Source organism: Molothrus ater, chromosome 26, assembly GCF_012460135.2.
Source record: "Molothrus ater isolate BHLD 08-10-18 breed brown headed cowbird chromosome 26, BPBGC_Mater_1.1, whole genome shotgun sequence".
In the NCBI taxonomy this organism is placed as follows: Eukaryota; Metazoa; Chordata; class Aves; order Passeriformes; family Icteridae; genus Molothrus; species Molothrus ater.
Genome location: NC_050503.2, coordinates 4,229,389 through 4,297,401, shown reverse-complemented (window position 1 = coordinate 4,297,401; position 68,013 = coordinate 4,229,389). Strand labels below are relative to the sequence as shown.

General features: G+C 46.8%; 6 protein-coding genes and 1 long non-coding RNA gene across 12 annotated transcripts; 4 read left to right on the top strand and 3 right to left on the bottom strand.

Moving 5' to 3' along the window:
- Positions 1-10,053: 10,053 nt before the first annotated feature.
- On the bottom strand, positions 10,054-14,831 carry LOC118697040 (uncharacterized). Its single transcript, XR_008508849.1, has 3 exons — positions 14,713-14,831; positions 12,781-12,911; positions 10,054-11,726 (listed from the first exon to the last, which is right to left on the bottom strand). It is a non-coding gene; the product is annotated as an uncharacterized LOC118697040 (long non-coding RNA).
- Positions 14,832-21,995: 7,164 nt separating this feature from the next.
- On the bottom strand, positions 21,996-22,259 carry TINCR (TINCR ubiquitin domain containing). The gene has a single exon (XM_054517376.1). The coding sequence runs from the start codon at positions 22,257-22,259 to the stop codon at positions 21,996-21,998; it is 264 nt and encodes an 87-aa protein (XP_054373351.1).
- Positions 22,260-32,572: 10,313 nt separating this feature from the next.
- On the top strand, positions 32,573-42,040 carry TPM4 (tropomyosin 4). 4 transcript variants are annotated; one of them, XM_036399466.1, is made up of 9 exons: positions 32,573-32,900; positions 34,831-34,956; positions 38,689-38,822; positions 39,075-39,192; positions 39,610-39,680; positions 39,904-39,979; positions 40,265-40,327; positions 40,413-40,482; positions 41,663-42,040. In XM_036399466.1, the coding sequence occupies exons 1-9, from the start codon at positions 32,787-32,789 to the stop codon at positions 41,743-41,745; spliced, it is 855 nt and encodes a 284-aa protein (XP_036255359.1). In that variant the 5' UTR covers positions 32,573-32,786; the 3' UTR covers positions 41,746-42,040. The 4 variants fall into 4 exon arrangements, with proteins under 4 accessions (XP_036255359.1, XP_036255358.1, XP_036255361.1 ...); XM_036399465.2 differs by lacking the exon at positions 41,663-42,040 and adding an exon at positions 40,989-41,205 and having other exon boundaries at positions 32,574-32,900; XM_036399468.1 differs by lacking the exons at positions 32,573-32,900; positions 34,831-34,956 and adding an exon at positions 36,537-36,726.
- A 229-nt stretch (positions 42,041-42,269) lies between these two features.
- RAB8A (RAB8A, member RAS oncogene family) lies at positions 42,270-50,420 on the top strand. Of its 2 annotated transcripts, none has more exons than XM_036399473.2 (8): positions 42,270-42,429; positions 42,909-42,969; positions 43,159-43,219; positions 44,016-44,093; positions 44,518-44,607; positions 45,204-45,269; positions 45,622-45,672; positions 46,590-50,420. In XM_036399473.2, the coding sequence occupies exons 1-8, from the start codon at positions 42,270-42,272 to the stop codon at positions 46,680-46,682; spliced, it is 660 nt and encodes a 219-aa protein (XP_036255366.2). In that variant the 3' UTR covers positions 46,683-50,420. The 2 variants fall into 2 exon arrangements, with proteins under 2 accessions (XP_036255366.2, XP_036255367.1); XM_036399474.2 differs by having other exon boundaries at positions 42,306-42,429; positions 49,649-50,420.
- A 206-nt stretch (positions 50,421-50,626) lies between these two features.
- CIB3 (calcium and integrin binding family member 3) lies at positions 50,627-54,186 on the bottom strand. 2 transcript variants are annotated; one of them, XM_036399479.2, is made up of 6 exons: positions 54,136-54,186; positions 53,795-53,829; positions 52,939-53,050; positions 52,447-52,594; positions 51,516-51,711; positions 50,627-51,009 (listed from the first exon to the last, which is right to left on the bottom strand). In XM_036399479.2, the coding sequence occupies exons 1-6, from the start codon at positions 54,184-54,186 to the stop codon at positions 50,988-50,990; spliced, it is 564 nt and encodes a 187-aa protein (XP_036255372.1). In that variant the 3' UTR covers positions 50,627-50,987. The 2 variants fall into 2 exon arrangements, with proteins under 2 accessions (XP_036255372.1, XP_036255373.1); XM_036399480.2 differs by lacking the exons at positions 52,939-53,050; positions 53,795-53,829.
- Positions 54,187-55,346: 1,160 nt separating this feature from the next.
- On the top strand, positions 55,347-56,918 carry FAM32A (family with sequence similarity 32 member A). Its single transcript, XM_036399482.2, has 4 exons — positions 55,347-55,474; positions 55,596-55,734; positions 55,819-55,872; positions 56,028-56,918. The coding sequence occupies exons 1-4, from the start codon at positions 55,398-55,400 to the stop codon at positions 56,094-56,096; spliced, it is 339 nt and encodes a 112-aa protein (XP_036255375.1). The 5' UTR covers positions 55,347-55,397; the 3' UTR covers positions 56,097-56,918.
- Positions 56,919-57,207: 289 nt separating this feature from the next.
- Positions 57,208-65,720, top strand: AP1M1 (adaptor related protein complex 1 subunit mu 1). Its single transcript, XM_036399441.1, has 12 exons — positions 57,208-57,307; positions 57,771-57,927; positions 58,304-58,371; positions 58,879-59,009; positions 59,142-59,289; positions 59,671-59,797; positions 60,483-60,625; positions 61,327-61,398; positions 61,665-61,823; positions 62,451-62,576; positions 62,774-62,849; positions 63,628-65,720. Exons 1-12 carry the CDS (start codon positions 57,266-57,268, stop codon positions 63,648-63,650), a joined length of 1,272 nt encoding a protein of 423 aa, XP_036255334.1. The 5' UTR covers positions 57,208-57,265; the 3' UTR covers positions 63,651-65,720.
- Positions 65,721-68,013: the final 2,293 nt, after the last annotated feature.

Here is a 68,013-nt window from a genome sequence, read left to right as displayed (position 1 = left end):
CCCCTTAAATACCTTTTCCTTGCATCAGCCTGTTGCATATTCATAGACCCTCATGCATATTCATAAACTAGCTTACATTTCCCAGGAACTATTTTGCATGGCCCCTCCTCGGATCACCTTTTCAGAGCATTTGTGTTTCTTGGCTGTGGTTTTGGCTCCTTCTTTTTATCACCTCCAGTTTTTGGGCCTTGGTCACCTCTGCCTTCAGTCAGTGAGTGGTGATGGTTGGCAGATCTGTACAGGCGTCCTCATCCTGTGTTCATGGGTGTTATCCCATCCAAGCAGGCATTTTAGATCAGTTTATTCTGGAATTAGGATTCTAATTCAGGAATTAGATTTATTCTGGAATTAGGATTCTAATTCAGGAATTAGATTCTGTTTACACTTACATCAGTTATTTCACTACTATGTGTAAGCTTAATTAACAACAGGAATACAAACTATATCTTTATAGCAAAGTTACTTTAACATCACACATATAAAATCCATTTTAATATTAGTGAGAAGCCAATATTATATATTATATATTATACATTATATATTATATAATATATATTATATATTATATATTATATATTATATATTATATATTATATATTATATATTATATATTATATATTATATATTATATATTTATTATATATTGTATATTATATGTTATATGTTATGTTATATATCATACAATATCATATATTATAGTATGTTATGTTGTATTATATTATGTTACATATTATATTATATTATGTTGTATATTATATTATATTTAACACAGGCATTGTGTTAAATATAATATAATATATTATATTTAATATATTATATTTATATCTATTTATATAATATATATAATATAAATATATTTATATTATATTTATATATATTTTTATATCTTTATATAAAAATATATATATATTTTATATATATTTATTATATATATATTTATATATTTTTTTTATATCTTTATATATCTTCTCACGCCTAGAGGCACCAGAGAGAATCCTGCTTCCTTCCCCCAGCCCCTCCATTTCAGTGCTGCCACTTGGCTCAGATCATTCACTTTTAATAGTCTGCTTACAAATGAGATTGTGAAGGAAGCACGTGGCTGAGAGCAGGGATTTCTGAGTCACATTCTCATTTCCCCCTCATGCCTCCTAGGCCTTTAATAAACTACAAAGAGACATTAAGAAAACACTAAGAACTCTTTATCTGCTGAGATTTGGGAACTGGTGCAGCAAGCAGGCAATAATGGATTCCATGTATCTGCAACGCACCCCGGAGGCAGTGGCTGAACAGGGGGGACAGGAAGCTCAGCAGCTCAGATATGAGGAGCTGCAGGGGGATAAAGGCAGCGCTGGGCTGGCCGAGCGTGGTTTCCCAGTCCCTCAGGAAGCTTTCAGCTCCTCATCCCCTGGGAAAGCCAAGGGGAATTGAGGAGCTGTGGTTGGTGCTTTGGGCCATCCTCCACATCACCCCCAAGATGTACCTGGGCCACATCTTGGGCCAGGTGAAATCACAGCAGGAAAAAGGGAAGAGAAAAGGGGCCACATCCAACCTCTGCCTGTAACAGTTCAGCAGACAACTGAAAATCAGAGGGAAGGAGCAGGTAAATGTCCCCCCAAGGCAAAGAAATCAATGCCAAAATCAAGTTGGAGTTAAGAACACGCACACACAGAACTAATTACAGAAAGAAAGCTGAGCTGGAGTGGATGAAAGCCCTCGCTGAAGGAAACGGCTCAACCAGGTAAATGGAGCAGTTGGCCTCAATGGCTTGGGTTATTTATTTTATTTTTTCTCTTTCTCCATGTAGGTCAGATGTCTTCCTGAGGGGGTTTCTCTTAACCTCCCTCTTAGGATCTCAATTACACACTCAACACAGATTAACAACAACAGCAGATAATAGAACAGTTAGAGAAAAGAACCTCAGAGGAAAACATAGTGCACTTAGACCAGAACAAATAGGAAGGGTTCAGGAGAAGGAAAATCAATGTGGCTGATATTTATTACACTCTTTATGGAGGGAGATGGGACTCAACCAGAGCCCATTTAGAGTTCTGTTCCACTTGGATTTTGCCATAAACAGAAGTAATGAGTCCAGCTCTTCATTACACTTGTTTTTTTTGCCCAGCACATTTTAATTAGGGTTAAGAAAATACACAGGGAGGAGGAAAATAAGACAAGTAAAAGTAAGAACAAACTAAAAAAGTGATAAAAATCTCCAGCTAATTCATAATTTACTATCAGTTCTGCTCAGGCTTCAGCTGGATGTTCCAAGAGCAACATTCCCTTTCACTTGGATTGGGTAGTTTCTCTTCAAACAGCCTTTTTATGCCACACATGAAGAGAAAACAAACAACCACGAGCAGGGAGGAGAAAGGGAAATAAAGAAGGCAAACAATGCAATATGTATGGGATCTAATACAACACGGAATCCCACACTGGGTCTGCAGTCACCCACAAAATGTGTTCTCCCTGCTTGAGCCATCCAGTTCCATGACTGACTTTGCCTGGACTCAGTGGGGATTGAAGGTGTTGGGATCAGACTGCAGTCAAAGGAATTGGAAATCTCATTTGAGGTGAGTCCTGCTTCAAGTACAGCTCAAATTCAAATTATTTCAGTTGTGACAGAGAGGGGGAAGAGAAAGAGAGGAGGTGAAATAATAGCTCGTGCTAGCTAAGATAAGCCAGGCAAGACAAAATATTCATTCTGATTCTGTTAGCACACCAAACAGAGAAAGATGTAATTCCATCCACCTGTCCACACCAGAGAACATTACTGTCAGCCATGGTGCATAATCCAGGGGTGATAAATCATTAACACCAGGCAGAAATGGTAACACTGTGCTGTTAGATGCCATTGATAGCAAGGCTGTCTGAGAAAGGGGGATCCCCAGAGTGAGTGGCTCCCGTTCCTGTGCAGCTGGAGCTGTGGGCTGGCTCTGGGGCTCTCCAGGTTCACGAGCCTCACTGAGAGTGGGGAACATTTCCAGCCCCCTGCAAAGCCCAGCACCAGGCTGAATATTCCCCATTCCTTGAGCTCGCCCTGCCCCATGTCCATCCCTGCTGGGAAGGATGAAAGTTTGACAAGGAAGTCTCACAGATGCTTAGCGGAAAGGTTTTTAAATGTGGATTATGATGAAGGAATAGAGATGGAAGCAAGTTTTGATGTAGAAGAAAAGAATTGCTGAGCCAGTCTCACTGGCTAACCAAGGATGCAAAGGCTGTATTAGTTAGAGGGGATTTTATGGCTTAGAACAAAGGATAAACCCACCTGAAACAAGAAGATGTTTTTACCAAGCAGAAAGAGAGCACAGGCAAACAAGGCAGCAAAGCTGCAAGTAGAAAAAAGGCCTCAGAATTTTCCACTGCAAGGAAACTGAAAAACAACTTCTAGCTTAAACTGTAATGCACTGACTTTAAATGATTGGAGAACAGTAACATGAATATGGTAATTACAGGAGTTATGATGGGCTATAGATAAAAGTTAAGGTAGGATTGGTTCTACTGTATTGAGATGCTCAGCAAAGAAAAGTATCTAATGTATTGTAACCAAAAGAAAAGTATAGAATGCATTTTAACCAAAAGAAAAATCTATAATGCACTGTAACCTAAACCAAGGGTCTCCAGGCCTGCCTGCAGCTGGAGCTGACAGCTGTGGGCACAGCTCTGTCACCCACCACCCTGAACTGCTGTAACCCCTTGGATGGAATAAACTGCATTTTGGATGCAATAAACTGCATTTTGTATACAATAAACTGCATTTTGGAGAGCCCCTGGAGTCCCATATCCCTCGTTTCGGCTCTTACACATCCCCTTGCTCCAGAGATGGTTCAGAGCTGGAGCTCTGCCCTGCTGGGCTCTGCCAGGACCTGGCTGTGTCATCCTGAGCAATCACCAGGGCCAGACACAGCCCCTGCCTGTCAGATGGCTCATACAGGTGTTCTCATTAACCTCATTAGCTAATGAGCCAAAGCCACCACACCAGGCTGCAGATGAGACTCCCTCGGAGTCCTGGAACACAAGGATTGCTCCACCAGCCCTCAGTGCTCCGTCCAACACCAGCAAAAGTCTCTTCCTAAGGCTTGCCAGCACAGCAGGGGTGAAAGGAAATTGAGCTGGGCTCACTGCTTGGAAAACAGAGGCTTTGCAGGTGAAACACGAGGAGTTCAAATCAGGATCGAGATGAAACTGTTCCCTACTCTGTGAAATGAGTGCATTTTGGAAAAAGGGCACAGCCAGTTTATGGAGCATCCTCAGCTTGTCATTTTCCCCTGCTGCTCCAATCACTTTGGGCTACCCTGAAGAAGTGTAATCACCACCAGACACAAAAGAAAGCCAGGGGAAAAAAACTCTCCTGGTTTAGGGAAGTAGGGAAACCTGGGACTCAAGCTGTGTCTTTGCAGGAGCTGGAGAAAGCTGCAGCTTTCCACAGCCACCTGGAGCTTAATTGCCACTTAAAGGAATTATCTTCTGCCTTTATCCCTCAGAAAAAAACCAATTATTTGTAGGGAGCAGACAGACAGGGAAGCACACTGGAAATTGCTTTGTAGACCAGCTTCCTCTCCTTTCCCCTCGCTCAAAGCGACAGAAAATAGAAACAATAATTCAGTCACCAGGAAGAAGGAGGGCTGGGAAGAGCATGAGCTTCCAGAGGATGCAATAGGAAAGGCCACTTGCATCTCCTGATCTTGTGTTCCTTCCTCAAGCACCTGCAGCTGTTCCATGGCCTGGCCCTGCACCTCACCGAGGGCACCCTCCTGTGTCCTTTCCCAGTGGCATTATCACAATCAATCACAATCAATCACAATCAATCACAATCAATCACAATTAATGTGTGACCGTGTTCACAGGGGTTGTTGGATGAGGGAAGAGACGAGGATCTGACTCCATGTTTCAGAAGGCTTGATTGATTATTTTATGATATGTATTACATTAAAACTATACTAAAAGAATAGAAGAAAGGGTTATATATTACATTAAACCTATACTAAAAAATAGAAGAAAAGGTTCTCATCAGAAGGCTGGTTAAGAATAGAAAGGAATGATAACAAAAGCTTGTGTTTGGGACAGAGAGTCCGAGCCAGCTGGGCTGTGATTGGCCATTAATTAGAAACAACCACATGAGACCAATCCCAGATGCACCTGTTGCATTCCACAGCAGCAGATAACCATTGGTTGCATTTTGTTCCTGAGGCCTCTCAGCTTCTCAGGAAGGAAAAAATCCTAAGGAAAGGATTTTCCATAAAAGATGTCTGTGACATTCATGCTTTTGGGAAATTCTCCCAGCATTTGTTAGCCCAGCACCTTCACTGGGACTCTGTCAGGAGCAGTATTTCTTCTCTCCTTTTAGGAGAAAAAGCAGCTCTGTCCTCTTCCATCCACCCAAAATGAGCTCCTGGCCGTGGCAGGAAGGCCTGAAGAGGGGCAGCCCAGTGTGGAACCACGCCAGAGTCCCCTCCCCAGTGATGGGGGTGCTGGGCAGCAGCAGGAGACTCCTCTCTCCCAGCATCTTTCAGTGCACTGAAAGCTCCAGAGGAAGCTGAAGCAGCCAGCACTGAGCAGATCCAGCCAAAGCTCTCCGGAGTTTAGGCCCTGATTTAAACCTGAATTGGGTTTTTTTGAGCTCTTCTTTGTCATGCAGCCCTGCCTCATGATTTTATGGCCAGAGCCCTCCTGAACACCTCTCTGAGCCCTTGCTAATGAGCTCAGGGCTAGACCAAGGCTTCAGTTAACGCATTTTTCCCATTTTTCTCATTTTATTCCCCATGTTAGTGTGTCATCAGTCTATGGGTTGCTCTCCTTACTCCCACATCTGCCTTGTGTCCCTGTCTCTTCTCGCTCTGAGCACATCTGTACACATCAATCCTAAAACATCATCTCAGCATTTGGCATTTGCTTTTAGAAGCACTAAAATAATTTAAAATAATCCAGACTCTTCCATAGCACCACATTCCCCAATCTGCTATCAGCAAAGACTTTCTATTTAAATTTTTTTTTAACTTTTTCCACAGTGGAACATTTTAATTCAAACCACCCAGCATTTCCTGCACACGCCCTGGGAGGCAGAGCAGGAAATCAGTGGGAGAAGCCTCAAATTAACAGCATTAAAAGGGATTGATAGAAGAACAGCCCTGGGTCAGGAAGACTTGTTCTAGGCATTCATATCCCAAAGAATAAGCTTGTCATTTTAGAAAAATCAATTTTTAAAATTTTTGGGGTTTTTTTTTTAGGAAATAATATCTTTTCTGCACTAACTACTCCCCTGGTCAAAAAGCTTCATTCCTAGCAGTTTTTTTCTTTCATTTTCTTGCCCCTGATCCTCAGCTCAGGTATATCAGACAATAGAGATGCATCTGCTTATGTGAGCTAAAGATCTGGCCCAAACCTGAGTCTACATTACAAATAACGTTCAAAGAAATTCTTGGCAAACGAAGAAGGGAAAATAAAAGTCTTTTTGTACTGTGAAATTTCCCAGGAATAAAACAAAAGCACAGTCAAAACTATTCAAATGGCATTTCAGGAGATCAGTCACAGAATCCATTAATGCATTTCTTTTTAACAAATGGAGCTTGCAAATTTGCTCTGGGTTTACAGGCTAACCTGTTCTATTGCCATCATGGGCAAACCTGATTCCTGCTGTAAGACCCAGCTCAGTGCTCAGAGTCTCTGTGAGGAAATGGACAGAATTCTTCCCTACATAATAGCGTTTAATTAGGATAATGACTCAAATAAGAACCTTATCAAGGTTGTATCAGCTCTTGAAGGCACGTTACATGCATATGCAAGTAAGTCAGGCATATACCCAGCGAAAATCACTCTATTTTTCAGAACATAAGATCAGGATCAAGTGTAGGGTCTCACAACCCTACTGGAATAAAACAGCGCCATTCCCTGGGGAAAGCAGTTCTGAAATCAATGTGACTCAGGAAATCTCTGTACAGCACAGTCAGTCCACAGCGTTTACAGCTAAATCTTGTAGCTACAAGCTTGGGCCTGATTCCCCACTGCACGGCATGAGCAGTAAATTATAATTATTCCCACTTTTAAGGTCCTTGCCCAAAGAGTTTTACTCCTATAAACACAGAAAACTGCCCCCCATCTCCTTGTATTGCTGGAGCAGAAAATGTCTCTGCAGTTGTGATTCTCCCTTGACTCTGCTTGGTGGCCCCATTACATCCACCTCAATATCAGCTCCATTCTCATATGCACTTGGATCATTTGCAGGCAGTGAGTAAAGGGCAGCCATGCAGCTGAGACTCTCCAAGGAGGCTGGAAAATTGACTTTAGCTGGTTCCCCAGCATGATGGACATTTGCAGAGCAGTGCAAGCCCTCTGGAGCAGGGACAGAGGGGAGGCACAGGGCCAGGGGCTGAGCTCTGGGACAGGGACAGGAGTCCCAGCCCTTTGAATTTGCCCTTGGGATTTCCCTCCTTTGGGGAAATCAAAATGGTTTTGTCAGGATCCCTGACCCCCTGAGCTCAATCCTGCCGCTCTAAAATGTGAACGCAGAGGAGCAGGAGCAAGTTTAAGCGACTCTAAACCCAAGCTCGGTACTTCATATTCATCATTTAGATTCTGCAAATGCTAGTGAGAGCAAGGCTTATTTGTTGATGCCTGTTTGCAGGGGTTTATTTGCTTGAAAAGGCTAATCAGCCAACTGCTTAAATATAAAGGAAAAGGGAGAAAATATTCAAAGCTATTCAGATGAGGTGCCATGGTTTGAGTTCTGATGTCAGTGTGCAGCCAACTGACAAATGCTGAGCCACAGTCTGGTGTAAATCCAGATGAATTCCACTAGAATCAACAGACTTCCTTCCAATTTATTCTGATGTAACAGAGACCATGATATTTCCATTCAGATTTACATTAGATTTGTTTCCTGTTTTCCATAATTCAGTCAGTTTCCATTGTGTACAAAAGCAGCCTGGGCCAGATCTTGATTTTATTTGCATCAGATGAAAACAGTTGTTTCAAATGGAGCTACACTGAATTTATAATTGCATAAATAAGAGCAGAATCTGATCTATTCCAAGAGAGAATTTCCCAGGGCGTTGCTGTGTGAGAGCACTCCTGCTGTGGTGATCAGGTGCTTTGCCATTGATTTCAATGGAGAAATTCCATCTAAATCCTGCACTGAAGCCCCGAGCTTGAGCTGCTTTGCACACCCAAGGCCTAGAAGTCCCTCTTTCCTCCAGAAGATCAGCCAATAAGCCAACACCTCCATCAGCTCATGGCCTGACACACAAACACCATGGACGGCCTGAGCAAAGCGTCAGGATGGGAAGGGCTCAGCCTTGCCTGGCAGAAATCCTCCTCCAAAGATGGATTTCATTGTCCACTCACATCATTTATAACCCAAGTGCTCCGTGTTGACTTTTTGCTCCCTACTGAGTTTCCTCCCTTGAGGCCCTTCTGAGTCCCCTTGTTCCACTGTAATTGGAATTTTAGGAGCAGCGCAGTTGTTCCCTGGCAGATCAGGCTGCCCGCGCCAGCAGCCACACCACCAGTAACAAATTGGGTTATTAGCAATAACCAATAAGATTGCTATTCCCAGCAACATGTGTAATCAAGTGGATTTACTCCTCCCCATCGAAGCTGCTTATTCCACTGCTAGCAGGAAAAATAAGGCCATTTAAAGTCGTTTGTGGTGGTTGCAAAGGCTTTTCTGAGCAGATACACAAGTTGTGTTGCCATAGCTGCCGGGAGGACTTTGAACCCAGCTCATCCATCTGCCTCCACCACGCCTCACGCTCGTTCCTGGCTGTCCCCTGGAAGGCAGAGTTTCCATGAGCCATGGGCAGGCACTGCTCTCACTCTGGGTCTCACAGGTGGGGCACAAAGTCAGGTAACCCTCACAACACCGACCTCCAGCTCCAACGACACAGATATTCCACCTCGGCTCTCAAGGGGGAGAAAAGGTTCAGCTTCATTCTCTGTTACCCACGGCCTGGGGAAATGCAAGGCAGATCTGCAGTAAAAGCAGCTGTATCAACAAAATATCACTTTACATGGCTATGACTTGCCATCTGACATGAAAACACACCTCTTCCATTTGGCTTTTCAGGCTCCTGTGTGTTTAATTCCACAGTAAATTTAGATTCCATTACAAATCTAAATATTTCTCTTCGTTTACAATATTCAGCACCAAACATGGGAAAAGCAGAGACAAGAACAACTGCAATGACACCAATGACAGCATCACAATCACAAGGCCATCAGGATTAGGAGCACATTTTTGTGGCAGATTGAAATTTCAGCATCTCTGTGCTTCTCCCCCGTCGCATCATCCCAGCCCCTGTGCAGAGACTGGCAATTACCCCGTGGGTTTGGCCTGAGGTGCATGAAACAGAGCCTTGAAAAAACAAAAAAAATAAAACAAAACAAGGCAATCATGGAATTTCCAGAGTGGGTGGAATCTGTCTGTTAGGTTTGCACACACACACACACACACACACACACACACACACACAATCAGGGCTGCCAGTGCCTAAAGGCAGCTTTACATGGAGTTTGTGCCCATAAAACACAACAGACTCTCTCCTCCTGATCCCTCAGAGAGCAGGAGCAGAGTTGAGGCCATCACACCATAGCAAAGGCTGACATAACTGTTGATGGGGGGTGCTGTTCCCCACAGCTTTTATTCCACGGTGTGATTTGCATTACAACTGGATCCTCATTGTCCATTCCAGCAGGCAAAGAGCAATCTGGTACAGATTACAGCAGCGAGGCAAAGCAGTGGTGTCACAAAATGGGTACCACCAGCAAAGGCAGCCTTTGGCAGGGCTGATTGAACAGAGTGGCACTGCCTGGAATCAACAGGAGCCCCCAGAAAAACCCCAGCACTGAAGAATTCTGCTTAAACAAAGCAAAAGTGCCAGAAACCCTCTCATGGTGCTCCCTGAAGGTCTTAGCACGGAGCTGAGCTGGTGCCACTGTCCTGGGAGAAGGGACATGGAAGTTAGCACAGAACACAGCCCTGGCCAGGTAATCATTGGTATAGACTTTATGTATGACAGGAAGTTTATTAATATATTTTTATTAAGAAACTTATTGCTCTTTTATAGACTAGTTCACCACAGGTTGACTTAATTGTTTTTTTTTACTTAAAACACTATTACTGTTGGTTAATGACGAAACGAGATTTTGGTAAACAAATCTTTATGACACATTTTACATGTTTTACAATACTAGGTGCAGCAAGTTAAGCTAAGGATTGTTTCTCATTCTTTTCTCTGATCTTCTGACAGACTTTTCCCAGGACTTTTCCCTGGGAAAGTTGTGTTTGTGTCTGTGGCCACAAGGGAAGGGACGCACTCAGGGACTGTGGGGGACATGGGGGGACACAGGAGCCCCTGCCAGGCTCTGCTGGTCCCACTGGCAGGTGACAAGGCCCAAATGGCCCCAGCAGTGCCTGACACAGCCCCAGCAGGAAGAGTGCGGCTCTGAAAAGCAAAGCTTGGGGCTGGAACCTTTGAAGGAGAACTGTCACAGGCACATTTTATGAAAAATCCTTTCCTTGGGAGTTTTTGTCCTCCTGAGAAGCTGAGAGGCCTCAGGAACAAAATGCAAACCATGGTTATCTGCTGCTGTGGAATGCAACAGGTGGGTCTGGGATTGGTCTCATGTGGTTGTTTCTAATTAATGGCCAATCACAGCCCAGCTGGCTCGGACTCTCTGTCTTGGACTTTGTAAGCTTTGATGAGCTTTTGTTATCATTCCTTCTTTTTCTATTCTTAGCCAGCTTTCTGATGAAATCCTTTCTTCTATTTTTTACTATAGTTTTAATGTAATATATATAATAAAATAATAAATCAAGCCTTCTGAAACATGGAGTCAGATCCTCGTCTCCTCCCTCACCCTCAGGCCCCTGTGGACACGGTCACAGAGAACACTTCCAGGGCTGTATTGCACTCACATTCCAGGGAAAAATGCCACACAGGCTGGGGGGGACAATGGCACAGAGCTGCCCCTGGGCCCTGCAAGGAAATGAGGAGCAGCTGCCCTGGGCTGGAGAGGGTCTGCAAGGCTTCTGGGGGGGGGGGAAATCCAAAATGAAGGGGGCTCAGAGGACAGTGACAGCCCTGCCTGAGACCCTGGGAGTTCAGCCCCTGTGCTGGATTCTCCTGGATGTGGAAAGACCTGTGGTGCTCCCAGAGCTGCTAGTGCAGACTCATTGATTAGTAGGCAGGGCAGGAAATTCAACGAGGTGGGTGAATTAAAGCCAGACTTCACAAGCTGCATCTGTTCCTCCATTCCCTCTGGATACAACACTGATGGCACTTTAAAGAGTAAATTTAGCGAGGAAAACTTGCCAGGCTGATGGCCCTGTAACCTGAACCGTTCGATGCATGCCTGTCTCAGGGGCAGGAGGAGCACACAGGAGCCACTGGGACGTGCCCCAGCCTGAGCTGCCTGCCTGGAGCACAGCTGCTGCTGGAGATGACCTGCCTGGGCTTGTCTTCTGCTCAGGACGCTCATCCTGGGAAGGCCTGGCTGCAGCTCCGAGGAGGAGGAGGAGGAGGAGGAGGAGGAGGAGGAGGAGGTGGACAGCAGTGCTTTGGGTACTCCAGTGTCTGTGATGCTCCATCAGCAGCAGGATCCCAGAGTGAAACAGTCCCCACAGGCAGCAGTCCCAGGCACAGGGCAGCCCTGTGAGGGTGCAAACTTCTCCATCTTGCAGCACGCCCAGGACCTAACACACCTCCAGTGCTGCTCCTTGGGCTCGTCCACACCTGTGTTCACAGACAAGGGAAGCAGCCATTTCACAGCAGTTCTTACTGCCAGCAGCTTTTCTGGTATCCAGGCAGCTCCCCACACCAGCACAGTTAATTTAGTCATTACAGATATCCCCCTGAGCTGCAGAAAGCCTTCCAGAGCTGACCAGAGCTGCCAGCTACGGGCAGGAGGTGTTAGAGTAGGTCCTGGACCTAATCCAGCTCAGGTCAGTTTGCCTTTTGCAGAAAGGCAAAACTCCAAAGAGCCTGGCTGGTTTGGAAGGACCTAGGAAATCAAGGGGAGACAGGACATCTCAAATAAAAGACTTATTTTTCATCTAGGTGTGTCCAGAAGAGGATTGAAGCATCCCTCTGCCCATTTGGTGATCCAGCCTTCTTGGCCAGACTCAGGTAAACCCCCAGTGTCTAAATCCCACTATAAAAAGTGGTTTCTACCTATTCTGACAGCAGCTGAGAGGTGTGACCCCACCACTCAGCAAGCACTAAGGATACCTGCAGCCTGGAGTAAGAGGCAGCATGGGGAGCACAGGCAGAAGAGGCAGTGTAGAAGCACTGAGTAAAAGAGAGAATCCCTCTGTCTTGCCAGCACGGGACTGGAAACGTGAGGGAACAGCTGGAGCTGTGCCAGGGGGGTTTAGATTGGGTTTTGGGGAGAGTTCTTCCCCCCAAGGCTGCTGGGCACTGCCCAGGCTCCCCAGGGAATGGTGCCAAGGCTGCCAGATCTCCAGGAGCCCTCAGGGGTGCCCAGGGTGGGGTTGTTGGGGGTCTGGGCAGGGGCAGGGGCTGCTCTGGATGATCCTGAGGGTCCCTCTCAGCTCAGGGTATTCCATGATTCACCACTGAAGTTGCACAGCTCTATCAGCAAAGCATTCAACAAAACTCTTGCAGTGAAAAGCAACACAATAAACAGGAAAACAAAGGGGAAAAAAAAAACCAAAACCAGTCAGTTCTTGTTCCTCAGAGCACAGCCCCTGTTCCCAAGTGTCTTGCACTGGATTGTGGCATAGAGGAAAAAAGCAGAAATACTTCAAATAGATCCAGTTGGTTTTACCTCTTTTTATGCTGGTCCTGTGGCTCTTTCTAGGTGGTTTTTTCCTACTCTTCCCCATGTGATGAGATGCATCATTTGAAGGGCAGCAACCAAACCAGCTCTTCCTGCTCTGAAGAAAGGCAGCAACTGCACTTAGAATAAAAGATTGTCAGGCAGATTTGAGGTGTCAGTCAAAGCCTATCTCTGAAAAAAACATTAGTCCAGGCAGCTCCCCACACCAGCACAGTTAATTTAGTCTTTCCAGATATCCCCCTGAGCTGCAGAAAGGCTCCAGAGCTGACCAGAGCTGCCAGCTACGGGCAGGAGGTGTTCGAGTAGATATTGGACCTAATTCAGCTCAGGTCAGTTTGCCTTTTGCAGAGTAAAAGACTGTGATTATCAAGCCCAGGGAAGCAAATCCTGGCTTTGTGAAGCAAGCTGTACCTTTTACTGGATGAGGGGCATAGATTTAGAACTCTGTTGTTCAGTGTGTCCCATCTCCAGTGGCACAGGTCCACTTTAATATTATTATTCTAATTTTAATTATTATTTGTGGCTACAGCCAGGGCTGTATGAGGCACTTCCCAAGCACTCAGGAAAGCACTGGCTCTGCTCCAAGAAATTCATTATTTCAGGATGGACAGACATGCAGAGGCACTGCATGGTCAAGTGGCAGAACTGCTGACCCAACAGTCAGTACCTGCCTTGCTGGTTGACCTTGGAAAACTCACATTCCTCCTTCCCACACTTAGTCCCATCCCACCCTTTGTCCACCCCATTTGCTTAAAAAATGTTCAAGCTGTGACTGTGTTCATGTTTTTGTCTCAGAATCTTTTTCTGTGCAAGTTCTTGGGGGAAATGTTTTTGTTGGGAAAAAAAAAAAAAAAAAAAAAAAGAAAATTAAAGATTCTGTTTTCCATAGCATTTTTTCTCAAAAGCTTGTGTTGGAAGAAAAAGCATCAAATGTTTTCTCATGGCCAAAAAAAACCCAGAAAATTCAGACTGGGCATGTTTGCTAAGAGTTGCCAGTCACTGGAATTTTCTGGGGAAAGTACTATAGAGATTAGCAAAACACCCATTTTGTTTTCCTGAAAATAAATTTGAACCTAAAAATCAACTTGTTCTGTGAGTAAGAAACTGGTGAAACCCGTTCTTCCTCTGATTTGTATTACAGCTGCTTTTTATTTCTCCCTTCCTTGGTGCTCCCAGCTTACTGCAATATCCTCAGGGCCCCTGATGCCCTCCAGACCTTCCCAGAAAAATCCTTGGCAGCTCCAGCAGCTTTTTGCTTCGCAGGGAAGGGGGTGGCAAGTGCAGGGGGGCTGGTTTGAAGCTGGGCAGGAACTGATTGACCAGTCATATCTAAATGCCAGCTGGTCACCTGGCTGCTGCATCCCGAAACAGGCAGGGAGCCAGAGGTGTAATTACCTCCCCTTCAATAGAATATTAACTTAAATGTCTCTCTTCTATCCAACCGCTGTTGGCTCATGAAAATTGCAGGAATCCTGGGTCTGTGAGACCTCTCTTTTTCCATCAGGTTGGGTTGAATCAGGTCAGCTGGTTCAGAAGTTACTGGAGCAGGGGAAAGGGGGGGACCAGCTGCAGATAGAGGAACACAAGGGGAGGCTCATTGCTGTATAAACCCTGGCTCCAAAATGCAGCAGTTTTGGTGCACCTGTGGGTCCCTGAGATCAGGTGAGTGGGGGCTGTGCCAGAAATCAACCTGTTCCTGTCCTCTGGGGAGGCTGCCAGGCTCCAGGACTGTCCCTAGTGCACTCACCACTTTCTGCTGTACAAAACCTGGAAATGGGGCTCCACTGTACAGAAAGTGTTCTGGAGCCCAGACAGTCCACAACCTGAGTTATTTACACCTGGATTCACAGGCTGAAAGGGAAAAATCATTATCTCTACATTATATATGTAAGAAAACAAAAGCCAAGGCCAGCAACTTACTGCAGGATCCTGAGAAGGAGTCAGGAGGAGGCTCGGATGTCCCATGTCCCATCTGGGGCCCTAAGCAAAGCCCACCTCAGCTCCTTGCTGCTCCACGTCCCAGGCAGAAATTCCCTTTTCCTGGGCATTTCTCACTGATTCATTGCTCTCAGGAGCTGAGTCAGGCTCACCACACTCCTCCTCCATTGGCAGCTGGGTCCACATGGCATGCTGATGAGGAAACACTGTTTGTTGCTTTGTTTGGGTTAATTATTCATGGGCACCATGCTGGAAACACTTGGAGCTGCTTCCTGAACAGTCCTTGAGCTGGCGTGCAGGAGGGACTTACCAGCACTGGTGGCCAGGCTGCCTTTCCATGGGCCAGCTCTCTGCCATCTGCTTCCTTCAGCCCTTGTCACACTCCCCATCCCTCACGGCTTGGGCTGTGCTCTTTGGCATTATCTGAGTGAGAAAGAGGCAAATACTTGGAGCACTACAGAAACGCAATCAAAAATGGCATTTCACCAAGCAGGCACTGACCCTGACATGGGGAGAATGTAAAGCTCATCCTCTGGCTGGTTTTGTTCTTCAACCACACCAAACAACTCAGAATAAGCCACTTGCAGGGTTTCAAACCTGTTTATCCTTCCACAGAAGATGCCTTCACCCTCCTTCAGATAATCCACAACTCTCTGGAAACCTTTTTCTCATCGGCAAGGCTCTTCCTCTTTAGTGCCTGCTCCTGGAAATCCATTTTTCATCTTAGGACAAGGGTGGTCTGCAGCTTTAGGAGCACTTTGAGAATGTTTGCAGCAAGACAGAGCTCGAGCTGCCTCAACACGTTCACCCTCAGGCATTAGCACCAAAGGCAGCTTTCAGGGGTTGTGGGTCTATCAACATCTTCTGACAGGGGCCCAGACCCTCCAGAGAAGGCCTAAACTTAGCAAAGCAGAATTATTTTCTAAGTTACTCTTCTGAAAACCCTTAGAAATCACCCAGTGCTATCCCCTGGGGTCTCCAGAACAGAACCTGAAGCTCTTCCAGGTTTGTTGGGGTACCTCTTCGGGGCTGGGATTTGCTTGGAGAGCTCATTTTCCCACCTTGGACTGCAACTAAGAGCAGGGCTGAGTCGTTTGACTCCTGTGAATTGCTGTTTGCAATTATGTTTTCATTTTATGACAAGGAACTGAGCCTGTGCTGCAAATATTTCACCAGATCTTAGAGAATTTCAAAGTCTGTGGGGTGGGAGTTTTTTGCTGTGTTCTAGCAAAGGATCAGTCTAGTGAGGCTGATATCAGCCTCTGGTTGGGTTTTCTGTAAAACCCAGAGCAGGATTCATATTTCAGCACTTTCTTCTTCACTTGAAATTCCAGGGGATTTTGACAGCCAAGGGTTTGCTGTGAGCCCACCCTGTAGCCCACACCTGTCCCATGAAACACCGTGACACAGGAGGGGGGATTTACCCCAACTGGGCAAAACCCTCACCTGATATAAATCAGCACAACCACAGGGCAGCCCAGTGAGCTGGGCCATACCACACCAGAAAGAAACCCACGTTAGGATGTGCTTCCCGTTCATTAATTCTTTGCCTAGAACCAAGACACACCCCTGGGGATGTATTAGCTCAGTTTCATCTGCTGCAATCCCAGGCAACGGCGCAGGGAGGAATTCAAACCCTGTGCACCACGTTCTCTACCACTGCAACCCTGTGCTTTTGTCAAATGAGCTTCTTGGGCTGAGCAATAAGTAAAGGAGCTAAATACAGGTGTGACTGTCTGACCTATGTGCTGTGAGGTGCCAGCAGAGGTAACTGCACTAATGCTTTCAGAACTTAAAAATCACTTAACTGAGGACACCAGAAGAGAGCTTGGCCCGTGAATAATACACATAAATACTAGAGATGCAGTCAGCCCCCCACCTGGCTGTTGCCTCAGTAACACATCTCTGGGAGGATATTTTTAAGCCAGTATTATTTATCTGGTAGGTGGAAGCAGACCTGTTAAGGCCATACCAGGTCAGCATATGTCTAAGCATGTACTGAAGAACTTAATTAGTTCTCCCTGAGTAGAGAGACTCCCAGTGCTATTTAGAGGATCGTTATCCCACTGTGAGGGGCCTCAGAGCCTGCTGCTAGGCCTCAGCTTAACAGGGCAAGGCTGGAAGAGTTGGATGGGGGTGAAAAGTCTCCCTTTCATGCTGAGGAGTAATTGCTGAGCAACCGCAGGAGCGGGAGGGTCAGTGCAAAGAGCAGGCATCACAAAACCACTCTGAAACTCAGAGTAAAAAACTTACTGCAGGGTCAAATTGTGTAGATCCCATGACTTTTTTTTGTTTGTTTGTTTGTTTCTAGAGGTCCAACATCACCTGCTGTGCTTGGTGAGTGTGTCCCAGGTAATTCCAGTGACAGTGAGCAGGGCTGACAGGACAGTGATGCGGGTGTGGAGTGAGCCACTGCTGAGGGCCTGTCATGATGTCCTTATGTCACCACAGAGTCAAACATAGGCAGGAGTTCAGCAGCAGCTAAGCTGGACCCTGTGCAAGTGGCTCAGTCATAGTTTGCATTTACAGTTCCAAAAAATCAGAGACTCTAAACTGAGTGCCAAGAAGGGAATGCAATGGGCTCCCCAAGGATGGATGGGTTTGTTATTCTGGCAGGAGGTAAAATATCCATCCTGGAGTGGATGGGCCTTTGGAAAACCAGACTGAGCAGCCTCTGAAGAATAAAACAGCTTCCCAAGCATGTCAAAGCTTCTGTAAGGACTGGCACTCACAGAGGACACTGAGGCTGGAGAGGGAGGAACCTGGACATGCTTATTTTGACTTAAGAGTGGCTCCAATACACAACGTGGGACCTTGGTGTGCTCTTGGAGCTGTCAGGAGTTTTTCCTGGATGAGTTGTTATGGTAACTGAGCTAATGCCCTGAGATAGATGCTTTCAGGTGGCTCCAGGCCAGAAAATCAACACCAATAGATTCCAGATAATAGACTTCAGCTGAACTCAGTGCTGGCGAATACTTTATTTAACCTATTCACCAATGACTTCCTGAACCCCATTCTCCAGGCAAGCCATGTATGATGAGAAAAGCTGCCTGGCCTCAATGAACCCCAGCTTCCAAAAGGCTGAGGGACCCCATGTCCTGCGTGGCTGAGTCTGTGCCAGTAAATCAAACGTGCCTGGGACATTCTCCTGCATTCAGAGGACAGCTGGCACAGAATTACCAAGGTTTTCCTGTTAAATTCTCACTCTCCAAATCTGTGTGGACAAATCCAGGCATCCCATAAGGAGCAGTCCCTGGCCCATGCTGGCTACTGAAACGCACCTGGACTGAGCCAAAGATTGCAGTGGAATACTCCATCATTGTGAGAGAGAGAAGTCCAGGCAGTGCTTAATTTATCAGCACAGACCTTGCCTGGGTGACTGCAGGAGAGGAGCCTGGAACCAAGAGCAAAGGCTCTGTCCATGCGCTTGTGCTTACACCACACACAGATCCAGCTGGAACATCCCCAGGAACAGGCAGTGACAGGCACAGTGGGCATGTCTAGGGATTGCTCTGGATCAGCCACTGACATCCTCTGCTTGAAACAGCTCCTGGGTTAAGCGGAGGATTCACCAGTTCAAGGCAATATTCCTCCGCCTCCCACTGAACATCCAAACACAGCCAATAAATGATCAGCAAGGAGCAGCTGATTCCATGTGCCCACCAGCCAGCCCAGGTCAGACTGTGTCACTAATCACACACTCTGGGCCAGAAGGCTGAGAGGCCAAAAGCCCCAACTTTACTGAAACTGCTTCTTTTATTCCCTGGTCCCATACAGGTGGACCTGACTGGTCATTTAACATCCAGCACATTTCACATGACTGGCTAATTAACGAGACACCATTTGTAAACAGCCTTATGGGCAAAACAGCTTATTACAAAACACCAGATTGTCTAGAATTCTTTCTCTCCATCTCCCTAAGGTCTCCCAGGTTGATTCATGGGAAAACTTATCTGGCTTTCTCTCTCTCTGACCAGACCACTGCATCCACCTCCTGTTCGGTGGTGCTCCAACACAGCCAGCAAGGAGCTCCAAGGAGACAAAACCCAGGAAGAGTCATGCCAGCTTCAGAGCTCCCACGTCACCACCAGACCAGCTGAGCAGCTCCCTGGCCCTGCCTCCAGAGCCAGCCAGACGGGTTCTGCCGTGGTGTGGCCCACAGTGCCAGCACTGAGCATGCCTTGGGCGTTTGGGACAGCCCACTGCGTGCCCGTGGATGCTTCTGCAGCCACGCTGGGTGGTTCTGCTCATGCCAAGACCCACTGCTGGTCTCCTGTTAGGCACTGATGGCTTCAACACCACATGCTGGCCCGTGGCCACTGAGCTGGGGCATTTCTCTGCTTGTTCATTCCCATTTCAACTGTTGCTTTGCTTGTTTTACCCACTGGCAAACCATGTTACTGTAATATGTCACTCTGTAGGGCAGGAACTGTTTTTGAGCGAGTTCTTTTCTCAGCCTCTACTGCAACTGGATTGCAATTTCAGTCAGCACAGCAGTAATGTGATTAACAGGCTCTGCACAAAGGGGAATTGCATCCTAGGTGGATGTGATATTTGCAGTTCTGGCCAGCCCATGTGTTTTCCCAGGGCGAGAGGTCATGTTGACTGATCTCCAGAACGGCTTGCTCGAACTTTTAAACATTCAGGTCTAAATAAATTTTCAGCATTAGCTGGTATGCTGATCCCTTTCCTGCCAAGCTGCCGCCTTAAGTGAATTTTTATGACTAAGTTACAAACCCCAGAAAGTACGAGCAAGAAGTGGAATTGCTGACTTGGCCTTCGCTAAATGCCAATTATCTACAAAGGCATTAGGCGGGGAGGGGAGGATGAAAAACAGGGTCATTTTCATGTTTTCTCAGGTTCAAAGCAAACTGTCCCGTGAGCCCATTGCAGGAACACACAGCATGCAGAGTGACCATTAATATTTATAGGCACGACACTGAGCTGCAGACCTTGGCAATCACAGCAACTCCACTTTTGGAATTAATAGTGCTCTGTTTGGCTGGTACCTCGGTACACAAAAGTAAGGAGGAGACATCAAGATTTTCAGGGAGAACTGAAGAAGTAGCTGGGCAGGGATCCATACTTCACTGAGCTGCTGAAACACTAAAACCAACTCTTAAATCCTCAGGACTGCTGGCTAAATGCAGCACCATGTTTTCACTCTCCTCTCTGCTCCTGTGGCTCCTAGACAGTCCCAGCAGTACAGGGCTACTCTTGTTATAATCCCCATGGTTATTCACTGGTTATTGCCCAGCTGATACCCACCAATGTATTTCCAAAGACACTCCTGGTGCAGCATGGATTTATAATACCTGAAGATCTGCCTGAGTGATCTTAAGACCCAAATTGGTCCTGTAATCTCAGTACCAATCAGTTACAATGCAGCCTTTTCCCACTCTGTATTTCCTAAGTCCCAGTGGCAGCGAGAGACAGGCATCTAAAATCCTCTAAACCTCTCTGTGCTGAAGACCTGGCAAGGTGCTGAGTCACAACCTGCCCTCAGCCCAGGGCTGCCTAGCTCCACATCTCAGAAAAATCTCAGGGAACTATCCCACCATAGCTCAGTCACCCCATGAACCTTTAGAGAAACGTGTCCCCAGTATCTGGGCATTTACAAAAATGCCTTTGGGAGTGGGTGAGGTTGGCACAACCCAGTAATCCTTTATGTCAAAAAAAAAAAACTCAAGGAGACACGACTTCAGGTAGAGACTGGGCACTCCCCACATTGCACCCAGGCCTGGAAAAAGCAATAGGAGATTGGCCAAAGGTGCTAGTTTAGGAACCAGGAAGGTTAGCAGGAAATCCATGGAGAAAAATATTAGAAATACCACTTTGTTTTTAATGCACTCACAAAAATTGAGCTGGGACTTTGAGCAACAGGCTCTAGATTTTCAAAAATGGCCAGTGACTGCAGCTGGGCCCTCTGAACTCAGCACACCAGGGCAGGATCTCCTGGTGAGTTTTGCATTGCTGCAGCATGTGGGAAGGTGCACAGCACCTTATGGAAAGGTTTCCTTTTTATGGAAACCAGGCATCTACCAAACAAGCATCAGTATGTGCACTCCATCAACTCAGACCCTCCAAATCCTTTTTTACTTTCAAAAATTAAGACTGCAAAAAGTAGGAAAATAAATACTGGAAACAACAACAAATAGAAGTGCTTCTGCCATTAAAAACCAGGTGAAAAGGAGGAGCTGAGCCAAGTTAATCAGAGAACTGAAATGAGATGTTGGAGAAAAGGGCCGTGGGTGACTTGGGGTTTGCAGTTAGCTGAGTGATGTGAAATCTCCTGTGTCTGACTGAGCTCTGAAAGGAAATGCTTTATTAAATCTTCTTTGTGTGAGATTTCAAGCTGCCTCTGGACTGGAAAATAGGACCATTCCAGTATGTGGGATATAATCAGGAACTGAAGTCTTTAGTGCAGAGTTTTCTGCAGAGGAAACTCTGATCAGCATAGACACATAACTCAGAGGGCTCAGGATTTAGAGAGATGAATTAGGCACCACATACCCACAACATACCTCTTCTACCCAGTATCCCCAAAATGCTTCACAGAATTAATCACGCTGGCAGCAACAACCCGGCATTAGGAAAGACAGGGCAGGTGGGCATAAATTCACCACACTGAATCAAAGCTGTCCTGTGGGCCAGTGAGTCCAAGGTCCATTATCTCAGCTTTCATCCCCACCAGAACACAGTGCTTGCCGTGATTGATCTCCCATGCCCTGGCTCTCCTGGGAGTCTCCAGTCTCACTGTACTTTCTGCTGTGATTCAGACACATTTTGGGCAGCTGCAGCCTCCTGCCGTCCCTGTCCACACTGCCTGTGCTCCACTGGCAGCACCTCTCCTGTCACAAGGACTGTGCCACCCCCAAATACCTGCACAAAGTATTTGCAACAGAGAAGCAGGGAGACAAAGGCACAACAGGACAAGAGAGAGGTTTCCAGAACAGTCTCCCATGTCCCACAACCTCCCCTGCCCTTTTTCTTGTCATGTTTCTCTCTCTGTGCTTGGCCGCGTATCCAGGAAAACGAGACCTGACCAGAGACAGGACAGGCAGCAGCAACCTCCTCTGAGCTGCTTATTTCACAGCACATGTCTGGATTTGAAGAGCCTGGGGCCTCAATCCTGCTGGAAATGGCAGCATCTGAGTTCCTGGTCTGCCTTCCACAAACCCTGACAAGAAAGTGTCCCAAGAGGCTGCGACACGCCGAGCGTTCCCCTTCCTCTGCACCACCCCCAGGGCAGACGAGCTCCCTGCCTACCTTTTATTGCTGACAAGGAGGAGGACAGAACCATTCTGGATATTGGCTTCTTTGAGGGTCTCATGCTCCTCGAGCTGCCTGGAGTTGTAATAAAATGTCTTCTTCCAGGAGGTGATGCCCTCCCGCACCAGGAGAGCCCGCAGGTCCATCACAGTGTCCCTGGGCCGCACCGTCAGGGGCATCATCAGGTCCTCGTCAGCCAGGTGCACCTTGATGTGGTACCTCTTCCATCGGGACAGGCTCCTGCGCAGCGTGTCCATCCTCTCCAGCTCAGCAGGGCCACTGTGGCAGGGCAGAGCATCCAGCTGGGAGAGCAGCGAGGCAGGGACGTGGCTCTGAAGAGGCTGGCTGCTGCAAACAGCCTCAAACGTCCTGCCAAACCTGTTTCTCCCAGTTGCCACGCTGCATGCTTCACATTCCAGGGAAGAGCTCACCTGGCTCCATGAGCCTGCTGGCTGGGAAACGTCTCCATGAATCATTTCCACACACCCCTAAATCCCAGAATAATTACAGTGTCTTCACGAAGTGCTCTTCATTCCAATGGCTGGCAGAGGACTTTTAAAGCCAGAACCCCACAGACATTAGAAACGTGGGTGCATGTGAGAAATGAATGGGTTTAGCAACCTCATGTCTCCTGCTCTAAAAAGCTGCCAGCTGGGGAGAAGATCAGTTAGCAAAGTAGGCATTTAGCAACCTCACAGCTATTTAACATGGCCACTTTAATGAAGAGAAGTACAGCTGCATAGTGACAAATTCCTCACAGAGGAGAGCCACAGCACCCTGATGAGCCAGAGCCTGGCTGTGTGAACAGCTCTCATCGTTGCAGTGCAGATTCCCCCAGGAGATCTGCACTGTCACTGCTCACAAACAATCTGGGACCCTCCAGAAGGGGTAGGACTCATCCACTCCTCATCATACCCCCCTACATCTGACACTGACTCACGTGAGCTCCCCAATGGTTCATTGTCTTGATTCCCTCTTCCTCTCAGACCGCTGTCTAATTGCAGGGCTGGGTGTCCTGGGCAGCGTCAGTGGGGTCAGCACCACAAACAGGTGGCACAGAGGCCTTGAAGTGCCAAGAGGAACCAGCCACACTTTGGGAAATACAATGGCACCTCTGAAAGGAAGGAGCTGATGTCAGCCACGGGCTGTAATTGACTGATACTGCAAGGCAGACTCTGGCAGTCACAAGATGATACTTCAGAGCAAACACTATGAAGATAAGGAAGCCTTTTTTGCTCTTTTTCTCAAAAAGATCAAGTCACCCTCTTATCTTGTAGGTAACTTTTCTGCAGCCCATATTACAGGCTTTAATTCCCTCGGCCATTCTTCTCAACACAGACCAGTATTTTCAGACCAAAGTACTGCAAGACTGTTGAGTTCAGGGTCTGCTCTTCACTAAAAAGGAGCTGCTCTTGCCCAGCAGATAACAAAACAGACTGATTTTCAGATAAGGCAGCAGTCAGCTCCCATTGAGAATGAGAGAAGTGTCCACTCTCCCATGGGGGAACAAGGAGGTTTCCACCTTTCCTCCACACCTCCCTTTTCCCTCCCCAGCACAAGAACAGCAGCAAATATCTTCACTTGCACCACAACCACGGGCAGTGGAGATTCCCTGTGCAGTTGAGAAGAACTGAAGCTTCCATTGCAGCATTTCTTTCCAGCTTGGGTCACTCCAAAGGTATGATTGTTTTGGTGGGGTCTGGGATTCTTGGGTCCTTGCTCTGCCACTGAGCTGCTGCAGAGGCGTGAGGTGAGTCATGTCATGCCTTGGTGTTTGTGTTTGCTCACCTCATGACTGCAGGATGGTGTAACACATGTTCATTAAGCACCTTGTGGGAAACAGGAACTGCGTTTAGCCCTGTCATGCTTTGGGAGCATTTAAGGATGCCTGGATTTACAAATATGCCAATAACCTTGAAGACAGAACATCACTACCCCTGTTAGAGATGGAGAAACTGAGGGATAAAGCTGTTAAAGCCAAGAAAAGGCAAAAGGTCAGGCTCTGGTCCCCATATCCAGGTACCTCAGTGAGGAGTCTCATTTTCAGACACCTGCAGAACCCCTCAAGCCCAGGGCTTGGTGATTCCTTCCCCATTGGGGTGACATTCACTCCGGGAGCCAAACTTCATCCCTGGTGTAAAGCCAGAGTCTCAGGGGTAAAGCAAGGGTCTGATCCAGTTCTCAGAGCCATCCAAGGGCAGCCTCTCATTGACAGCAGCCAGACCTGGCACAGGCCCCAGACTCACCGTGCTCTGATGGCTCTGGCCAACAGAATGTGCCCAGTGAGTGCCAAGGGGAGCATAAGGCATTCTCACTTCAGCAGAGCCTGTCTGGTGTCAGCGAGTCCATCAGCTCCATCCTTCAGCAGACGCGACAGCCTGACAGTTGCCAAATACCTCCCTCAGACACCTTTCAGACAGATCCTGTTTATTTTTAGGACAGCTCTTTCCCATCAAGGCTCAGATGCAAATCATTATAGAAAAAGGGGGGATGGTGGCAGGAAGAAAGCAGCTATTATTTTTAATTCTTGGCCTGTGATGTGGTAGCAAACTTTCCTCATGTACCCCCATCTGCCCACATTGGGACCCTTCATTTTATGAAAAGGGATGATATGCTGGCCTATGAAAGCAGCATAAGGAGAAGCACAGTAGTGAAGTCAGCTTATGAAATATTGAAGCAATGAAATCCTCACGGAACACGTGAATGCCTAATGCCAGTTTCAATTAATTCTGGATTTTTCATTAAACCACTATTAAAAGCAAAAGGACAGCAGAAATAAGGGAAATTGACTTGAGCAGTATATTAAATACCTAAGTTTTGCTTGAGGATGTTTTATTATCTGTCCAAAGCAATTATTTCACCAGCTCCTGATGGTTTGTAGGCTAAACAGAGGTATAGAGTAAAGTTCTATATGGTCTTTCCTTAAAATTATTTTAATTTCTGTCCCCTACCCTGCACCTGGCAGCCTGTCTCTGGTGATGTCTCTGGTATGTCATATCTGGAGCATAAGACATGGAGTTCTGGGAATCTGTAATAAAGTGTCACTCTGGCATTATTTACAAATCAAATAAAAACTTGTTGACTTAAGCTTTTCCCCATATTGAGGGCAAACAAAAGACATGCAAATATTCAGAGACATTCATTAGGAAAGCCTGAAAAGCAATTTAAAACCCAGGTGGGCTGTGATTTTTTTTATGGACAGAAGAAATAAAGCAACAGCATTTATAAAATATCTCCTCTCCTGTTCTCAGAGCTTCCTTACCCCATTGACTAGAGCAAAAGAGAAACACCTGCCTGAATTAGGTGCTTTGTTAAGATGTCTCAAGATGGTTGAGATGATCTTGGGCCTTACAACTTCTTCTCATAATGACAGAATAGAGACATTCATTCCCCAGGCAGGTGGGTTTTTGGTGGGGTTGGTTGTTTGACAGTGGCTGTTTTGCTGCTTGCTGTGCTGCTCTCCTTGAAAAGGGCAATAGAGAAGTGGGATGCTGCTCAATAAGAAAATAAAGGTTTTGATAAGGAAATCAAGGTTTCAATATGGAAATAAAGGTTTCTTTATTTTCTGGTAGCAATCACAGGGGAACTGAAACGTTTGAGAGAAATCTGATTGCCCTGGCAGAACCTGTAAGTCTTTGAGGAAATCACTCAGCCAGTGCTGTCGTTGTGCCAAGGCAGACCCTTTGCTGTTCCCTGAAGCCCTCTGACCCCAGGACTTGTGCTCAGCAGTGCTGAACACTAAGGATTCTCCTCTGATGTCTCTTTGGGGACACTTTGTGTTTGGAAGCAGAGAGAGAGCAAAGGATGAAGCATGGGGGTGACCACCCTGCCCAGGCTGACCGGACTCTACCTGCACTTCCACAACACTAAAGGGGTACTAAAAGGTACTAAAGAGGGGCTTTTTGTCAAATTCCCAAAAGACTCAGCTCAGCTGGTGGGCACGTTCTCAACCCAAACACTGTTCTCCTGCTCCACTAACCAAAGGTGCAGAGGGAAGGCTGCAGCACTGTGAGCTCTGACACCCAAACCAGGTGCTGGAGAGCAGGAGGCCGGGGAAGCTTCATTCACGGAGTGAATGGCTGTGCAGGCTTAACAGTGCTAGAACAAGGTTATAATCTTCAGTCCAATATGCAGCTGTCACCTAATTATTCAGTGCTTCAGATATCTCAGGTGATGGGGCAGCTTAAGGCACTGGTATTTCTATTTCTGAAGCACCAGAGGCTCCAGCTAGAGCTGTACCACCACGTGCCAGGATGAGTAAGGCCTTTCCTATCACTCAGTGCTTCTCTCCTCCCGAGATGTGCTTGGTTATGAAATGACTGGGCTCACTTGATATGTCAAGTTACATCTCCAGCAAATGAACAGAGAGATAATAAATGATTAATAAATGCTTTGAGAAATGAGTAATTAAATGCAACAGCTTTTTAAGAGTCCAACGGATAAGGACAAAATATGTAAGCCCAAGTGATAAGGCTTTCTCCTGATACAACTTATCTGCAGCACACTGCTCACATCTGCAAGAGGGCTTAGGAACACTAGTAACTTCTTGTGCACCAGGAAAAAAGAGCCTTTCTGTGATAGAGGAGCACTTCTCCTGGGGATTAAGACAAAATCCTCTTTGTTTAGACATTTTAAATCCAGAGAAGCTGGAAGGTGCTTACTTTAATGTGTGAGGGATGACTGTCAAGCAGAGCCCCAGCCTCCCATCCTTGCCTGGCATGGGGGAAAGTGTCCACATCTTCCTGGCCTGTTCTAAGCCACGGTCAGGAGCTCTCCATCTGCTCCACCAGTATAATAGATTTTTTTTTTAAACGATGGTGCTGTCATTCTTTCTGCTACAAATGAGGATTTCTGCCAGTAACACAGCTGAAGTCACCAAGTAAAGCAGATCCTGCTGCAAGTACCCAAATCAGATTCCAAAAGGCCCCACAACTGCTTTGGCCAGCTGCCCAGCAAAAAAATTGCACTTCTGGGAGCTGGTGGACTGTTTGGCATGGAATTGAACTTCAAACAGGCTCCAGAAAAAAAAAAAAAAAGGCTATTTATATTTAGTTTTGAAGGAGAAAACCTGCCTGGGTTTGGAACACAAATGAACCTGCAAGTTTTCTGAGCAAAAGTTGGATGTGAGTTGGTGACATTTTCTGGTGGAAAAGGCAATGTGAAGGAAAAAAACCCTGGTAATGCACATGTTAAATGAACCAGTCAAGTGCAGACAATGGAAAAGCTGAAAAATTGATATGGAGGAAAGCATTTTGTGGTGGTAGCTATTTCTCACTTCTTTATAACTTCCCAGATGGGAGATTCATGACCCTCAGAAGAAGTCTGTATCCTTGGGCTTTGGCCTGAGGCAGCCCATGACTCACCCACCCAAGAGGGTTGGCTATAAGCTGAGAAACAAGCAAGACAACAAAATGGTCGTGGAAACAGCAAAACAAAAGACAAATGAGTTAAGTGATGGAAGAGCAAAAAAAACCCCAAACCTCTGCACACAAAGGAGGGCCTGGATGGAGAGAGAGAAGAGAAGGCTTGTGCCACTGAGGACTCAGAGGAGCTGCCATCCCAGGCAGCCAGCTCCTTTTCTTTCAGGCAAAACAAATTCAGGTGCCTCAGTCTCCAAAAGTGAGATGGGCGGAAATAGAAGATTTGGGGCTCTATGAGCCATTCCAGCTGCAGCACCATCATTTTCCAGAGGCTCGAGGAAGAGGGAGGATCTGTGGATCTGCATTGCCATCTAACGGCAAGGCAGAGCTTGAAGCATTGGCTGGGGCCCAGCAATGGGCTGGAACAGTAAAAACAAGGAGGACATGGCCCTCAGGGACAGTCCCGTGCTCTAAATGCAAATCCTGCCTCTGCAGCTGAAAGGTCTCACCGATGAGGACCAGTCCAGAGAAAAGCAGGGCAGCCAAAATCTTCTGGTAGAGGCAGCTGATTCTTTCTTCTCTAGGATCCTCTCCACTCTGTATTAGCCAGAAATATCAGCATGGATTCAGGGTGGCATTTGCTTTCTTCTGCTGTACCCTGTTCTTCTAATGCTGGCAGTGAGACAGGCTTCCCAAGCAGGTGTGCATTTCAGGTATCGAGTCAATTCTGCCATCCTGTTCAAAACAGTGTAAAATTCATTATCTCAGGTGTTCCAGGATCCTGCTGGGAAATGCAGGTAACTGGGATTATTAAAGAAAAGAGGTCGATTTCGCTTGGATCAAGGCACAGGAAAAGCAGATTTACTGTTTTCATCACACTCAGCCCAGTGTTCATCCATGGTCAGTAATGGATACTTAATGAGAATGTATTTCAGGCTGGTACTGGCACACACACTGAGAAAGGTGGAGGGAGAACCCACAGAGCAAAAAATTCACTGAGATGTGAGGGTTTACACATCTTGTCAATTAAAAGGAAATGTCAGGAAGAGACAAGTTTGATGTTCAGTCTAGTGCCACCTTTTCTACTGATACACCATATTATATCATTTCTACCGCAGAAAATTTACAAGAGAGTGGATTGTTAGGAGATACTCATGTTAGTAAAATGAAGGAATTTGGTAAAGGGTTGACAACAGCTTCTTTCTTCTGCTTTGAATTGCTTCTAGCCTTGATACATGCAGCTCTGTATATGAGGAGTTAGAGCTCAACCAGTGTGAAAGAGAGGAAGGAGATCTTCTACGACCAAAGTTTGGAGCAGAGAAGGAGCTGCAGGAGAAACTGGGGGATATAAAGTGTCTGTTTTTCCCAGCTAGTGAAATGGGCCATGTTGTGGGTCTCAGCTAACTGCTGGGCTACAAAAAAAAGGAGTAGGGATTGACAGGAGAGAAAATGTTGAGACCTGCCAGACTTCAGGCCACAGGTCTGACCACCCCCAGTCTGTTCAGATGCCTGCTGTGACAAGCTTCCCATGCAGCCTGCTGCCAAAGGAATGAGCACACTCTCCAACAATCCAACTTCATTTCCTTCTGGTATCCTCTCATATTTACGCACCAACCTTGCCAAGCTTTGCTCAGCCCAAACAATCCCTCAGAAAGAAAAGGAAAAACAAAGGAACTCTTACAGCCTGTAAAGCACCTTCCTGCCTGCCTGAAACAAACCAAAAAAAAGAAATAGTTCAGAGTGCTCTTCTTCCTCTCTTGGTTGCTCACTGTTTCCCAAGCTAATGAAAACCAGAGGCTGTGGGACTGACAGGATTATCATCACTGAATTCTCCAGGTGTTTCTCTCCAGTTCGTGAAGCAGGGAAGGGAAGAAGGGCAGGTACCTGGTTGAAGGGCTACAGAGGGTGACATGTTTCTTGATGTTCTTTTCTAAATGTGGCTCTGAGTCATGCAACAGTGTTGATTAGAAAAATTATCTTCCTGCAGTTGAAGTAGAAAGGAAAAAGAATCTTGTTTGGTGTTTGCTTCCCTATCTCTGAATCCAAGCCTGCCTGAGCCTGTGGCAGGAAGGGGGCTGGTGAGCTGACTGGAAAACCACTTGTCCTTCTCTCAATCATAGAAATTATGAAGAGGCTGTGAGAGCAGCCACAGGAACAGTTCAAAATGCACACCTAAGGGTAACAAGCAGCCGTTGTCCCAAAGAGCAGCATGCACAGCCTTATATCAGCCTCCATTCCACAAGTTCCTACATGTGCTGGGTCAAACGGGGCTAGCACAGTCCTTCCCACTCCATTGCCCTCCCTTGTATCTTCAAACTACACCCCAAAACTTGTTCCTGTGAGTCAGAGAGGCTGTGGCACATCCAGCCTCGTGGTGTGCATGACCACGAGGTGAAACAGCTCTGAAGGCAGGATGGCATGACTGAGGGAAGGGAGCCCTGAAGGAGCCATGAAACACAGCCAGCAGGTTGGAACAGACAGCAGCAGTGTGAGCTGGACCACGGGGCTGCAGCCAGCTGAGGAAAGTTATTCATGGTGTATCTTGTCCCCAAGAAATCTGGTGGGGGTCCCAAAGATGCATCTTGTCCCCAAGAAATCTGGTGGGGGTCCTGCGCTCCCCCTGTGCCCACCAGCGCTGAGCCTCACTCAGCTCCTGGGGCTTTCACCCCAAACCCCTGAGGAGCCTCTGCTGCCCTCCACCAGCAAATTCCACGCAGGAGGGCGAGGAGAAGGACACATGACTGTGATTAAAGTGGTTTATGGGGCTGCCATGTCATTTCTCAAGGTTTGGAAACACTGATAACGCAGTGCTTCACCCCTACGCCTTAAACCTGCTCCAGACTGAGGTCCTATGTGATTTTACCTTCCACTGCTCAAATCACAGAATAGCTTAAAAGTCAGTGGGATTGGACTAAAAAAAAAAAAAAATGCCCGGGGGCCACCTTGCTGCAGAGGTACCCGGAAAAAGCACATTTAATTTTGTGAGGTGTTCAGAGGGATACAGGGGCATACCAAGTGCCAGCACTGGTTTCCAAGCAAACACTGAACCTAAAGCTGTTTAAAATTCCGATTTTTTTTTTTTAATATTAAAACAAAACATATAAAGAAGAAGACAAAGAAAGGATAAAACAAGCACACAAACGAAGCAGATCCCCCGCTGCCGCTGGCGGTGCCGGGCCGGGCGGGGCAGGTCCATCCCCACAGCCCGCCGGGAGCCGCAGTCCGGGGCGCCGCCATCTTGGCGCCGCCTCAGCACCGCCCCTGAGGGCTCCCGGCAGCCATCTTGGGGCGCGGGGCGGGCTGGGTTTTCGTAAAATTAATTCGTTTTGATTTAAACAACAACAAGTCGTTGTCGTGTTTTAACCCCAGCTGGCTGCCGAGCACCACGTAGCCACTCACTTGCTCGCCCGCGAGCGGAATCAGAGAGAATCAGAAGGGTAAAAGCTGGAGAACTCCTGGGTTGAAAGAAAGTTTAATAGGGAAAACAAAGGAGAACAGGGCCCCATCTCATGGAATGGTGACATGGGAAGACAAATGCCATCACTGCAAAAGTCTCCCATTTTTTCCTCCTCGGCGTTTATGTCCTGAGTGATGTCAGATGGTCTGGAATATCCTGGCTGTGTCTCCTCCAATCTCTCAGGCACCCCCAGGCCCCTCCCCAGCTTGGGCCTGTAAGAGGCAGGAAAGGCCTTGGCTCTGTGCAAGCTCAGCAATAACAAAAGCATCACTATATTCTCAACCCTGTATTCACAACAAATCCAAAACACAGCCCCGTACCAGCCACTGGGAAGGAAATTAACTCTATCACAGCCACAAGCATTGTGCTGCTGTTGGCTTTGTGTCCGCTCTACCATCATATTTAGCTCAATAAAGGGCAGATTTTCCCTTAAAACTCTCTCCCAAAGGCCTTGCAGTGCTGTGCCAGCTGTGCCAGAGGATGGGGAAGCTCTGGGTCTTATGCTGAGTGTCCTGGTGCCCTCATGGCTGGGACGTTGGGGCTGTGAGGGAGCTCGAGCTGTGAGTGAGGGGCTGCAGAGAGCAGAGCACGGCAGAACTGGGCAGGGAAGGGACACCGTGGGGTCAGCGGGACCTGGATGGGGAAAGAACCAGGAATGTGAAGGGTGGACATCAGGAAGAGGTTCTTCTTCCCCCAGAGGGTGGTTGGGCACTGGACATATTCCTCAGGGAACGGGCCCAAGGCTGCCAGAGCTCCAGGAGTGTTTGGGCAACGCTCTCAGGCACAGGGCGGGATTGTTGGGCTATCTGTGCAGAGCCAGGAGTTGGACTGGATGGCCCCTGTGGGACCCATCTCAGTATATTCCATGGCTCTGTGCAGGTGCCAGGGCAGCAAAGTCAGAAAGTGCTGCCAGGCTGCCCTGGAAGGTGCCATACATCAGAATATCAGAACATCAGAGCAGTCAGGACAAGGCTGTGTGGGGCTGTGAGGCTCAGCAAGAGCTGGTGAAGGGATGGAATGGTTTTGGGGACGTGTTTAATAGAACTGCAAAAGGAAGCAGAGCTCATTCTGGGGCTGTTGGATGCTCTGCTTGGTGCCTCTGTCAGTGGAGATACTCCTGCTCCCCCCAGAGCCTGCTCTTCCCTTCATACAGCAGAAGGAATAATTTACAGTGCTCATCAGACTGCACCTTCAGGTGTTGTTTAGTTCCCCAAGGATTTAGTGAGAGAAATTTCAAGGACAGGCACTCAAATTCACTGAGTTTGCCTTGAGCCTGAACTTGACATCTAAATTTGAGTTCTGTTATGCGTTGTACTATCACACATTATAGCTCGTTCCTTAACACCAGCACTTATTTTTACAGCAAAAACCTCTGCTGTCTCATATCCTGCATCTTTTTATAACTTAAATTTAGCCAGCTCTTAAGCACAGATTTTTTTAAAAATAATTTATTTATTTTATGTCTGGATTTATTTTAGAGTAACGTAAAGAGATCCTTCCCTTGATCAGCCTCATGCCTTTATTCCAGGAAGGCAGGCCATCCCCAGGATCTGCTGGGCTGGTTAATTGCTCTGCACACACAAAGGGGAGCTAATCAGCTTTTCTTCAAGCATGTGTTCATATGTCAACACTTTTGCTTCTGTCAGAAGCTTAAAAATGGAAACAGTTTTCTCTTTAAGAAAACAGGACCCAAATAAGGAGATGGAGTGGTGAAGATTCCTCTAGTGAGTCTGTTCCAGCTCATTCCTTAGAAAGGCTCTGGATGGAGCACCGGGGAAGGGGCCAATAGATCTGGGTTTTGTCCAGGGGGCTCTGGGTTTAAAGCTCTCTAAAACCACTTGTAGCTCATTTTCCCTGTGACTTGCCTGGGTACAACTTCTTTCTCTGTCCAAGCTGTTAAAAATCTAAAATTTTAATCGTAAGATTCTTTTAGTTGCGTGACAGATCCAGCCTGTCCTTGAGCAAAAATGGAAGCTATCAAGAAAAAGATGCAGATGTTGAAGTTAGACAAGGAGAATGCCATCGACAGAGCAGAGCAGGCTGAGACGGATAAGAAGGCAGCTGAGGACAAATGCAAGCAGGTAAGAGGAAATAAAATCACTGGCTTCGTGTGTGCTGTGGAAATAAGTGTAACAAAATACTGTGTGGCAGTGTTGTGATTCAGAAAGCAAAGTCAGTTTTCTGTTAATCTTCTTTTGAAGTTTTTTGCCTTTTTGTTATGCTTCTACAGCCAGGACTAGGCTGTAACTTCTCAGCCATCTCAGTCTTTCCAAAATTAACATCATCCACAGATTATTAACAGTACTTTGTCTAAGTTTTCTTGAATCTTACATAATTGTCCTAAATTTCTCATGCTTTGATTCCATGCAAAAGGCCTTTACATATTTAAAATCAAAGCTGTAAACCCTGACACCTGTAGGACTAGTGCTAATAGAGTTGGCTGTGTCTAAACATTAATTAAGCCTCTCCTTGAAATGAATTAATAAAGTTCACTTCAAGTTTTTGGTGCAGAGAGTGCCCCTTAGAGGTACCAGCTGAGACTCAACAGGAGATATGCTCTCTTATTTTTTGTGTCAAGAATAATGGAAAATATCTTAATTTGAATGTTCTTTTAACTGAATTCTAACGATAACATTTTCATATTCTTTTGCTTTTCAATGTCTTTATTCTGGGTGTCTGTCTCCTATTTGAGCTTTAGTATTTCCAGAATGATCTTGAAATGTTAGCTGAGTGCATTCAAGTTCTTTGTTTTTACAGCACTTCTTGTAAAAGTACCACATATTTCCCTTTTATGTTCCCTAAATCTGGCTGCATCTTCCACACTGCTCTGTTATAAGCATTCATCTGGCCTAATATTTCTTCTTCTTTAGAAAAATAAATCTTTGATCTTACTCCTCTTTTCTGAATTGTCTCAAAATTTTCAGCTTCTTTTTTAATGTGGGCACAGTACTCAAATAGTTACTTTAATATTCATACACAAAGCCAGCATCTGCTTCATGCTGCTCAGTGTCCCTCTGTCAGAACACCCCAGCAAGGTTTGCAGTTCTCTCACACTGCCTGGTTATCCTCTGCAACACACCAACATTCCAGAATAGCACACTACCAAAAATGCCTTTAAAACTATCAGTGAAACCAAAATGAAGGAAGCACACCAAAATACAAACTGTTTTCCTAGAGTAAATTTCAGTGAAGGTGGAGCTAAAATGGATAAATCACTGTCTCGACAGACTGAGCTGGTTTGTGTTGCAAATGAGAGGATGAAGCAGATGGGTTTGCAGGCCCACCCTTATCAGCAGCAGGCCTTTGATAACGTGAATTCTTCGGGGAGCATGAGACAGTTTATCACTAACCAGCCTCCCAGCAGGTTATAAATAGCACCATTCTAGTGAACAATATGGATTTATATGGTATGGAGGAGTCTGAGCCTCACATCGTGTCGGGCCACAGCTGGAGAATAATCCAGGCTGGAAGGGACCTCCCGAGGTCAGCGAGTCCCGCCTAGAGCAAGGCCAGCCCTGTTCCCTCCACAGCCAGAGTGCCTCAGCTGGGCTCAAGTGTCCTGAAGCACACACAAACATCATGAATTTTTTCCAGCTGTACAGAAATGGAATAGTTTCCTGAAAAATCACCAGGTAACAGTGTTCCAACAAACACTAAAAAAGGACATAATTCAAAAACATCTATAATTATGCTGCAAAATTGCTGCAGGGTGTCAAAAAAAAAAAAAAAGCGAGGTGAGAAATGGATTATAAGTTCTGTATTAAACCAGACCCTGTGTGTGTGGTGGCAGGCAGTGTTGTTCGAGGATGACATGTTTTTAATGATTCTTCCCTGGCAATTGCTACCAGTCATTCTCAGACTACTGTCACTAGCAGAACTTTGATCTGGTCTTTTGTGGCGTTTTGTATGCTCTAATGGGTTCAAACTAATAGTAAAGAGTAGTTTTATCGTGTTAAACTGTAACTGGTACTACATCAGTATGCTCACTTTGGGGATTTTTTCTCTTGAAAGGTAGAGGATGAGCTGGTCGCTCTGCAGAAGAAGCTGAAAGGAACTGAAGATGAACTGGATAAATACTCAGAGGCTCTTAAAGATGCCCAGGAAAAACTGGAGCAGGCTGAGAAGAAGGCCACTGATGTACGTATCCATGGCCAACACTTGCCTGTAACTCTGCTCGCTGTATTTTGTATGCACTTCACTGGTTGTGTGCATTTCTGCCGGGGGATAGAAAGGCGGGGTTGCAGGTTTTAAAAGGTGCAGGGTTTCAATCTCCTCTCCCCTCCGCTAAAGGGAGCGAGGCTGTTCTGCACCGAGTCCGTGGCACCCGCAGCTGCCCCCGGGAGCCCGCACCGCTTGAGGCTGAGGGGACCCCGGGGACCTGCCGGGAATTCTTTGGGAAAGGAGAAATCTCCTCTGACAGAACTGAACAAAATGGTGCCTTTTGAAGGAGAATGGGACGGCAGCAGGATTATGCCGTGGCATAAGGATGCCCTTTGCCTTCATCCCCGCGCCAGGGCTAAAGGCCAGCCCAGACTCCCCGCCACACCCGCCCCGTCGTGGCAGCGGCGAAGCGCGGGCAGGGCCCGGCAGCAGCGTCAAAACCTCGCCTTGGGGGGCCGGGGAGCGCTGCTGCTGCTGCGGGGCGGCATCCTCCGGGCCAGGCCGAACCGGGCCGGGCCGAGCGGGGCAGCATCCCCCGGGCCAGGCCGAGCCGAGTGGGGCAGCATCCCCCGGGCCAGGCCGAGCCGAGCGGGGCGGCATCCCCCGGGCCAGGCCGAACCGGGCCGAGCGGGGCAGCATCCCCCGGGCCAGGCCGAACCGGGCCGAGCGGTGCGGAATCCCCCGGGCCAGGCCGAACCGGGCCGAGCGGGGCGGGGCAGCATCCCCCGGGCCAGGCCGAACCGGACCGAGCGGGGCGGAATCCCCCGGGCTAGGCCGAACCGGGCCGAGCGGGGCGGGGCAGCATCCCCCGGGCCAGGCCGAACAGGGCCGAGTGGGGCGGCATCCCCCGGGCCAGGCCGAACCGGGCCGAGTGGGGCAGCATCCCCCGGGCCAGGCCGAGCGGGACAGGGCGGCATCCCCCGGGCCAGGCCGAACCGGGTCGAGCCGAGCGGGGCGGGGCAGCATCCCCCGGGCCAGGCCGAACCGGACCGAGCGGGGCGGCATCCCCCGGGCCAGGCCGAGCGGGACAGGGCGGCATCCCCCGGGCCAGGCCGAACCGGGCCGGGCCGAGCCGAGCGGGGCGGGGCAGCATCCCCCGGGCCAGGCCGAACCGGACAGGGCGGCATCCCCCGGGCCAGGCCGAACCGGACCGAGCGGGGCGGGGCCGCATCCCCCGGGCCAGGCCGAACCGGGCCGGGCCGAGCCGAGCGGGGCGGGGCAGCATCCCCCGGGCCAGGCCGAACCGGACCGAGCGGGGCGGCATCCCCCGGGCCAGGCCGAGCGGGGCGGGGCAGCATCCCCCGGGCCAGGCCGAACCGGACCGAGCGGGGCAGCATCCCCCGGGCCAGGCCGAACCGGGTCGAGCGGGGCGGGGCCGCATCCCCCGGGCCAGGCCGAACCGGACCGAGCGGGGCAGCATCCCCCGGGCCAGGCCGAACCGGGTCGGGTCGAGTCGAGCGGGGCGGCCCCGGGCGCGCCCGTCCCGTCCCGTCCCGCGCCGCTCCTCAGGCTACGTCACCACCTCCACCTCCAGGCGCGTGACGTCAGCGGGCCATTGAAAGGCGCGGGCCCGCCACGTGCAGCACCTCCGCGCCCAGCCCGCCGCCCGCGCCCATGGCCGCGCCGAGCTCCCTGGAAGCCGTCAAGAGGAAGATCCAGTGCCTGCAGCAACAGGCGGATGAGGCGGAGGACCGCGCGCAGGTCCTCCAGCGGGAGCTGGACCTGGAACGGGACCTGCGGGAGAAAGTGAGACCGCCCGGGCTGCCTGCTCGCCTCTCTCGGTCGCTCTCTCCCGGGCTGCTCCTTCCTTCCTGTCTCTGGCTCTCTCTCGCTGGGGCGCGCCCGGCTCTTCCCCGCTGCGGGAGGACGGCTTGGCCGCCGGCTGCCTCCATCCCTGGGCTGTCCCCGCGCTGCTCCGCTCCGCTCCGCACTCACCGCCCGCGGGAGCCGCCAGCGCTGCCGCAGCGCCGCGCCCGCACCGGCCCGGCCCGCGGGGAACCGGGCGCGGCGGCGGCGGCTCCTCGCCCGCCGCTTATCGCGCTTTGGGGCCCATTCCTGCGGAAAAGGCGTTCGAGCACCGATCGGCACTGGGGAGCGGTTGAGAGTTTAGTAGGAAATGGCTGTTTAATTAGGCAAAAGCGCTGCATGACACGGAGCGGGGAGTTCCCGCCTCTCGGCGCCGCACCGCTGGCTTCAGCACAGCTGGGAAATGTCCGAACTGCTGAAAAATAACTTTCCGTCCTGGTTTTCACAGAGAAATGCGAAATCTCCGCTAGCGTGCGGCTCTCCCGGGGTTGGACAGCTGGTTTCACTTAGATTTGTGTGCGATCAGCCTTCCCGGCATCTTCCTGCTATTTTATCACATGTCAGCGAGTTAGTTTTACCGTATAAGGACTGCGGGCTGCTGCTGGGAGAGGTGGAGCCAGGCTCACCCCAGATTCCCAGTGGCCCCGGCTCCATAACTTTGGAATCTTGCTGAATTAAAAAGTGACTTAAAAGCGCCCTGCCTAGTGGAAGGAGTTGCTGCCCCAGAACAGATGCTAGTTTTGTACATGATCGATGCCTTGTATATAAATCGGGAAGTTAAACACTGCACTGGGTAAAAACAGATGAAACGTTGGATAATTTATGACTAGAGGAATCCTGGGTCAGCTTCCATTTGGATCAGCCACTGAACTCCTTTCCAAGATGGCTCAGAACTGAATGGAAACCACTTCCTCCAGCTTAGGAGTGGTCAGTGACCAAATTTGCTAAGCTGCAGAAAAACGCTTTTCTTTTTTTTCCAAAGTGTTTTAACATAAAGCATAAAACAGTCGCCCCTCCAGGGTCTATATTCTGTAAAAGTGAGGGGAAAAAAAGTTAATCTTGTATATGGCAATCCTCCTCAGAATGGGGGACAATGCAGTGCACAAGCCTGGCAGTTACTAAAGCAGGGTTCCATTTTCCTTCAAAAACAAGCAATTAAAGGAGCTGAATCTTAATAAACACATATTTATGGACACCAGTTTGTCCATGTTGTCTGCATCGAGCATTTCTCCCAGCAATCTCTCCCATTTATTAACTAGTCTATTTTTTATACACTAATGGTGTTCCAGTTAATGTGCAGTTTGTTCAATAATACACAAACAGATCTCATTGCTGAGAAATGCATCCTGCCTAATTCCTTAAGTACCGCAGGAAGCAAAGTTTAACTTACTTTAAGAATCTATCTAATTTTGTCCCAAAAAAAGCCTGACTCTGCCATGCTGAAGGCACTGTCTGTGCCCAGCTGACCCTGTAGATTCTCCAGCATCTGCAGGCCGGGGAGCCAGGGTGGATCAGGACCTGGCTCCAGCTCCACTGTGTCACTGAAACCAAGGGCAGAGAAACCCACGGTGAGGTTTTGGAACTAAGCCATCCTGGAAACGGTTCATTTTTAAAGTTTGGATAGATGCAGCCCTGTGAAGTGCTCCAAAAATACCCCATTTGCAGTCCTGTAGAGTTCCTTTTTGTGTGGCTGGAATGATAAGTGCCATTAAAAAAAAAAGAAAGACCAAGCACACACTCCATACCTTGACATTCCTGAGATGCCAGAGTTTAAGCAAACAAAAAAGCAGAGGCAGAAGGGCCCCCGAGCTGCCCTGCAGTCCCAGGGAGATGCTGCTGTAGTTGTAAGGACACTGATGAGCAAGGGCTGTGTAACCCCGGTGTGGGCCATTGTTCACACAGGCCGAGGGTGAGGTGGCAGCTCTGAACAGACGCATCCAGCTCGTGGAAGAGGAGTTGGATCGAGCCCAGGAACGACTGGCCACAGCCCTGCAGAAACTGGAGGAGGCTGAGAAGGCAGCAGATGAGAGCGAGAGGTACGCGCCTTGTTTATTTTCTGGTGTTAAAAAAATGAATGCGTGTGAATAAAATGTTCCTGTGTCATTGAGTATCTGCGTGTGCTGCTGCAGGTGAGAGACTTGAAACTTTCTTACAAGCTTGATTGGGTAATGATGAACACAGTGGTCATAATGGGCCACTTTTAGGTTACAAATATCGAATTCCACTTTGTGAAGTTGAGATTCGAGTGTCAAAATGCTTCTACCTAAAACATGCTTTGACTTCTGCAGAGGAATGAAGGTTATTGAGAACAGAGCAATGAAAGATGAAGAGAAAATGGAAATTCAGGAAATGCAGTTGAAGGAGGCCAAGCACATTGCTGAAGAGGCCGACCGCAAGTATGAGGAGGTAAAAAGGAGAAGGAAATGGTGAAATGTCCAGGGGAGCCATGAACAATAACACTGCTCTTCAGTTTAGTCCCTCTGTTCAGCTGCACTGGGTGATGCTTCAACCTTGGAGCATTGCCAGCAAGGAGGAATTTTAACTGTGATTTGCAGCATCTTCAGTACCCAGTGCTAAAAATACTGCAAAATGTGCCTGGGGAGGGCTGTTACATCTGTGGGTTTCTGCTTCAGCCTAATTTCCCCACTCCAGAGGAAGCAGGAACAGAGTATTCTGAGTGCCTGTTCAGATATGTAGAGTGTCCCAGCCTGTGGCAGAGGATGGAACCAGATGATTTTTGAGGTCCCTCCCAGCCTCCCCAGCCCTGTGCTGTGATTTTGGGAGCTGCACACTCACTGACAAGTGGCTGCTGTCTTTTTACAGGTTGCCCGTAAACTGGTTATTTTGGAGGGTGAACTGGAAAGAGCTGAGGAGCGTGCAGAGGTGTCTGAAGTGTGAGTAACTTTTCAGAATACAGGAATTATCAACACTACATTTCATTGAACATAATCTCCTGCTAGGCAGGCATGTAGTTAGTACTTGTAGAAAAGTTGGTTTCTACACTATACACCTGGTTTTCTTCTTTCTGACTTAATTACTTCCTCCCTTGTGTTTTTTAGACTCCTCCAAATCACAACAGGAACACTAGTAATTCATACTTCTATTTTCCCTTTCTAGGAAGTGTAGTGACCTCGAAGAGGAGTTAAAGAACGTCACAAACAACCTGAAATCTTTGGAAGCTCAATCTGAAAAGGTTGGTTCTTTCAGTAAACTAAAGGATGTGGGAAAAGCCAAAACTTGTACATAGAATTCATAGAAATAAACCAGAAATACAAAGCAAATGAGAGGTTTTATCTGCCTGCATGTGGATACAACTCCATCAGTTCTGCCCAAACAATGCTGAAGGTCTGCAGGAGAGCACGGAAATGGTGTTTGCAGCTGTTTTAAAAGGAAGAGTGCTTATAAATAGGTCACAGTTTCATAAACATTTATTATTGTTGCTACAACTTCCCTTAAAGAGGGTTTATTGTTTTCACAGTACTCGGAAAAAGAAGATAAATACGAAGAAGAAATCAAGATTCTCTCTGACAAGCTGAAAGAAGTAAGTTTGGCCATCCCCAAGCTGGATGCATTTTTGGGCATAATCTTTCTAGGAGCACCCAGTGATGCTATTTCAACTTTTTTAGGCTGAAACTCGTGCAGAATTTGCAGAGAGAACTGTTGCCAAACTGGAAAAGTCTATTGATGACCTGGAAGGTATGGAATGAATCAAGTTTCTTTAAAAGTGGTCAGTTCAAATCAGATAACAAAGTCTAGGAGTGGGTGGTGGATTTAATGGGAAAGAACAGCAGCATATTGGTGGATGGGTGTGATGTGTCCACTGGGCACCTGCCCTGTGTGGTGGAAGTTCTCCTGGAAAAGGTTTTCTTCCATAAAGTTGGCAACAATTACCTGATTTTGGCCAACTAACAGGTGGAGGGACTCAAGGGATCTTGAGCCCACCCTATTTAATCTCCTTACTGGAAAATAATTGTGAGATTACAGAAAGACAAAAAGTTCACATAGGTGGAACTTCTGACCAGGCAGCTTTGTGGGTGTTTTGCTTTCCTTCTGATACTCAACTACGCCTCTGTTTTCTTCTTTTGTTTTCCTCCCAACTGCTTTGGCTGCTGTTGCCTTTTGCCTCTCCGCTCTCCTCCTGTGGCCTCTTCTCCTCCCTGCATTTCTTGCTGGCCTGTTGCTGCTGCCCTGGTGCCTGACAGATGAGCTCTATGCTCAGAAGCTGAAGTACAAAGCCATCAGTGAGGAGCTCGACCATGCCCTCAACGACATGACCTCTTTGTGACCTGCCCCTGTGTGGGACATGGGGAAATTCCCACTCACTGTGTTTTCTCAAGCTTTTCTTGCCTGTAATACCTGTCACTCCTGTGCCACTTCCACCTCTGTGGGAACTGAGCTCAATAAAACATGATACCTCTACCTTTCACCTTGCAGGGTTTACTTCTGTATAGATCAGCTCAGATTCACTGGTGATGACACCAAAAACACATTCAGCTCCTCATGTGGGGTTGGGCAAGGCACGGTCAGGATGGGGCAGCACCTGGTTCTGGCAAACAATTGAATTTTGGTGTTCCTTTAGTCAGTGAAAAGCTTTGAGTGCATTCAGTGTCTAGTGGTTAAAAACCTCCCAGTCCAAGGAGAACCCAGCAGGATGTGGCCTATAAATGAACAATGACACATTAAAACACAGGCCTTTCACGTTCCATGAGAAGCGACCTCCCTTCAGGACAGCAATTACAAAAAATTGGCCCCACTTTGATGATAAATGTATAAAGGTGTTTTAAATATGAAGGTAAGCTACCCCAGGTTTTATTTAAAGAGAAAAGGCTATAAAATAATGTGATTTCAATCTTGTGGTTTTCTTCTTTCTCACCAGAAAAACTCGCTCAAGCCAAAGAGGAGAACCTGGGCTTGCACCAGACACTGGACCAGACACTAAATGAACTGAACTGTATATGAGGGGTGCAGAGCTGACAGCAGCCGCAGGAGCCAGCCTGGCCCTGCCCCGCTCCTCTCCTTTCTCTCTCTGTATCCTGGAAAAGCCAATTAAGTTATGACCGGCACAGCCGCCCCGTGGCTCCGGGCATCCCTGGGGCCGGGGAGCCCCGCCGGGCCGGGCCGGGCCGGGCGTGTCCGTGCCCGGGCTGTTCTCACGGTTCCTTGCTCCTCTCCTGTACACCCCGGTAGAAGCTGCACCCGAGCGGCGGCGGCGCCGCCTCCGCTGCCGTTTCTTATTAAAGGATTTCTCACAGTACCGAGGCCTCGTGCGGGTTTTTGTGCCGATCGGGGGGCGTGACGTCACGGTGCGGGCAGGTACGGGAATGACGTCATTACGTCACTGCCCGGCCTCGCCTCTCTGTAGCCGGAAATGACGAAGCACCGGTCGGTGGGGCCGGCAGCCAATCGCGGCGCCGCTTGCACCCGTGTCAGAGCCGCCCGCCAATGGCGTGCCGGCTCCGTGCGCTCTCCGCCGGGCTGGACCAATGAGCGTGTGGTGGGCGGGGCCGGTGCCCACCAACATGGCGAAGACCTACGACTACTTGTTCAAGCTGCTGCTGATCGGCGACTCGGGCGTGGGCAAGACCTGCGCGCTGTTCCGCTTCTCCGAGGACGCCTTCAACGCCACCTTCATCTCCACCATCGGTGAGCGCCGCCCGCACCGCACCGCGCTCCCGCGCGGGGATCGCCCGCGGCACCGGCATCGGCGCGGGTTCGCTGCCGCGGCACCACCGCGCCCGGTTCGCTGCTATGCGGGCCCGGTTCGGGCCCGGTTCGCTGCTGTTCCCTGGCGGGCCCGGTTCGGGCCCGGTTCGCTGCCCTGGCGGGCCCGGTTCGCTGCCCTGGCGGGCCCGGTTCGGGCCCGGTTCGCTGCCATGCGGGCCCGGTTCGCTGCCCTGGCGGGCCTGGTTCGGGCCCGGTTCGCTGCCATGCGGGCCCGGTCCGCTGCCGTTCCCTGGCGGGCTCCCCGCACGGGCTCCGTGAGGGGCCGCTCCGGCCGGTGCTGGGCAGCGGCGGGCAGGGAGCGCTGAGGACGGGACACTGCGCAGCAGAATTGAGGGCAAAGCTGCTGGATTTGGCCTTTCGGCGGGAGCTGTGAGTAAAGGAATTGGTTCTCCTTGCAGGAATCGACTTTAAAATCAGAACGATAGAACTCGATGGCAAGAGAATCAAGCTGCAGATCTGGTAAGGCTCCTCTGCCGCTGTGTGCTGTGCGTGGGGATGTGTTCGGTTCTCATCCGCTTGTGCTGCTCGGTGGTTTATGGTATTTTAGCACTCAAAAGGCAGTTCTGAAGAGTGGTTTATTTATCTAATTTACGTCCGGCTCGTGGTGGTGTTAGCGGAGCTGAGGCGGAGCTGTTGTGTGTGTTGCAGGGACACGGCCGGGCAGGAGCGGTTCCGGACCATCACCACCGCCTACTACAGGGGAGCCATGGTAGGGGCACAGCCGGGATCCTGGGCTGGGGCCGGACGAACCCAGCTGGCTCTGGAGCCCTCCCAGCACGGGGCTCTGCCAGGCTGCAGCTCCCAGCTCTGCTGCTGCTCCGGGTGCTGCTGGGGCTGTGCTGGGATGTGGGATAACCCCCTTTGCTGGGCTTACAGATGGGGTAACTGAGAGGTGTTTTAAAAACTTCTATTCCATTTTCAGTCTCGTGAGAAGGGTGAGACAATACAGATGTTATAATTCACGCCATCACAGTCAGAAGCCAACTCTTTCCTAATTACAATACACTATAAGTGTTTTTTGGCTTATCAACTCTTTACCACACCACGTTGTAGATACCTTAAAACCAATTATCTAAAACTACCCCTCATAGGTCCCACTACAATATATCTTTTATAATTCTATTTCTTCAAAGTATCTAGTCTTATTTACAAGACCATCTTTTGAAACTTTTTCTAGTTCCATTTCTCTCTCAACAATATCTGTTCTAGTCTGTAGTATTTCTAAGTCAGCATTTCTTAGCTCAAAGTTTACATGGGGATGCACACTGTGTGAGTCTTCTGTCAGGCCCTGAGAACTCTCTATAAATCCATTTCCCACATTGGGACAATCTGGGACTTTGCAAAGGCAGCTTCCCCATGTTTCACTCTATAAATACATGTCCTGCACACCTTATCTCACTGCCATTAGCTGGGCTGTTAAAATTGTTAAAAATAGCCCCTGTTAAGCTGCTCCTGTCTGCTGTGGATAAACCTTTAACTAATAAACACTCTTTCTTTACCTTCAGGGCATCATGCTAGTGTATGACATCACCAATGAGAAGTCTTTTGAAAATATTCGGAACTGGGTGAGGAATATTGAAGAGGTAATTTCTCTCTTTACTCATTACTGACTGTTAAAGGTGTCATTTCTTCCCCTGAAAGTAATTAAAGCTGAATTGCTTCAGAAGAGTTACATTCTGTCATGTGCTGCAGGGTACTTGGAAGATAAGTGGGAGGGAAGTCAGTAATGGTTCTGGAATGCCTTGGCTGGTGGTGATTTGTTGTGAGGGCTGTAGCCCCTGTATTTCTAGGGGCACCTAATGTGACAATTTCCTGCCACAACAAATGATCCAAGAACTGCCGTGGTGCAGGTGACATGCTGGGAAGAAGGGTTGGGGGAGGCTGGAAATCTGTGGAAGATGCTCAGGACTGGCATCTCTGTGTTGGGCACTCAGTGGGTGCCTCACCTGCCTGACAATGTGTAGCTGCAAAAGCCAAGCCCAAGTTTCTGCTCTGTGTTTGTCTCAGCACGCCTCTCCTGATGTTGAAAAAATGATCCTGGGCAACAAATGTGATGCAAATGACAAGAGACAGGTCTCTAGAGAGCAAGGGGAGAAGGTGAGTGCTGTGCCTTCCGTGTGCTTTCATTTGGGCTTTTCAGAGTGTAAAAGCTGCCCCTGCTGATTGTGTGGGACCCCAGTGGTGCTCCTGAGTGAATGAACATTCCCCAAGCTGCCATGGCAATGCTTCCCCCACTGGGACCAAGAGCAGAACCTGTGTTAAGGATTCAATTATCTCACAGATGCAGTGGGACTTCTCTAAAAGGATGCTGGAGTTGGACATGGAGAAAACGTCTGTTTTGGCTGAAAGCCACTGAGACAAGGGAGATGGGGTTGTCTTTTCTGATCTCAGATGTTACTGAGTCAAGGCAGAGGTTTTTTCTGCACTGTGGTTGTTATGAGACTAACAAGGTATCTATGCAAGAAAGAAATAAAAAAGAGCAAGTGAAAATGTGTGCAGAGTGTAAAAGAGCAGAGCAAAGCCAGTGAGAACAGATGCCAATGGCAGTGGGGTTTAGTTCCTAATTTTTGCAGATTGTTCTGCGTGAGTAAATCCCCAACTGCCCTGGCAGCAGGGACGGATGCTGTGCCCAGGGCTGTGTTTGGAGCTGTTCCTGCAATTGTCCAACTAATGTGCAATCTGCTTCTGTTCAGCTTGCTGCAAGTTTCGGGATTAAATTCATGGAGACCAGCGCAAAAGCAAACATAAACATAGAGAATGTGAGTACTGCTGCCTTTGCCTTGTGTGCATTGTCCTCTCTGTGCAGAGCAGCACTGTGGGCAGCTGTCCATGCTGCTGGCACGCAGAACTGCAGTGCTGGCTACCACACATGGGTTGTTGAGCACTTCCTGCAGCACAGACCCTGGCTGGGGGTGGCAGTGTGGCTTGGGGGCTCAGAAAGAAGGTGGTGGAGCTCGAGAAGGAGCATTAAAACCCGGAGCAGAGGGGAAAATGCTGAAAATCTAACTTTCTTGTATAGCATGTCAAACTTGGGAAGGCAGCTTATTGCTATAGAAAACTGTTAGAAAATGTTTTCTACCCTGTAACACTGAAATGTTTGACTTGTCACAGGCATTTTTCACTCTTGCAAGAGATATCAAAGCAAAAATGGACAAGAAGTTGGTGAGTAACTTTGATTTCATCCATGCTGGATTTAAATAGGAAAAAAAAAAAGCAAACCAAAAGCCACATTGCATGAACTGTTTCACACTGTATAAAAAAATGTGTCTTAGTCTCTTTTATGAAGGATCCCTGAAAGTTCTAGAAATGTATTTTTAGTTTGTCAAGCTGTGCTCTGATGTTGGCTGTCTCTGCATTTCAGGAATTAGCTGCAATGGTTGAGGTTTTCTAAATAAAATTATCTGTTATTTGTTTTATCAAGAGTCAGTTGGGGGGTAGAGCAGTTTAATGATACTTCTCACTCTTGCAGCCTGAAGATCATATAAATTAAAGGTAGAGGAGGCAGACATCATACTTCAGGGTAGAAACTTCAAACTGTTTAAGAATAGGGAAAGAATTAATGGTTTTGGATAATCTTTGCACGAATATCCTGGGCAACAATTGGGTTGTCCTTTTACAACAAATAAATGCACAGTGGTGTTGGATTGTTCCTTAAGGAATATGAAATGAAGCTAATGAAGGCTCTTTCTACTCTTCCTGATATTTCCACCTTCATGTGGAAATGAACAGACATGAACTGATGCTGTGGGATATTTTGGGTCTTGCTGATGATTCCTAAGCCTTCCAACAAGAGCCAGACATGCCCTGTAATTTGTTGGTTTTTAGTCTCAGCTGTCTTTGAGTTGATGGAAGCTGAGCCACAAGCACAGTGTGAGCTGGTTGAAGCCAAAAGGTGCAGATGCAGTTCTCCAGTTTTTTGTCATGGCTGTTGTAAGACTGAGATAAATGAGTGAAGCCTCTCACTGATTGTGGGAAGGGTTCTTGTGCGTGTCAGGCTTGGTTAGGAGTGACCAGATGAAGGATGGGTGGAAGAATCTGTTAAGTTTAAATAAGTAACTGGATATTCTTTCCATCTTCAGGAAGGCAATAGCCCTCAAGGCAGCAACCAGGGAGTCAAAATCACACAAGACCAGCAAAAGAAAAGCAGCTTTTTCCGATGTGTTCTTCTGTGAGGGACATGGCCTTAATCTGAGCTGGACTGTGCCTGTGCTACGTGAGGTTTCCTCTTTCTGTGGACTTAGTGCTCCCAGCATACCTTGTCACTCTGTGACCATCTGAATAAGAAATGGCTTATTTTGGTAATTGCCTGACTCTTCAGTTTTGGAGATGAAACAAGTTTATTTTTGTCAGATTGCCACTGGGCATGTGTATTGTCTAGCAGAGGAAGAACAGATCACGTGTGACCTGGCATGCAGCACCATTGCTTCAGTCTTCATTCGTATCTGTCACGTATCCAGTTGAGAAAGATGAGGTTGTGATCAAAATAAGAAACTCAAATGCCACTGTTGATGAAGTACAGGTGTGCATAGATGGTACATGTGCATATCCAGTGTGTAGCTGCACACTGAATAGTGGCACAGGACCATCCCAGAAGTGCACCAAGGTGAGCAGTGCAGGCTGATGCCTTCCCAGGAGGTTCGAGGGAGCTTTCTGCAGCTCCACCTCTTTACTGCTACAGAGAAACTCCTTTATCTGCCTGGCTCTCACTCAGCTCTGTTACTCTAGACAATCCACAAGTACAATTGATGTTTTAAAAAAATTCTCCTCAGAGGAATCTCTATTTTTTTAAAAAAGAATGTGTGCTGTACATAGAATGGGTCCTTACCATTGGTAATTCATCCATGTTAGACTTGACTGTGCTTAATTAAGTACTGCAGACGTTCAGAGGTGTTTAACAGGAGCTGATGGCTACACTGAGTGCTGTACAGATGATCTGTCATCTGTTCTTGGAGAACCACAGTCAGGCAGGGACACTTAGACTAAAGCTGTCACCTTCCAATGGGTGGCTTTACCACTCTCTAGCTGGGAATGACTGCAGGCCTATGATGACAGAGTAGGTACTTTTAAATCATGACAAGGAAACGATTGCACTGCTCCCAGTCACGTGTTCTCAAGCACACCTGCTCACACATGCAAACAAAGTTGCACATCAGAACACTTTGAGTAGAGGCTCTCTCGTGCTGGGTGTTGATCACTGCAGCATCAGCCTGGCTGTGTTAGCATTCCCACAAACCCAGCCCAGACATTCCCAGGTGTGCAAGGCCAGGGCCAAGCACAGCTCCTCAGTGGTGCTGCTCCCAGGGCAGCACCAGGCCTGGCCCTGGGTTAGACTGGCAGGAGGAGCCAGCAGCAGCACTGGGTGCTGCCCAGGGGCTGCAGCCATGGTGCACCTGCCCAGGAACACACCAGCTGTGTCCTGCAGCTCACTGGAACTGAAACAGGCTTTGTTTACATTGACAGCTGCATTTAAGGGTAAAATCCAAGTTGATTTTGAAGCTGTGGAATTTACTGACCAGTTTGGTTTTCTTCAAGTTTGTGGTATTGAACTCTGGGCCTCAGAGTAGCGCTAATAAGTGTTGCTGTGGTTAATTATCTGTTGGATTCACAATTAAAACTGTATAAATCTGCAGCATGCAACTGGGCCCAACAGGAATTCTGCCTGTTCCAAAATGTGAAAAGATTTCACTCTCCAAGTTGCTGGTTTATAGAAATGCATTTTAGATGCATTTAGATGATCTCTGTCCTGATGAAAGCTTTCCTCTAACCAAAACCTTATGATGGTTTGGTTCTTTGTTTACTTGTGGCTTTTTAGCATGAGGACTTGATGAACATGCCCTGTAGGGGATTTATACATAGATGTAATTGTAGGATAAAACCATGTGAAGTTACTGAGGAGGCTTCTAGACAGAGTGTAGTTAACACAGACCTGTGGACTGGACAAGCAGCACCTCTGTCTTGAGCTAAGGATGTTTTTTTAAAGAGTTTTTGTGTGCTTCAAGAAATGATTGAGGCACAACTGGGGTGGTGATAAGCCAGGCTGAATTTCCTACATAACTCTGGAACAATTTGCTTCTGGCTTAGTCATAGCTGTGGATTGTCTTGCATCTGAATTGTGCTTTATACAGCCAGATGCTGGGCCAGATTTATTTTTCAGAGTGACTGGAAAAATTGGTGTTTATCTGACTTGATACCATGGGTCTGCCATGATGCTGGTTCTTGCCTGTGGACTGTATCAATAACTCATCCCAAGATGGGAAAACAAACCATATTCATTTACAAGTGGGTAAAACCTGAAGGATGCTATTGTGATTTTTCACTCATTTTCTAAATCTGAAGTTACTCTTGCATTCAGAATTCTTTGTATGTGAATCCCTTCTGTTTAAACTTATGCTGGTTGTTGCATGTGTTTATGTATCGAATGATGGCGTTGTTTCCTTTGAAGTGGTTGGGTTTATGAACAACACCATTCTTGCTTGATCTCAGGAAGCCTCATGCAGTTACTGTGACTACAGTCATCACTGTGCTTCAGGCTATGAAGGCTCTACACAGACACTAAGTCTGTGTAAGCAACATGAAACCTAAAATGCAAGTGTAAGAGAGGAAAAGGTTCAAGACACTGCACTGCACATGGGCTTAGCTGTGTGTCACTAAACACAGGCATCAAATCTAGAAGTACAGTGTGTTTCCACCACATCATTCAATTACTCTGTTTATTAAGTATGAATGTAATGGGAAATGCAATTGTCAGAGAGGTACTCTGTAAATACATACTTAATCTACTTGTGTCTAAGCTTTCTTTAACTAAGGAGGAAAAAATCAGAAATTGGGTACAAAACCTGTAAAACTGAGGAATTGAAGTAGGGCTGCAAAACTTAACTGTGCTTACTACACATTCTCAGTGTCTGAATACCACTAAAATGTCAAGTAATTGATTGATTAACATTTGTTTTGTAGAGAAACAAACCCAATTTTGAGCATGTCCTCAAATTCCCTTATTTCAGTGAGTATCATGGAATTCTGTGGTTGACCTTACTTTTGAGGCTGGTTGCAGTGCATTGCAGTCCCCTTGTCCATAAATGGTGGAGCTGCTTTCTCACACTTCCTTAACACCTGTGTTGTCGTTGTCCTGTGCTGACAGGCACAGCTCATGTTCCCTGACATCAGAACCTTACACCAGCTTCAGCCTTCCAGCCTCAGATTTATAAATCCTATGGATTATTGTAAGTCTCTTTACTGCTGCTGAAAATGATTTGGTCTCTCCTTTCCTGTGAGATGCTGATCATCTCCCTGATGATTGCTGAGGGGTTATTGTGGTGCTGTGTTTGGCTGATGATCACGCTCAAAACTGCCACGATTTCTCGTTCTCTTGGGCTTGCCAGGGGATTGCACAAACAGCTGTGTGAGGATGGGCTCCTTTGTGCTTGGGGAAGAATGATGACTAACCTGTGTCTGCAATTGTAGCTTAACTAAAGATCTCTTCAAAGGAATGTCAATGGTAGCTGCAGTCTGAGTGTGCCAGGCTGCCTTATTCCCTGACCCATCCTTCCTGCTGCCCAGAGTTTCTGTGGTTAATAAAGGTAACTGGCTGCTTAACTGCTCTCTCCAGCCTTTCTGCAGGAATCATTGCTCTGCATTGAGTGTGACTTGGGACTTAGGACTTTGTTTGAAGGGAATTTAACACATCCCAAAATTTGTAAAAATAACTGTAAATTGTATTTTTGGAATGATCACTTTTGGCTGCCACCCTTCCCACATTACAACTGCTTTCTTAAACACTTCTCATTGATTTTCATGTTTGTATTAAAACAAAGCTGTTGTTTATTACATTATGTCTGTTTTTACTCTCTTGTACAGGACCCTAAGTACTGCATAAATAAACTTCTTATGAAAAGAGAATTTTACAAACCTAAGTTTTCAGTCCTATTCATCATTTGTGCGTAGGGAGTCTGGTGGATGTGGAAAATAGGGGATTTCTGAAAATGGAGAAGATGGACAGGACCTGGGGTAGACTCTTTTGTCTCTAAACTATGCTGACTTTTTCATTGTAAATCCTGCACTGAGGGAGAATACTTCAGGAATTTATTTATTGGACCATTTACTAAGACCATAAATAATCAGAGGAGTTACTTATATTTTTGAAACTAAAGGGGTTTTTTTACTGGTTAAGGCATTTTTGGGTGAATTTTTAGAGGTTACAGTTTGATACAAGTCTCTTACTTCCTGGTGGTATCAAATACTTCCCTTCTGACTGTCCAGGCCAGGTTTGCTCTGGCTGAGGGTGGGGAGTAGACATCTTGCTAAATTACAGGGAACTCCTGATGAAGAGCTTAACAAATCATTCCTTTTAAAGAGAGAAATGAAAGACAGTTCTCTGAATGGTTCAGTTACCAAAGTTGTCCTCTGTTATCTTGTGCTCTCATGGCTGGTAATCTCAGGTGAAGTCATAGCAGCACTCCCATCCCCGTGGTTGACAAGATTCAGATTCGAATATGAAAGGTGCTGTTAAGAAAAGGAAGTCATGATCACTCCTGCATCCCTGTTCAAAGGATTTACTACAGTTAATTGTAGGGCTCTGTCATAAACTGGAAACTTTATTCTGGCAAGCATTTGCAAAGATGGGGTACATTAAATAAATGCAAGATTTGAGTGCTGGTTTGTGTAAGATGTGCATCAGAAACCACATTAACACTATGTTAAACACTGAGTGAGCAAATCTCATACATTTATCAATGTGATACATTTATCAAAGTGCTGATACTAACTTTTTCATTTACAAGGACCTTCTGTCATGTAAAAAGTACTTTGGAAGTTCAAAAGCAAGTCAAGAAGCCTCCAGGCTTTGTCAAGCATCTCTTTTTGCAGTGTTTGCAGTGGGCAGCTCTACTAGAGCCTGCCACAGGAGAGTGGTGGTCTGCAAACACTGAGGAGATGAAAACACACACTTCAGAGGCTTCTGACAAGGAAACCAAGAGAATTTTGTGCTAGAGATTAAAAGCAAATATTACCTGAGGAAATCTGGAGCTCGTACAATCATATGCTGGAAGTCTGCCAAGGACAGCTTGCCATCATTGTCCACATCAGCCTCGTAAATCACCTTCTCACACACGAGGCTGACTTCTTCTGGGGTCAGCTCATTTCGGGTTAATTTGTTAACAGTTTTCTCTAGGTCTGATTTGCATATGTAATCATCATTGTTGAAGTCTGACAAAGGAGACAAAGTTAATTTAAAGTGACAAAAGTCAGCATTTTACATGGTTGTTTGCCAAGACCCAATAGAAGGGCTTGGTTCCCAGGCTGTGATGAATTTTCATCAGTAGAACTCTCAAATCAGAAATGAAGTTACCTCCATCTATTTGTGAAAAAAATGAGTTGCAAAATAAAAATATCTTAATTTCTCCTTTTCATACATCAGGGTAACAACTGTAAGTAGTTTAATGGCTAAACACAGCCTAGCCATCATTAAATCATTCCAGCAAGATTATGTTGGTCTGATACATTGTTTGTCTTTAGCTGATCATAAAGTAACTCTAAATATACATTAAAAAAAATCTTTACATTTGTCTTTGGAGAAAAAAAGCCTGCAGTGTTCTTCCCTACCTTGGCCTCCCAAATCCACCCTACAGATTCATGGGGAGCCAGATCCCCTGTGCTGTGCTGTTCCAAGCAGCCTCTCAGACAGAAATATTTCTTAATGTTCATCAGCTCTTGAAAACTGCAGATAATTTCAAGTCGTAAATTTGGCAGTAAATCTTAATACCAAACAAATTAGAGACAAAAGGATAAAGAAAACCAGAAGTTTTTAGAGGAGGGAGAACAAACATTCAAGTGCAGTTAAATGGTACCTAGAAGTCATTATGCTGACAGAGCAAGGATTTTTGCAGCCCTACACGAAGCTGCAGGATTTCCCCACTTACTTCTTATGCATGTCTCACTCACCATAAATTTTAAAAGCATAATAAGCTTTCAAGTCTCGGGGAGCCATTTCACTTAGCACAGAAAACATGTCCAAAAAATCCTCCAAAGTCATGTTGCCGTCGCCGTGCTCTGAGAACACCTCAGCTATCCGCTGCCGGAAGGGGTTGTCCTGGGAAACAGCACAGGAGCAGGGCAAGGTCATCCCTACCAGCAGTGACTGCACTGCAGGCAAGGCAAGTGGAGCGAGATTATTTTTGTTGAAACACCTTTTTGGCAATTTGTCCCCTTTCTGCCTCTAAGTTCTCGTCTAATGCTGTGTCAGGAGCAGACACAGCCACACCCAGTTTAACCTTTGTGCTGCTTTCTGGGAATGACTAGAAGCTTCCAGAAAGACTTTTTACTTTGATAGCCCAAATTAATTTCCGTGGCAGCCTCCCAGCAATTAGCCCTGGATGAATTATTCAGGAAGGGTAGATGAGCCTGGAATGAGTCACTGGAGTCGTGCGCGGGTACCTTGAGCTCTGGCATGCTGCCGATGAGCTCGTAGGGGAGTGTCACGGCCGGTTTGTCCGAGTAGTCAAGGGGAACGAGCTGCGGGGCCAGGTCTCGGTACCTGTGGAACAGCCTGAGACAGAGAGAAAGGCTTGTTGGCTCTAGAGACTTCTGAGAACAAGCTGGTTTGCTTGTCCACCTCATTTTTCACCCTTTGCATCCATTACCAGACACTAAGTTACAGTATGTTTTTGTTGGAACAAGCCTTATTAAAACAAGCGGCAAAGTGTAACTGGTGAAAAATACAAAGCTTCATTACAGAACTAAAATGCTTGCACAGGACATGCAGCCAAACGTCCAGGAGAGGAAAACAAGTTCATGTTTTCAGTGAGGACTCTCAGTCCCACCTGATCCTGCCTTTATCAGATCCTTTGGCCAGAGATGAAATAGGGAGTTCAGTGAGGCCTGGGAAAAACGCGTCTTGGAGGAGCAGTGTAATTGTTTACAAGAAAACATGGAAAAAACTTGACACAATCAGCAAAGTATTCCAGAGGATAACAGTACACTTTGAAGCATCTGAAAACCCTGTGAGAGAACTGTGGATGTCGCTGCCACTAAGACGTAATTCATTACATTTATTTCTAATAAATAAAGAGGGACTAGTACATTAATATAAAATTTAGAATTCTGACTCAGTTTAGGATAGGGGTTTGTAAATTTAAAAAAGCCACCAAAAAAGCTCAGAATGTCCCAAAGTATCAATTTAAATTTTAATAAATCCATTTAAAAATTATTTTTTAAATACATAACCCCATAGGTAACCTGCCTTTACAGCAATCTCTGTCCTTTATTCACAACATGCATACAGAAGACTCACCTCAGAATTTCTTTCCTTGTGAAAAATGTGCAGTCCTATAAAATAAGAAAAAGTATAACACAAAATGACAGTTTTTAGCATGCATTGGCCCAAACTTTTCCCATGCAGTGACTTAAATGAAGTTATACTGTAGTATTATGTGTAAGCCTTAAAGATTTCTTTTTGGCATACAATTAGGCATATCTTATAACCCTTCCTTTTGATGTAAAAATCAAACTATGCTCCTAAAATCTTTACTGCAATCCAAACTGATTTTCAAAAGATGTTGTTTTAAAAAACCCAACAATACCTTTGCCATTATTCAATGTCTTGCCCAAACAGCCATTTAGTTTGCTTTATACCTGATATGCATCCAGTTGCTCTTGAGTGAAAATGGTTTGCTTGTTGCCCATTTTGAGCTGGGAATACTGACTCTTGTCAGTTCTTTCCTCAAAGGCACCTTTAAAGGTCGTCTGGATATTCGGTTATTAAAAGCTGCAACAATGAGGCTCAGGTACAGCAGAGGATCAGGTAACCAACTTCTCCAGGCTGCAAAGTATCATAATAGGAGCATTTCATCAAATCTTTAGTCTGGCTGCTTGAGGCTCTTATCCAGCAGCATTCACCCGTCTCCTGTGTGCACCACGAAGACTCGGGTTACAGGATTTAGCCAAATAACTAATAGCTGCTCATTAGTGCCCTTCGGCTGCAGGTACATCCAGTGGACCCGGCTTTTTCGTGCCTCCAGATATGGGGAATTAACTGAAAAGTGTTAGTAGTGTTTTCCTTCTTTAAAATTTAACATCAAATGATGGAAATTTGGTAGCCTCTCCTCCTTTCCTTCTCACGTTTTATAGGGTCAGAATTATAAAGGTTGGAAAAGCCCTTTTAGATCATTAATGCAGCACTGCCAAGGTCACCACTATACCATGTCCCCAAGTGCCACATGCACAAGTTTTTTGAACACTTCCAGGGATGGTGACTTCACCACTGTCCTAAGCAGCCTGTGCCACTATTTTCCTTTAATGCACACTGTTAAAAACATCCACATTTTGCAAGTCCCGCTTCGGTTCCCCTCACGGAGATAACTCGGGACCGGGCTCGCTGCCGGATCCCCTCACGGAGGGGCCGGGCGGGGCTCGTTCCTGGTTCCCCTCATGGAGGGGCCGCTTCCCCTCACGGAGGTGCAAGGCGGCTCACGGCAGCCCCGGTCCCCCTCACGGAGGGGCCGGTTCCCCTCATGGAGGTGGCAAGGCGGCTCACGGCAGCCCCGGTCCCCCTCATGGAGGTGCAAGGCGGCTCACGGCAGCCCCGGTTCCCCTCACGGAGGGGCCGGTCCCCCTCACGGAGGTGCAAGGCGGCTCACGGCAGCCCCGGTCCCCCTCACGGAGGTGCAAGGCGGCTCACGGAAGCCCCGGTTCCCCTCACGGAGGTGCAAGGCGGCTCACGGAAGCCCCGGTTCCCCTCACGTAGGGGCCGGTTCCCCTCACGGAGGTGGCAAGGCGGCTCACGGCAGCTCCGGTTCCCTTCACGGAGCGGCCGGGCGGGGCTCGAGCGCGGCTCCCGGCTCCGGCCGCGCCGTTGCGGCGGTGCCGGTAGAGGGCGCGGGCGCGGCCGTTCCGCCATGGCGGATTACGAGGCGGTGCAGCGCGGCCCGCTGCGGCTGAAGGGCAGCGGCGGGGCCCTGGGGGCCGGCAAGCGGTGAGGGGCGACGGGGGGAAGCGGGGGAGAACGGGGGGCGGTGAGGAGGGACCGGGAGAACTGGGGGCGAAGAGGGGACATACAGCCCCGGGGCTGAGCGCTGACCGGGCGCTCCCCGCAGGAAGAAGAAGAAGGCGAAAGACAAGGCCCAGATCCTGGAGCAGATCGTGAGCAGCAAGAAGCAGGAGGAGGAGAAGAAGCGCGGGCTGGACAAGCGGACCCCGGCGCAGGTGGCCTACGAGAAGATGCAGGAGAAGCGGGTAAGGCTTTAAAAACCCCCGTGAGCCCCGGGCTGAGGCCGCTGAGGGGGCTGCGAGTAACCGGCCCTTCTGTGTCTCCTACAGCAAATGGAGCGGATCCTGAAGAAAGCATCGAAAACCCACAAGCAGCGAGTGGAGGTGAGCAAAACCATCCCGAGTTCCTCTGGCCGGCGTGTTTATTGTTGGGCTGAAGGAGCTGTTCCGCCTTGTCAAAGGCAAGCCGGGACGCAGGGGAGGTTGTGGTTCAGCTTGGTAATGTCAGCACCCGTTTTCTGTCTCTTTTCCTCCCCCAGGACTTCAACAGGCACTTGGATACTCTGACTGAGCATTACGACATTCCCAAAGTCAGCTGGACTAAATGACCGGGCTGCTTTTCACTGCTCTGGAGCTGGACTTGTGTTTTGTTTGTATCAAGCAGGGTTGCCGTGTAAATCTTGTCTTTTCTCCATATTGTCTAATACATCATTTGAGCTTTTATGACTTTATACTGTCTTATTTTATAGACTTGTTTTTTCAAACCAAACATGCAGCAATGTCTCCCCTGGGCTGAGGAGCTCTGGTTTACGTCGATGCAGAGGGCTGGTTTTTCTTAGTGTGTGAGATTAAGGCCAAAACTAATTGCTGCGAGCCAGATGGAAAACATTCCTTTATTTCTTTGGTTCTAACAGTTCTCCCTCTTTGAGGTGAAGAGTCTGACAGGCTCACATTATTTAAGTTTCTCTATTAAGTTATGTGAATTGTGTAATTACTACTATCAAGTTCTGTCAGAGGCCACATTGCAAAATGTGAAATATGTAAAATTGTTTTACGGAAGGATATTCTTTGATATTTGATCTTTGTATACTTTCAAGCCTAACCAGCAAGAAGGGAGGTTTAATCCATGGAATAGAGAGCAGCCAACAAGCTCTGAGTGATGTCCAAGTTTTGATAGCTGATGTGCTGGATTTCTGGGATCCCACCGAGCATCCAGGCTTGTGCAACTCTGAAATAAATAATCAGCGTGTCTCTCGAGTGTGTAATTACTGGCTTGCTGTGCACCGGGTACTCAATTCGATTTTTGTGGAAAACAGAATCATTTCTATCTTGAGTATCAACAGTATCATTTCTATCTTGAGCTCTCTCAGAGGGGTCTGCTGCAACTTGTAAATTCGATGTAATTTATTAAAACGCTGCTTTCATCCCTTTTTTTGGTGTGCTGATAAACGCATGAAATGGGGAGTGTGGAGTTTGATTCTTACCCCTGCAGGGATGACATGTATAATAACGTTCCAACTCCTAAGGCGCCGCTAAAACCGGGACATTGCTTTTAACCCGAATGAGGTTCCGAGCCCTGGTGCTCAGCGCGTGGCCGAGCTCCACCTCAGCCTGGGCGGGCCCCGGGGCCGTCCCAGCGCTACCGGGACTACTTGAGCTCTCCGTTCTCTCGCGGTGTCCCTCCGCCGCCCGGCGCGTATCGCTGCGCGCGGCCCGTGCCGTCACTTCCCGCGGAAGCGGAAGCGGAAGGCGCGCGGGACGCGGCCCGGCCGGGGCGATGTCGGCCAGCGCCGTCTATGTGCTGGACCTGAAGGGGAAGGTGAGGCCCGGAGCCGAGCGGGGGTTCCGCTGCTCCTGGGAGGGCTGCGGGGGTTCCGCTTCCCGGGCTGCCAGCCCCGGGTAACCCGGCGGGCACAGGGGAGTGTGGCCTGTAGCCCCTCGCCTGTAGGGGTGTTGGGCGAGGCGGCATCCCCGGGTAATTCATCTCTGCCGGTGTTTTGCCTCAGAGCAGTTGCGTGTTTTCCTATCCTAAAATCGTTGTGAGAGTGTGAGCAGGAATAGGGGAAGGTCTGGGAAATATTCATACATGACTTTGCACTTAAATGTTGGTATTCGCGTTCTAATCGGCAGAGTATTCCAGCATTGTGGTTTGCACGTGTAAATGCAGGCAGGCTCGAGGGAAGCTGGATGATTTTACAGGGGCCTTTCACGCATTTGTGTGTCTTGCATGAGAACGTCCTCATGGAAGAGAAAAAAGAAGGATTTGGTTGCTTTCTTTGTAGGTTCTGATCTGTCGGAATTATCGTGGAGATGTGGACATGTCAGAGGTGGAACATTTTATGCCAATCCTTATGGAAAAGGAAGAAGAGGGGACACTTTCTCCTATCCTAGCACATGGGGGAGTTCGTTTCATGTGGATTAAACACAACAACCTGTATCGTATCCTTTGTGCTGCAGATGTGCTGACATGCCAAGGGCTGCTGGTTTGGGTTTTTTAATGTCAAAATGCAAGCTGGAGAATGGGTGAAGTGGTACAAAAAGCCTATATTCAGTAAAGTTAGTTATATTAAATAAGGGCTTTTTGTGCTTTACTTAGTGTAATATGCACCAGCAGCAAAAGGTCCAGAAAAGTTTTAATTTTACCCTAATTAATGACTTCCTGAATGTTTATCTTTATATCTCCTTAGATCATATCTACTGTTAAGTAGTTAATGCATAATTCCTCTAGGCAACTCTATTTGCCTAAAATTAGGCTTTTTAAAATGCACTTGGTAAACTTTTTTTAAAATGCACATTCCTCAACATCCTTCATCAGTTGTTGCAACTTCTAAGAAAAATGCTTGTGTATCACTGGTGTTTTCATTTTTATATAAAGTAGTTCAGGTGAGTATAATTCAAAAGTAACATTTGTGTTCTGTCTAGATAGAAGTGCACAGAGCTTTCACACTTTTAAAGAACTTCAACAATAGCGTTTTTACTTGATATTTGAGTGTTTTTCAGAACTATCTGATAAGGGCACTGATGTTTTGTAGCTGTGTAGGCAGAGGATGGGGCACAGTGCTGTAATAGTTACACAAGAGCTGAGCACCTGGAGGAGATTGTGAATTGGTGCATGAACCAAACACAGATCCTGTGCTTGGTTCATCTGTACCTGTTGAGAAAAATACTTTCTCCAGAATAAATATTTTTCATTATAGTTTCTTCTAGGATTCTCTGTATGTGTTTTAATTGTGGTGGTTTCCTGGGGCTGATCTGAGCAGAATGCTGTTTGGGAAGGAAGGGGTTGGAACTTTACAAGATTATTATTTTAGATGCAGGAATTCCTTCTGCATGTGCTGTGCTGCCTCAGTTAATGTCCTTCTCCCTCTCCCTCTTCTTGTTGCATTTCAGGTTTTTTCTGAATATTTCAAGGAGTTGGAAGAAGAGAGCATTAGGGATAATTTTGTTATTATTTATGAGTTGTTAGATGAGCTTATGGATTTTGGTTATCCACAAACCACTGATAGTAAAATTTTACAAGAGTAAGTATCACTGAACAGTAACAAAGGAATCTTTTGACCCTTTTTTCATAGGCAAACAAATGTTTCAATGTGTTCTAATTATCAAAAACATTAATTTTCTTATTTTTCCATGCCAATTCTCTGGTTGTGAAGGTACATCACTCAGGAAGGCCACAAACTTGAAACTGGAGCCCCACGCCCGCCTGCCACTGTTACAAACGCTGTTTCATGGAGATCAGAAGGGATAAAATACAGGAAAAACGAGGTGTTCCTGGATGTCATAGAGTCAGTTAACCTTTTGGTGGGTGCCTTGTAGTTTAGGTTTTGTGTGAGAATTGTAGGAGGAAGTGTTAAAAAAGGCTTTTTGTGTGAAAACCTGCAATGGAAAGTCTGACTGTGGAGGGTGTGCTGTGACACTCAAAGCAATGTCATCATTAAGTTCCCCCAAGGAAATCCAGTACAAATACTGCTTTAATTGTGTGTACTGCTGATTTTTGGATGTGTCCTTTGATCCTCTGTCTGTGCTGCTTCACATCCCTGATTTAATTCATTCTCCTGGATTAAATCTTCATAAGAAACACATCCAAGAAATCCCAGGCTATAGGGATGGGGTGGGAGTGTTTCTGGATGTCACAAGGTCCCCCATCAGAGATGTCTTACCTTCCTCTTCATCTTTCTTCAGGTCAGTGCCAACGGGAACGTGTTACGGAGTGAGATAGTTGGATCCATTAAAATGAGAGTTTTCCTCTCGGGAATGCCAGAGCTGCGCCTTGGGCTGAATGACAAAGTTCTCTTTGATAACACAGGCCGTGAGTGTTATCACCATAATCATCACAGATGCTGTCTGGAGTCTTGAGGTTTGGGATCACAGAATCACAGAGGTTGGAAAAGCCCTCTGAAATCACAAGGTCCAACTGCTGAGCAGCACCACTGTGTTCAGCACTAAGCCATGTCCCCAAGTCATCCACAGGCCTTTTGAACACTTCCAGGGGTGGTGACCCCACCAGTGCCCTGGGCAGCCTGTGCCAATGCATGGCCATCCTTTCAGTGAAGAAATGTTCCTAAAATATAACTAAACCTCCAGTGGCACAACCTGAGGCCGTTTCCTCTTGTCCTGAACTGAGTTGCCTGGGAGCAGAGCCTGACCCCCCCCAGCTCCATCCTCCTGTCAGGGAGTTGTGGAGAGTGAGAAGTCTCCCCCTGAACCTGCTTTGCTCCAGGCTGAGTCCCCCCAGCTCCCTCAGCTGCTCCTTGTGCTCCAGCCCCTTCCCCAGCTCCGTTTCCTTTTCTGGACACGCTCCAGCCCCTCAGTGTTGTTGTGGAGGGTCCAAAACTGATCACAGGATTCTAGGTGCCTCAGCAGTGCCCAGCACCGGGGGACAGCCACTGCCCTGATCCTAGGAGTTGGCTAAAAGGAGGGAATGTCAGCAGGCAGCAGCTGTGCTCTGGTGAGATTTGGGCCATGGCTTGTGTGACCTGTGTGTTTTCTGCTAGGTGGGAAAAGTAAATCAGTGGAACTGGAAGATGTGAAGTTCCACCAGTGTGTTCGTCTCTCTCGCTTTGAGAACGACCGGACCATCTCCTTCATCCCACCTGATGGAGAGTTTGAGCTCATGTCCTACCGCCTCAACACCCACGTGAGTCTGGATCTCTGCTTTTTAAAATGAGATTGGTTTAGATTGTAGCCACAATAGCTTTCCCTTCTTTTTTTTTTCCCTCTTAAAACATGGGCAGCACATGGGTTTTTGGGTCAACTGTTAATAGCAAAACTTGGTGCTCGCTCCTTCTGGAGGAAGAAGGAAGTTTAGATTTCACTTAGCAATAAATCTCTGTATTTTCAACTGCTGTTGAAACCTGGTTTTGAAATACTGTGTTTTTAATCTAACTACATAATGTCAGTGTAACAATTAATTGTGCTTGTTAACAACAGTATGTATGTCACTTAGTTTGATTGGAGTATGCCAGCCATGGTGATAAAGAAAAGTCAAAAAATTCCATTTAGACAAGGTCTATAGCAAAGAAATAGTTCAGTCCCTAGTATGTAAAACTATCAAATATTTTCTGATGCAAGTGTTTGTTATTAGGGATTAATCTGAGACATATATTTCTAAGCCTATAATTCTTGTACATTTGATATATCAGTGTATTGTATATTGATATATCAGTGCTTGCTCACCTGTATAATTATTCCTTTAAAAACCACAATTCTGTCATTTTGATACCCCAGGCTGCATTTTCTTTGTGGTTCACATATTGAGTGTAGTATTAAGGGAAAGCAACATTTTGTTGCCTCTGTCAGAGTAAAACTCAGAGCTGTGATGTGTTTTTCCACCACCAGGTAAAGCCCCTGATCTGGATTGAATCTGTGATTGAGAAACATTCCCACAGCCGCATCGAGTACATGATCAAGGTCAGACATCCTTTCATAATTATGGCTAATTTTAGTCTTCTTTTGTTTGTTTTCAAAGCTTGTACATTTTTGTACAAGTATTCAGCATTTCTGTGGCACTGAGACACCTTTGAAGACTTCACTTGTCAGTTATGATCTCAGTTCTGGTTCTCAGGATTCAGGTTGGGGTGGAGGGGAGCTGTGTGTGTCTCACAGCTCTCTGAGCTCACCAGCATCATGGAAATACTTAAACTCTGCTTTTCTGCTTTATTGTTTTTCTTCTTTAGGCAAAGAGTCAATTTAAGCGTAGATCAACTGCCAACAATGTGGAGATTCACATCCCAGTTCCAAATGACGCAGACTCGCCAAAGTTTAAAACCACTGTTGGAAGTGTCAAATGGGTTCCAGAGAACAGTGAAATTGTCTGGTCCATTAAATCTTTTCCAGTAAGTGTTATTTTTTTACTCTTACCACCAAAGATTGTAATAATTACTTAACACTAAGAATTCCATTCACATTTAAACTCTGCCTAAAGCAAATCCTGTCGGTATCAGACAAGTAGCAGTGGACTCTTCTTCCTTTTCCATGGATGAAAGATTGGAACTTGCTAATAGCTGTTGTTTATATTTGTTTCACTTGGATATTTTTTCAGAACCTGGGCAGAGAGCAGATTTTTGAGTGATGTCTCTGGGTGGTGCAATCCTTGGCCTGGCTTTAGCAGCAGCTGCTTGAGTTTTGTCAGCCTCTACTTCTTGGGTGGTTCCACGAGCGTGAGCTCTGTCCACTGCTAATGATGTGATAGTGCAGCTGTGTGTCACTATTTAATCAGAATTTTTGAGTATGAGGCTGGAAGAAAATGAATTATGCCTCAGGCTGGATCTGCTTTTTTTTTTTTTTTTAAGGATTTTTAAAATAAAAATACATCTCACTTTGAAGCCATGGAGAAGAGCTGGAATAAATAAATAGTCAAGTTCAGCAGTTTGGTGTTAAGAAAACTACTTGTATCATTGCAAGTTTTTTATTATTTTTTTTTTGTTTCAAGAAAAAAAAAAACAATTGTCCCTTTTGGATAGGGTGGAAAAGAATACCTGATGAGAGCTCACTTTGGACTTCCAAGTGTTGAAGCTGAAGACAAGGAAGGAAAACCTCCCATTAGTGTAAAGTTTGAGATTCCCTATTTCACCACTTCAGGAATCCAGGTCAGTGTTTGAAAACAGAAATGCTGATAAATTCACATGCTGGGCTCCAACACATGAGGTGTTTTTCCATCTTGATGATTCCTGTTCAAGACAGATTTTTACCCATAAAAAGGTCGGGTTTTTTGCTTTTCATTTTTGCTAAATGCTGCTTTGTCAGCATGGGAGGCTTTAAATCTTACAGATCTTTTTTTTTCCAGGTTCGTTACTTAAAGATAATTGAGAAGAGTGGCTACCAGGCTTTGCCCTGGGTGAGGTACATCACCCAGAATGGAGGTGAGAGGAAGGGAATATTTTGTTTCTCCAGAACACACCTACAAAGTGCAGCTCCTGTTTTTTGAGTATGAAACTATCTGGTTTAGATACACAGTAAATTAAACTACACTGTTTCTTTTCTAGTCCCCTTTTTGGTGTGGTAATGAAAGACCCAATGGGGTAGAGTGGTAATGCTGTTCAAGTGTTTTCTAATTGAGCTGGAATTTGGGAAATTTGAAAACAAACATGTCATTAGCAGTGTGCTCACACACATCATTCTGCCAGCTTTAACATGTGTAAGACACTGTCTAGTACAAAATACTGGATTTTTAGCAAGCAAAAATGGTAGGGTTTGGTTTTGTGTTGGGGTTTTTTATTTTATAGAATTGTTGAATCCCAGACTGGTTTGGGTGGGAAGGGGCCTTAAAGCTCATCTTGTTCCACCCCTGCCATGGCAGGGACACCTCCCACTGCCCCAGGTGCTCCCAGCCCTGTCCCTGTCCCTGGGACACTCCTGGGATCCAGGGGCAGCCCCAGCTGCTCTGGGCACCTGTGCCAGGGCCTCACCCCTGCACAGGAGGAATTTATTCCTCATATCCCATCCAACCCTTCCCTATTCAGTTGAAGGCTATTCCCCCTCTCAGTATTTTATTGATATTTGCATCCTCTTTTATTAATATCTATAAACACAAGAAGCTATTTTATCACTTTATCCCACCTTGCTGCTCTGTTTCACTCCTTTGAATGAGACAAATCACTAAAATTGGGGTTTTGTTGGTTTTTTTTTTCCCCTTTTCAGACTACCAGCTCCGAACACAGTAAAACACCTCACAGGCACCACAGACACCAAACCTTCAGGCCTAGAATTCATGTGCAGAAGCTTCTGTGGTCCTGAGAGCTGTGAATGTTGTTGCCAAGGGTCTCGTTTCTGCAATCTTGGATTGACAGAAGAAAGATTGGGAATTTATTGATTTCAATAATGTGTTTGAGCTTTTGAACCATTAGTATTGATTGTGTGAATATTTATTTCATTCTTAGAACGTGCTGATCTTGCTGCTAAATGCTAATTACATTAGGAGTAGCAGTTACATTGAGGAGCCAGGAATCCAGAATGAACCTTGGGAATGTCTTGTGGATGCCTTGTCAGTACCAGTTGCAGAGTTTCTAGTATTTGTATTTTAGGATCCCTAAAGACATTGGCAGCATTATGCTACAAATTAGGGAGATGATTGTGCAATTAAATGACTGCTGAACACTTCCTTGTATTTAGCCCAAGGTATTTTTTTTTTTCTGGGCATTTGGGTGCCTTAACTCATTCATAGCTCTGTTAACTTAAAAAAAAAAATTGCAGAACATGAGTTGAAATTATCTGAAGTCAAAAAATACTATTAGCTTTTTTTTGCATGGTTTCAAAGGAATTCATCTGAGAGAACAGCTTCAAGTGAAAGGTTTGGAAGCAAAAATAGGGGTTTGTTAAAGCCTAAGTTAACTGAGAACAGGAGTAAATGCCTGTGGGAGAGTCTCTGGAAGCAGGATTGCTGCCTCCAGTCAGTGAAAATGCAGGTGAGAGTTCCAACCTTGTGACACCCTCTGCCAACTGACCAGTATTTGCTTTTTCAAGTTTCTGTTCATCCAACAAGTTCCCAATTGTCATCTGTAGGCACCAAGCCTTAGATTAGGTATTAAAAGACCAAAACCCTTCTGGAGGTAATGGAATTTGGTAGGAAGATTGGGTGTTCATGATTATTTTTCCAGACAATAGTAATGTACTCCAAGCTCTTCCTGGAAGTTACTGTATAAGAAGAGGCCCACAAAAACACAGTTGCCATCTTTCTTCCAGCTTGCCTTTGGTGTTAATTTAGGGCAAATACTTCCCCTTTTTTGCTATAGTTTGCTAGAATTGTTTCACTTCATTTGCCCTAAGGAGAGATGTTTTCTCTCTGTCTTTTTTCCGTTTGTAAGCAGCTGTTACTGTATCTTCCTGGCAGAATGAATAACAGTTTGCAATGTTATTCTTAAAGGTATTATTTTTTTTTTACATGCCATTTCATTTTTTTTTTTCTCAGAAGCTACAATTGGCATGGGTGTACATAGTTCTTTTGGGTTTTGGTGAGGTTTGTTTTTTTTTTCAGGAAAATTGTGACGGTTATCAGTATTTTCTTTACACAATTTTTAGGCTGTTTTAGCTTGAATTTAGTACTCCTGAGAGGTGCTAAACTTCCACCATCAAAATCTAAATATCTATGTCTACAGATGTGATGTAACAATACACTATGTGCAAAATTCTCCACTGGTGGGAGAGTCCAGGAGCGTCCACAAAGAGTGGGAAGGCATTTCAGTCACTGTCCTCACTGAATCCTTGTAGACTGTACATAGATACACCTGTGTGTAAATTAGCCAAAAATCAGCTCAACTCCCCCCAGGCTGCAGCTGCTGTGACATCACAGAAGATCTGCCTCAGGAAATCCAATGTCTGGTGGTGTTAGGCAACAACCACAGCCCCAGCTTTTGGCAACCCTGGGTGTGGACAGGTGTATTCTGACTCTGTTTGTCACCCAAAAAAGCTTGATGTTGGAACAGAATCATCTTGTTCGAGATTTCAGTTCCACTGCTCATTTTCATCTGAACAATTAAGCTTATGACTGGACTAAAACTTTTTATATTAAAACTGTAGCTGGTTGACAAATCACTTTCTGCTGACTTTATTTTTCCAAGTGTTTGCTCTAATTATGCCTGTAAAATGTGACTCTCCATCTTTGTTCTCCTCTTGGAGTTTGGATCTTGTGGACCAGAACCATGTTTTCTTCTGTTTTGTTGCAGTTTGACTGTTTTGATGATGGGGCATCATCCATGCTTGTCCAGAAGGTAATAAAGGCAGGAAGTCCTCTTTGAGTCAGTTGTACTTTGCCTGATTCTTTTTCACTTGGATCTACACCAGGTAGATCTCAGAGTATGCTCAACTCTTATAATGTGAGGCCTGGATAAGTGGAACAGAACTTTATAAAAGCAGGAAGTGCTGATATTCCTGATTCAAAAAAAAAAAAAAATTCACTTTTCTGTTCTCAGCAGAATCCACCCATGCACCATAAAATTGGTACTCAGAAATCAAAATTCCCCCTTCTCATCCACTCGTTGGTACAATGTGGGTGCCCAGGCAGAAAGACAAAACCAAGGGATGTTATTGCAGCCCTTGATCTCCTCCAAGGAGGGCAGGTTTGGGTGGGACACTGAGAAGAAACTTCCCTGGATCCCTGGAAGTGTCCAAGGCCAGGCTGGACAGGGCTGGAGCAGCCTGGGACAGTGGAGGCTGCCCCATTTGGAATGAGAGGGGCTGTAATATCCAACACAAACTACTCCGTGAGCCTACGAGGAATTTTTTTTTTCCAACAAGTTTTGTTCTTAGACCAACTGCTAAATCTTTATCTCGCTGAACTTCATTCTCTGCTTAATGTGGTCAATATCTTGGTTTGCCACCCTGTTCTAGGTAAGTGCCTAATACAAAAGACTTTTAAAAGCCAATTTGCATGTTTGAAAGCCTGTGTTTTCAGCTCACTGTGGTTTCATGGCTGTGCTGGCGGCTGCCTGGAGATGCTCGCAGCAGAAACCTTCCCCGTCCCTCCCCAGACACGGAGCTGTCGCTGTGTCACGCACGCACCCTGTAATTACCCTTGATTAGCTAATTGTCTCTGCGGGTGCGTCAGCGGCGCTCCCCGTCCTGCAGCTGCATTTCCTGCAGTGCTGCGGGTGGATGAGCTGCAAAGCCCCTCGTGCCCTGCCGGCAGATGGCATCCCGAGCTCGCCGCTCCCAGGACGGACCAGGACGAGCCGTGCGAACGCCGAGTGCCCAACGAGCCTTGATTTCGGAAGGCGCGGCTATTTCAGTGACTCTGAGTGCATTAACAACCACCCAAAACATGTAATTAAATTTTTTTTTTTTTTAGCCTTATGCAGTGTGATGTTTTTGGAGTTGAGCAACTTCGCCGTTTAGCCGGATAGTTTTAACATTCTTATTTCTTGCCTTTTTTTTTTTTTTTTCCTCATGTGGCTGATCCTGGTACTACTGCAAAGTGCAGGTGCCAGGGAAGGGAGGACCCGGTGCAGCACCACAGGAGCAGCTCCTCGGGGTTGTAACCCTGGTGCTGGGCATTGCCAGGTCGCAAATTAACCCTCAGCTGCTGGTCTGAAAGCTCCCATGCGATATAATATTAAAAAAAAAAATAAAGAGGACCTTTTCACCCCCACACACTTGATTAGCTCCAGAGAAAACTGGTTTTGTCTTGATAAATTAAGACAGAACCCGCTTCCTAATCAAGTCAAATGAGTTCCTTAGAAAAGTTTCATTCCACCTTGGTCTCCCAGCTGAAGAGTCTTCTGTTATGTGTTTTTAAGGTTTTCCTGCTCTTCCTTCTCTCTTGGCAACTTTTTCTGCTGGGATACTCTTTGGACTGCTTGTATTTGCTTCCCAATTCTAGTCTGAACTGGTTTTGTCTATAAAACATCCTTACACATAAAGAGAGATCATGAGACTTTGTCTGGAGTGGATTTGCCTCTGGTTAGGAGATTGCACCTGTTTATTTCTGACTTTATTCTGTGAAAATAAAAAGGCTAAACCTTGGCACCTCTGTCTTTATCTTGTGCCAAAGGCAGTGTTGCAATATGTTCAGTGCTTTTTTTTCCCCTCTGTGGTTGACACCCACTGCTGTTTGTAATTTCAGCAGTGCTGGCATGGCGAGGGTTGATGGCCTTGCAGAAAACAGCATGAGAGAGCAAAGTTAAGGGACAATATGAATAATCTTAATTGCCACGGTAATTAACTATACAGCTATGTTATTTACATTACAGGAGAAGTCAAAACGGAAACAAACAATTGTAAAACTTTTTTTTTCCACGGCGTTCTGCGCAGTTCAATGTGTTTTCTAAGCCATGCCCTCCCTACACACAGATAAAACTTGTTTCTCCTGTAGTTACAGCACGTTGTCTTGACTCAGCATTTGTTAAAGCACACTCACAGCTGACTGCAGGCAGATGCAGGAGATTCTCTTATGTAGCTACTGCACATCAGGGAATTAGTGAAAACTTTGGGTCTTTGGGAGCTCCAGCACAGGGAGGGCACAGACCTCTTGGAACAAGTCCAGAGGAGGCCACCAAAGATGATCAGAGGGATGAGGAAAGGCTGGGAGAACCC

Coding starts and splice junctions, on each gene's coding strand:
- TINCR (XM_054517376.1), bottom strand. CDS start 22,259: ATGGACACGCTGCGCAGGAGCCTGTCCCGATGGAAGAGGTACCACATC.
- RAB8A (XM_036399473.2), top strand. CDS start 42,270: ATGAGCGTGTGGTGGGCGGGGCCGGTGCCCACCAACATGGCGAAGACC. Junction 44,608..45,203: donor CTAGAGAGCAAGGGGAGAAG/GTGAGTGCTGTG, acceptor GCTTCTGTTCAG/CTTGCTGCAAGTTTCGGGAT. Junction 45,673..46,589: donor CAAAAATGGACAAGAAGTTG/GTGAGTAACTTT, acceptor TTCCATCTTCAG/GAAGGCAATAGCCCTCAAGG.
- CIB3 (XM_036399479.2), bottom strand. CDS start 54,186: ATGGGCAACAAGCAAACCATTTTCACTCAAGAGCAACTGGATGCATAT. Junction 53,830..54,135: donor AGCAACTGGATGCATATCAG/GTATAAAGCAAA, acceptor CTTATTTTATAG/GACTGCACATTTTTCACAAG. Junction 53,051..53,794: donor ACAAGGAAAGAAATTCTGAG/GTGAGTCTTCTG, acceptor TCTCTGTCTCAG/GCTGTTCCACAGGTACCGAG.
- AP1M1 (XM_036399441.1), top strand. CDS start 57,266: ATGTCGGCCAGCGCCGTCTATGTGCTGGACCTGAAGGGGAAG. Junction 59,010..59,141: donor GATAGTAAAATTTTACAAGA/GTAAGTATCACT, acceptor CTGGTTGTGAAG/GTACATCACTCAGGAAGGCC. Junction 61,399..61,664: donor GCATCGAGTACATGATCAAG/GTCAGACATCCT, acceptor TTTCTTCTTTAG/GCAAAGAGTCAATTTAAGCG.
- FAM32A (XM_036399482.2), top strand. CDS start 55,398: ATGGCGGATTACGAGGCGGTGCAGCGCGGCCCGCTGCGGCTGAAGGGC. Junction 55,475..55,595: donor GCCCTGGGGGCCGGCAAGCG/GTGAGGGGCGAC, acceptor CGCTCCCCGCAG/GAAGAAGAAGAAGGCGAAAG. Junction 55,873..56,027: donor CCCACAAGCAGCGAGTGGAG/GTGAGCAAAACC, acceptor TTCCTCCCCCAG/GACTTCAACAGGCACTTGGA.
- TPM4 (XM_036399466.1), top strand. CDS start 32,787: ATGGAAGCTATCAAGAAAAAGATGCAGATGTTGAAGTTAGACAAGGAG. Junction 32,901..34,830: donor CTGAGGACAAATGCAAGCAG/GTAAGAGGAAAT, acceptor TTCTCTTGAAAG/GTAGAGGATGAGCTGGTCGC. Junction 39,193..39,609: donor CCGACCGCAAGTATGAGGAG/GTAAAAAGGAGA, acceptor GTCTTTTTACAG/GTTGCCCGTAAACTGGTTAT.